This window comes from Pan paniscus, chromosome 4, assembly GCF_029289425.2.
Source record: "Pan paniscus chromosome 4, NHGRI_mPanPan1-v2.0_pri, whole genome shotgun sequence".
Lineage (NCBI taxonomy): Eukaryota > Metazoa > Chordata > Mammalia > Primates > Hominidae > Pan > Pan paniscus.
Window position 1 is genome coordinate 18,945,823 of NC_073253.2, and position 72,089 is coordinate 19,017,911.

The 72,089-nt window shown below is 39.1% G+C and overlaps 1 protein-coding gene across 1 annotated transcript; it reads left to right on the forward strand.

Moving 5' to 3' along the window:
• The first annotated feature begins 1,604 nt into the window (after positions 1–1,604).
• Positions 1,605–44,098, forward strand: PCSK1 (proprotein convertase subtilisin/kexin type 1). Its single transcript, XM_003822752.6, has 14 exons — positions 1,605–2,041; positions 5,575–5,679; positions 8,956–9,066; positions 11,436–11,582; positions 12,939–13,015; positions 18,783–18,871; positions 22,404–22,576; positions 23,908–24,120; positions 26,568–26,668; positions 34,380–34,613; positions 35,530–35,687; positions 37,101–37,234; positions 39,559–39,720; positions 41,207–44,098. The coding sequence occupies exons 1-14, from the start codon at positions 1,862–1,864 to the stop codon at positions 41,582–41,584; spliced, it is 2,262 nt and encodes a 753-aa protein (XP_003822800.2). The 5' UTR covers positions 1,605–1,861; the 3' UTR covers positions 41,585–44,098.
• Positions 44,099–72,089: the final 27,991 nt, after the last annotated feature.

A 72,089-nucleotide genomic window follows, 5' to 3' on the forward strand; every position in this document is an offset into this window, starting at 1 on the left:
CCATGTCACATGGCTTATTAACATTGGCATTTGATTTTGTAAAGATGCTTTATGTTTAAAGAAATTATGTAGTGCACATTTCTGCAAACGTGGAGGCAAATGAAAAAGTAGCACTACAGAGCCTGATCCTCCACCAAGTCTTGTCTCATTTGCTTCTTGTAAGGAATATCTCTTGCTTCCTTTCTCCACTTGTTCATATGCTTTCTTTCCAACCTTCTCCCCTTTCTTCTATTTCTACAGCATAGATCGCGCCCTCGGGCGGTTGGCTTTAAAAAAAAAAAAAAAGAAAAGAAAAGAAAAAAAACTTCCCAGGTGCAGCATACTCTCTCAATTCCACCTCCCGGCGATTTTACTTTTGGCCTGAGTCCAACACGTTCCCAAGAGCTGGACACAAGTTGTCACGATCATGAACCTAACCACACTCCCCGCTGCGGCCAATTTCCTATTTTGCTGTTCAAAAGAGGGAAGTGCACATATCAAAAGGAAAACAGCTTGGTGCTGGCCAGCTGCAGAAGGGTGGAGGTCTTTGGTGCTCAGGAGAGCAGCTCCTGCGGCAGTCCTGCATGTGTCGCTGTCCAGACCTCGGTGCTGAATACTAGGCACTGGTATCTCCCGCCAGGTTCAATCCCTCAGGGTTCGAATAGGCTCCACCATGGGAGACTGAACTCACTTCCCTAGGGTGAGGGGTGGAGAATTCATTTAGATGTTTGCTTGCTCTCCTCCCACAGGAAACCATTTTTCCACAAAGAGGCATTGTGCATTTTATGGGAAAGTAATGGCACAGCTCCAGTTCAGCACCAAAGTGAAGAGCTCTACTGAGGCACGATGGAAAGTCGAGGTAAATAAAAACTGCTCTTTCCCTCCCTGAATCAACACAACAGCTTTTGGGATCCTAGATCCCCTTGTTGACGAATTCTTAAAAATATGTTTTTTTTTAAATCACACGATTAATCATTTTACTGATAAACACCCTAAAAGGTGGTGGTGGCGCTGGCTTTGCAATATCGGAGTATAACTACTGATATTGTTTTACTGAGGTTGAGAAACAAAGGGGAGGAGGGAAGTAAACTTGTAAACTAAGGTGGCTTGAATGGTTAAAAATTCATTTTTAAAAGTATTGCTTTAACATAGACATGCTCATTTTCTCAGACAATTTAGAACAGAATTGGGGCAGTAGTAGCTTCCCTTCTTCTCCTTACTCTCCTAGCCTCTCTCTTTGAAAGACCTAAGAGCCTTGTTCTTCATAGCAGGTGCTGATACCCAAAGGGCCATTATAAGAATCCTATAGCCTCCCCCCTCCCCGCCACACACATGAGATAATAAAGTAAATACAGAGAAAATGGATGGAAGGGAGGGAAAGCACTCCCAGCCTTTGATTCTTGGTAGCTATGTTCAAGTGGGGCACTTCTCTTTGAAAAGTGAAAATGTTTCTCACGGTACAGAATTTATGGGCAGACAAGGAGCAGACTTAACTGATCCCAGCAAACAGTTCCTTCCTTTTCCTAATCCCTGGCTGCTTATTTTAGCCGCTTCTCCGCCCCGCCGGGAATACCATTCAGATCTTAGTCCAGGTAGATCTGACGTCAAGAGATGGCTTTCGTCGATTTGACGTGTAAACACTCATTTCCATTCTGGCTGGGAAGGGCTGGGGCTCCACTCAGCCTGGAGACCGAAGCGCTTCACTGAGCGCTCGCCGCCGCCCAGCCTCTCCTCGCGCGCCTCCTAGCTCTTCGCAGAGCAACCAGGAGCCAGGAGTGGTCCAGAGCCCGAGGGTGGGAAGGGGGAGTCTGTCTGGCTTTTCTCCTATCTTGCTTCTTTTTCCTCTTCCCTTCCCACTCGTGTTCAAGCGAGTGTGTGAGCCATGGAGCGAAGAGCCTGGAGTCTGCAGCGCATTGCTTTCGTCCTCTTTTGCGCTTGGTGTGCACTGAACAGTGCAAAAGCGAAAAGGCAATTTGTCAATGAATGGGCAGCGGAGATCCCCGGGGGCCCGGAAGCAGCCTCGGCCATCGCCGAGGAGCTGGGCTATGACCTTTTGGGTCAGGTAAGAGTTTCCACTTTCAAGAAACTTTCTGGGGCCCCAGGGGACTGGCGGGACTGGAGCGCGGTCTTCCAAGTGGGAGCCCCAGGTTGCACTCTCCAGAGCCCAGAGTAGCAAAGAGCAAGGAGCTGCTCCAGCCCTCGCCCCTGTCGCGCTTGGAGAGAGAGAAAGCTTGCATTATTTACTGTTTGGGCTGGGCGCAGCCAAGCAGAAGGAAGCCGCTGCAGCTGGGTAGGGCTTATGCTTACTGTTGGCCGCTCTAGAATTGAAATCCGTTCCCGCGCGGTTTGGAAGAAAAATCCCTCCACGCTTGTTCAGAGAACTTGAGATACACTCAAGCTCTTACCAACCAAGTGCCCCCGGGAGAAGCAGTGCGCTCCATCCCCCGGGACTGAGGCGGTCTGCGTCAGGAGCCGGCTGTTGCCTTCTTTTCAATATGGCAGCATCAGATCCAAGTACTGATGCAAGGGGCTAAGCAGGCTTGGGGCTGTCCGCCCTGGCAGCCTGTAAGGGCACGCCCAGGGCATTGGAAGAGTGCCAGCTGCTGGGACTCGCGACCGGGAGGTTGGGAGGCCGCGGAGTAGCCTGGGAAGCTGGGGGGAGAAATGGTGGGTGAAAGACACGGGACCATCTATCCCCGCGACTCTCTAGGGAGCTCCGGCTTTTCACTGGGAACTTATAAAGTCCAAGCTTCATAACTTTGCCCGGCCAGTCCCACTGCAGGGTCGAGATGCCGAACTGACTATGGGGAAGGGATCTATTTCTTTCTTGTTCTTCAGCCAAGTACGTAATCGTTTTCCCGGGAATTTCAGCTTATTGTTGCCTGTCCAAGTGAAGGCTTGGTCGATAGGTAGCTGGTTGGAGGTGGGTGGGCGTCAAGACATTAAGTGGGAGACTGCTTATAGCTGAGCGATTCCGAGGGGACCCTAGGGAGTGTGACTTCTAGTCTAGAGCTTTCCTTTCCTTGGCTCAGAATCAAGCCCTCGCCCCCTGCTTGGGAAGTTGGTCTGCATTGAAGCGTGGGAGGAGGCAGTTGTAAAACATTTTGGCGCGTTTTTTCTGGAGGTGGTGGTTGAGACGCCGCTGGAGTCACGGATGAGTAATCGGCGGGGGCGTTGGCGATTCTGTAGACCGAACCCTCTGGGGAATTCGCTTGCTCTTGCTAGAGGCTTCATTCCCAACTTTATAAACCAAATTGTCTTTGAAATGCCCGAAAGAAAATCAATGCAGATTGGCTTCCTGGTGTCCCAGCAGCAGATGAGTCTTTTGCTTTTGGCCAGCCCTTGCCCTCGTGCCAGGCTCCGTGTTAGGGGCTGAGGAATAAGAGGAGGGAAAGAAACGCTCTCAAGTAATCAAGAATCTAGAGGAGACTAGCTTAGAGATAAATGATTGCAACTGATTGTAATTTGTGTAATAATAGAAGTTGTACTTGAAGTCTCAATATTCATTGGTTGAAGGAATGAAAGTAGTAGGGAATTTGGGAGGGGTGAATGAAAACTGCCCAAAGGAGAAAACATTTGCTCCGGGAAGAGGAGTCAGAGGTTGCCAGGAGAACGTAATGAGATCGGAGAAGACAGTCTAGGCATAGAAAACAGCTTGTGGGAAAACAGTGAGACATAATATAGTTTAGTAGTAAGTCTGGGAATTGCACTCAATTATTAGGAATTTTTGAGACCCAAAGAGGGTATGAGTAGCAGATGAAATTGTGCTGGTGGGTACTGTGGACATCATACAAATCATGTATGACCTATGGGGGTGGACACTGGGGATTTAATTGTGTATTCCTTGAGCAGCTACTGAAAGGCTAAATAGCACTGGTAGGAGGAGACTGGGGAAGACAGCAAAAACTAAATCTCTTTTCTTTTTCCCACCTGTTAGCTCTAGGCATGCATCTAAACCTAGACCATTCAATGTGAAAACTGCTTTTCAAAATAAATAAACATAAATCTTAATAGTAAAAAACAATACATCATCATTCTTGGGAGGATCTTTGGGTAAGGGATAGCATAGTCACAAAAGCATTAACAAATAGTGGGGGAAAACCATCTATATTTATATATGATTTACAATACTATCTTTCCTCTATCCATTTTTAGTTAAAATGGCATTACTAACAAAAGTTTTAAAACAAACAACAAAATTATTTTATTAGAATAATAATTCTTTGTAGAAGGCTGATAGCACGTTCCTGGTTCTGCTTATTTCTCTTTTTGTTTAATATTACTAAAATTACACTAATTTAGCATTACTATATTGGGTACCTTATTGCCTCAGGATAAAGCTTGGATTAAGGTAGTGACAAGAAGAAAAACCAGTTGACAGCAGAGAAAACAGAGCTAAGCACTGGTGATCTTTTTCTGCGGCTGCTGATTTCTCTACCCAGTTCCATCCACAGCTTATAGGAAGATTCACTGAGATTCAGGCTTGGAGCAGGGCCTAAGCTTCTCTATTTTAAAATTCTCTGGGCGATGAGAATCACCAATTTAAAGAACACGTTTCTTCTGTAATATACTGTTGCCAATTGTTTGTTTCTTAATTTTAAAAATGCAGGGTTACCTAGAGGATTTGGTAGCCTCAAATTTAGTACTGAGTAAAGGGAGACTAGCTCAAAAGAATAATGAATATAGTCCTAAATGAACCAAAGGTGTCAATAGATACCCAGAGAAGTATACACCCTCTAAAGTGGGACAACTGCCCTAAATGTAGCATGTTCTTTTCTGAAAGCCTTGAATTAGTGGAAAATCAAACGATCACTAATAGTGGCTAATAGCAATTTATCACTATGAATTAAATGGCTACATTTTATAACAACGATAATTTATTTTAGTGGAAAGTGGCACTGACCATAGATAGTATCCCAGGTGTTTGCCTGCTTACCACAAATAATTGTTCTTTGAACAGATATATTTGATTAAATGAGCATTTTAATATGATATTGTCACACATGAAAAACATGTATTTCCTCCAATGTGTGTAAAATAGAAGCATCACTAGCCTCCTACTGTGAGCTAATGAATATACTGTGAACTAAAGCAATAATATTCTGAGGGTCATCTTAAGACCTCTATCAGTGCCTTCTTCATGAAGAATGTGGATGGAGCTGGAGGCCATTATTGTTGGCAAACTAACACAGGAACAGAAAACCAAATACTGCATGTTCTTACTCATAAGTGAGAGCTAAATGATGAGAACACGTAAATACATAGAGGGGAACAACATATACTGGGGCCTTTTGGAGGGTGGAGGGTGGGAGAAGAGAAGGGATCAGAAAAAAATAACTAATGGGTATTTGGCTTAATACCTGGGTGATGAAATAATCTGTACAAAAATACCCCGTGACACAAGTTTACCTATGTAACAAACCTGTACTTGTACTGCGGAACTTAAAAGTTTAAAAAAGAAAAAAAATATTAATTTCAGATACCAGGAATGGGCTTAATAAAAGTTGCCTATCTCTAAGTTAGCTGAGTTTTAAACTAGTCCATATATACTTGTTTGGGAACGTGGATATTTATTTTACTTCTTTCCTTTTATAGATTGGTTCACTTGAAAATCACTACTTATTCAAACATAAAAACCACCCCAGAAGGTCTCGAAGGAGTGCCTTTCATATCACTAAGAGATTATCTGATGATGATCGTGTAAGTGTTGTACATTTGTCTTCAAACCAATACTCTAACTTATCTGCTTTCTTTATGATTTCTAATAAAAACAGAAGCATTTTGCAAATGTGGTTCTTTTTTATTGTGACCAAGATTGTTTATCTGTATTATTTCTAATTTCTTTCCATAAAATTATAATGGCACATAATAATAACAAGATTGGGTTGAATTGGTTGAGCCAAAGTTAATTTTACACATATATACGCAGTTTAATTATATAATTACATATATATCTAAAGTTAATTTTATATGTACACTCACAAATTCAGTCTAAGAGCATGAAAGTGAATATTTAAAATGAGAGGGCAGCACTAATAAAAATGTTTGACAATACAGTCAATCAACAACGTTTTATCAGGTACCTATTATGTACCAAACACTTTAATACCAATGTGGGCTCAAAGAAATACATGGGCCTTACTTTCAACAACATTTCAGTATAACTGAAAAAAAAGTCTATTATTTCTATTTGGTTTTGCTGTATAAGGAGCTAGTGTTTATGAGAGAACTGTAAATCCATGTCTTCATGAGGCAAATGTTTCCATAAGTAATCTATTGTTGGATTCAAACCATCTGATCTCTTTTCATCCTAGTTTGTATCTTGGTTCAATGATTAGGTTACAGCAGAAATAAATATAGGTAAATAAGGTAGAGGCAGTTTGAATAGATAGCTAATGTACCTATTGATTTTGAAGTCTATTTTCAAGGTCAACAAACATATTAGAAAATGTTTACTATGTTGGGAGTATTGTAATTTTCATACAGTGTTGCCTTTTCTCAAAGAAATGCCATACTGGAAGAAATTTATCCTGATTCGCCTGATATCTGTGTACATAATTTTTGTTACCTAGGACACCCTGGAGAATTAGAATGAGAGATCCTCTTGGTGAGAGGATTAAAAACATCCTTTCAACTTCCCAGGGGGAAAATATATATCTATGTGACAGAAAGGTGATAGAACTGTTGAAAGTAGATGAAATTCATGAGGACTGTAAGATAATTTGCCCTTTTATTCATTCTGAAACTGATAGAATTTTTAAAAGAAGAAGAAAAAGACAAATTATGAGGGTGGGGAATGGGAATGGCCTGGGTCACCAGTGTTCGAATGTAAAAGAAACAACAACATCCTGACAATGCTGTATTAGGACCACGGACAGTGACCCTATAGCTCATCTACACCCACTGCTAGCTCTTTTTTGTCAAGTTATTGCTTGATGTGGGAGACCAAATCAGAGGCCCTGGACCTTATTACAGAAGTTTCTTGTCCACTGAGGTCTTCCCTTACTCACTTCAAGGGAGAGGGCTCATCGTGTGTGGGCTCTGAAAAGCAGAATAACTTCTAGCACTCTGGCTAGGCTTAGTCCCCGGGCTAAGCAGAAGAGAGATTTCCTTCTTTGCCTAAATGCATGCCCAAACTGCATGCCCATTAATGCACATAGAACTCAAACTGACCTGCCTTCTCATTTTCATAGGAGAAAATTGGACAGAATAGAGCATACCTAACTGTTATTCTTACTCAAAGTATCTCATGACAATGAAGATGGCCCATTCTACTCTTTATACATCCCCTTGATAGCTGATTTGGCGGGGGAGGGGTGGAATCTCAAGACATTATGAAAAAAAGCTAAGAATTCATTCTCCAGCACAGGTATAACTTTGTAAAAAATTAGCCCAAGAATAATTTTATTTTAGGAAACATTCTGGAACCATAGAAACTTGCATTGGAAGGTTGAATTAGATGATCTTCAATGCTCTTTCCAGATCAAAAGTATTATTTATAATTAAGTACATGATACCTATAATGCATAATAGAAAGACACTACCAATTTTCCTCTATACCATTCAGTCTGCTCTTCTAGAGATTAATACATGATTCTGAGTTAATGACATTAATCATAAAACTGTTTTCTACAATTGGATGTTTATCTGATCAGATGGCAGAGTGCCTCCTCTTATATCCCATTTCTAAAAAATTGCTCTTGGTTTTCATTTTATGGCTCTTTTTTGATGGAGGATAATATTCTTTCAAATCAGCCCTGTGAAATGCAGCAATAGTCTATCTTTACAAGTCTGTTAATAAAATCTCCAAGTGTAAGTGACCCTCTACCTCAAAGATTAGTACTTATTCCCTAGCAGTCAGCTTCCAGAGATCAACTCAGATGATAGGCAGCATTCCAAGCATTGAGGTATTTTAAGCCAAAACAATTAAGCTTGAAAATACAAGCACTTTAAAAATAAATCATAGTGACTAATTTCTAGCTTTCAGGTTCTTCCCATTATTTTTAATAGGTTTGCAGTATATTTTTAATTGAAAATTGAGGGCAGTCTTAGTGGATGGTTTTATCCTTCAGTTGCAAATTATTTTTCGGTTTTTATTTTTGGAGCTGATTCATGGTACTCTCACATTAACAATATTCCACCACACACTGAATTGTCATCATGCATACAGCAGAAAAGATGTGTTTGGGGTAGGAAATAGTCATGTTGCCAAGAAAAATAAGAGTATAGAATTATCTCATAATGAATATAACTACAAGGCAGCCCCTCACTCTCTCAGGGCTTCAAGTATAATAGGATTATGCTGTAAATATGGGGCAGGTAATTTTCGTATTGTCAGATCTCTTTGCATAATACATGAGACTGAATTAATGGTAAGTGTGCGTGGTCAGTAGTGCTCATTCATCACCCAGGATCTGTGTCTCATATTAAATACTTTTAAGCAGAGGTCGAAGCACAGGGGAGGGAGTTTCAAATTTGCATGGATATAGCACCATTCTTACTTTATAAAATATTTGCAATTTCTACCTGTTGTATGTAAAGACAGATAAATTAATCTATAAAAGCATTATAACAGCAGTCTCTTGGCTTGTTGACTCAATCCATAAAAGCAGACAAATTTTCAGCCATGGAGCCCTGAAACCTCGATATAAAAATGAGTATTATGGTCCATTTGCTGATGAAATCAGACTGAACTTTTGCTTCCACTGTAACCACAATGTAAATAATTTAGGGAATTATCATTTCACTGAATGCTTCTCCTCCCCCTAAAGGTGCACTTTACTGTAATAGAGGAAATATTCATCTCCCCAGTGGGCAATCCCTTCTTCTCACTGAGGTGCCAGTTTAATCTGTAGTCAAATGAAAATATTGCAGAGCTGCCTGAACTCTGATGGGAAGGGTACTGGCGATAGTTAGAGGAAGTATACAGAGGTAGATATTTGACTTTTGATTTTCTTGCTATAAAAATCCTTGTAGGTGATATGGGCTGAACAACAGTATGAAAAAGAAAGAAGTAAACGTTCAGCTCTAAGGGACTCAGCACTAAATCTCTTCAATGATCCCATGTGGAATCAGCAATGGTACTTGGTAAGTACCTACAGAAGGACTGTGTGGGTGGGACCTGGGACCTGGCTTCTTTACGTTGTTACATTTGCAACATGGATTTTTTTTTTTCATGATGGAGAATTTCATAGGGAGCTATATTGTCTGGAGATTAGGGCTGATGGGACCTTCTTGATCTGCCTCTTCTGTTTTGCTGAGTAAGGATGTTGGAAACAGATATCTTTAGCTGCTGTGAAAAAAATAGGTTGTATTTTTTGTCTTCTTAAGTTTATTTGGGATAAATGCAGAAAAATAATATCTTGCAGGTTAGGGTTTCCAAAAACAGTACTTATGGCAAAAATCTCATTTGGTTAAAGTTATTCTTTAGAACCCTTTAAAGCACTCACAGAGTATGGTGAACATAATTTGGCATATACAACCCTGAATGACAATTCTTATATGACACAGATGAGAATCTCTGAAAGAGGTTAAAAGAAGGAACACAAGAAAAGTCCATTGCAAATGTCTAGACTTGCAAACCATTCTACCTTTAAGATAGTTACCAAATCCTTGAGCGGAGAAATTGTTAAGTGTTGCTGTCTACCTGCAGGGTGTCCTCTCTTCTGTTTAATGTTACGTCTGTATGGTAGTAGTATAGGCTAATAGAAGGACTTGTTGAGAATTTTATAAAAGATTATTTCTCTTGAAAAACACAAGCTAAGACTTACATACTCTTGTTGCATAAGGGATAGAAAAGGGGATCAGTTTCTCTTGACCCTACGTTTTCTTTCTTTCTTTCTTTTCTTTCTTTCTCTTTCTTTCTTTCTTTTCTTTCTTTCTCTTTCTTTCTTTCTTTCTTTCTTTCTTTCTTTCTTTCTTTCTTTCTTTCTTTCTATCTTTCTTTTTTTTTTTGACAGAGTTTTGCTCTTGTTGCCCAGGCTGGAGTGCAATGGCATGATCTCAGCTCACTGCAACCTCTGTCTCCTGGCTTCAAGCGATTCTCCTGCCTCAGCCTCTGGAGTAGCTTGGATTACAGATGCCCGCCACCATGCCCAGCTAATTTTTGTATTTTTAATAGAGATGGGGTTTTGTCACATTGGTCAGGTTGGTCTCGAACTCCTGACCTCAGGTGATCCACCCGCCTCAACCTCCCAAAGTGCTGGGATTACAGGCATGAGCCACCGCACCTGACCTCTTGCCACTATCTTAAGTATTTGCTCATTGCAGCAGAAGAGACTTATCAGTTAACACTTGTGCATTTCCTGTGTGACAAACACTATTCTAAAATGTTTGATATGAATTAATTCATTTTGTTCTCATGATTGTCTGTGTTGTAGAAATAGTAATTATGCCCATTTAACAGATGGAAAAACAGAGATATTGGAAAGTAGAATAATTTGCCAAAATCCATGGCTGCTAGTGGTGGGACTATAATTCACGACTCCAGAGTCCATACTCTTAACAACTACAGTCTAAAATTGTTCCTGCAACTGACATAGAGGCCTTCTTCTCCGACTTTGGCCAACAATCTGTGTACAGTTCCAGCCTCCTGTGATTCAGCTTCATAGCAGCCTGGCAAATACTTGTCACCCCACCCCCCAACCTCTTTATGGGGAGGAGGGCACAAAAGCAAGAGGGCAGCTCCTTCGCTGACACTTTTGATTGTGGTTATTTATAGATTTCTTATTGACCCTTTCACCGGGTACCTGGCATTCTTTTACTGTCTCTGTCTCACATGCTTAGAAATGTGCTTATATCTGTGTTCCCTTGCTACCCTGTACTTATCTCCTGTACAGTCCCACACTCTGACTATCAGAAAATGTATTTTAAAAGGAAAACCCTGAATCTCCTCTCACAGACACTTACCCCCTAAATCACTCATACTTAAAAATAGGCAATCACATTGCAATTCCTGAGGCAATCACAGTCTCCTGAGCATTCCAGGTTCTGCTTTTTCCTTTAGAAGAAAAATTCTAAAACATTCATGAACGACTATGCACCAGGCAATATAATGAGAGCTCAATGTGGCAATGGAGAATCAGGATTTGGGGGGAGATGAAAACATCGACTATCAAATAGAGCTTCCATAGATGAAAGGGTTGAGCATGTTATTATAAATGAAAGAAATTTAGGGATAAAATTCTTCAAAGCCATGTAGTTCAAAGAGAAGGAGCACAGGTGATTCATCTTTTCAAGTGATGTCCATTTGGGACAATCGGGAGAAGAGCAGCACTCTGGGGGTTCATTTGGCCTTACTCTCGACTTTGTTTTCTCATTTCACTGAATTGGCTTCTTCTAAAGAGTAGAGTGACCCAAGGAAAAAGAAAGATGGGTCTCCAGGTTGGAACTGAAGTGCCCATTTTGTAGCAAGCAAATGATGATTTTATCAATGCTTCATTGTTTTTCTTTACCAGCAAGATACCAGGATGACGGCAGCCCTGCCCAAGCTGGACCTTCATGTGATACCTGTTTGGCAAAAAGGCATTACGGGCAAAGGAGTTGTTATCACCGTACTGGATGATGGTTTGGAGTGGAATCACACGGACATTTATGCCAACTATGTAAGTGTGTGCCTTCTCATGACTGTGACTTAGGGAGCTGTCTGTGCAGACACACAGTTAGGGCTTTCCTTCTTTTCAAGGGGATGCTGCTCTGGTGTCAGTCCCTGGGATTATGGGCCAAGGTTATGTCCCTTCTCCCACTTCCCACTAGCTTATATGAATTTATGTTGTACCAGTGGGCATTGAAATAATTCAGTGGGATCAAAAATTGTACAAAAGTATATGTGTTGGGAGAAGAAGGGGCAGTGCCTACACCAATTAAGTTACCAAAATCGGATGACTTTGAGTTGCTCAGTGTTTGGGGCATTAAAGTAATCAAATCAAGCCCCTTGCCTGAGATCATTGTCACAGTTTCTCTCCTCACCTCTTTTATGAGTCTATATCCCTGACATTGTAAAATTATATGAATGTGATTCCTTCCATGCAAATCCAAAGTGAATACCACACAATGCACCTATGCCAAGCTGAGAAAGGAAAAGTTTTCTAGAAATGGGAAAATAAATAAATAAAAACAATTTGCTTCATTGTTTATTAAGTTTATAATATAATATGAACACCATCATATATCTTAGGTCTTTAGATCAGGAGGCTGGTGTTTCATCTTTAAGATTATCCCTTGTTTTTCTCTCATCCTTTCCACCTATCAAACATTCCCCAGCTATAACACCAAGCTAAAGAGCCAAGGAAAAAAGAAGGAAAAATAGTAGCACAGAGTAGAAATTAGGAATGATTGAAATATACAGAAAGCATTGAAAAGTAACAGTAAGGGTATGCAGGAGGAGTTTAAGTGTAGCTATTGGGTTGGAAAAGGGAGTGGAACCTGGAAGCTTGTCTTGAATTTCAAGCACCCTCTCTCAAATTAAATTACATGTTTATTTAGTGTGCCTGGGAGGCTGAAGGAGAGCACCATGGACCTGAGTCCCACCCTCAGCCACTTCTTTGCACCTATATTCATAAGAGAGATGAGTGTCAAAGTGTCACTAACTAGCTTTATGGCCTTAGGGAAGTCATTTAACTTCTCTGGGCCTCAGTTTTCTCATCTGAAAACTGAGATGACTGAACTAAGTAAACTAATTCCTTCCAACTCCAATATCCCATGAGTGCCTGTGAACCATAGGCTTGGTAACATTCACTGAGAATTGAATGCTGGCTCACCTGGCTGTGTTCTGTCTGTGTTCTGTCTCTGCCTGGTTTGTGGGTAAAATAAATATTCAGTGACTCGGCCAGAAACTCTAAAATGCAGGCTTTTGAGCTATCAGCCAGGATGGGAAGGCATAGGGTAAGAGGCTTGGGAAGTGATGCTTTTTTTTTTTTTTTTAAATGCTGCCACAGTGTTATATTTTGTTGTCTCTTTAGGATCCAGAGGCTAGCTATGATTTTAATGATAATGACCATGATCCATTTCCCCGATACGATCCCACAAACGAGAATAAGTGAGTAAATATGCATTTGTGTGAAATAAAGTACTTTACAATGCTTTTATCTTGTTTGAGAAAATTATACCATACATTTCATCCACATTTCAGTGCTCAGGAAATGTTAATGCACAACATCCATACCACAATATTGTGTTGCTTTTAAAACAGAAACCAAAGTTTCTATTTTTATATTCCCTTTGGTTTATAGAACCATATTTTCATTAAACTTCTTACATTATGAAATTCTCCTCTCAAATGTTACTGAACTGTTGTAGCTTTAGAAAGAATGTTTGAGACATAAAGAGTACACACTTTGAGCCATCCCTCCCCTCAATTCCTCTATGAATCTTTTACTCTTAACAACATGCTTTATGTTAGTCATGAAAAGAAATATATGTAAAGAAATGGATATGAACAATGCCCACAACTTCCGACGGTGGCTACAGTCACCCTCACCAGTTCTCTCAGAAGAGCATGGCCAAACTCCAGACAAGAGAAATGCCTCTGAGGTCTGGCCCCTGAATCCAACACAGTCTCCAGGGCATTGAGCCAGCCGGAAGTCTCCTCCAGAGTTCCTGCTGCTATAAGGCCATAGGAAAGAGAGAGGAGACAGCACCCGACTCCCAGATTAACTCTCTGTCCCTTGAAGCCACATTATGGTGAGAGAGGCCAAGAGCCACAGAGGCCAAGAGCAAGATCTTCTAAAGTGAGAGGTGAAAGAAAGACCCAGAGGCAAGAGACTTTCAACTTCTCTCCTAGTCCCAAAGAAACTTCACCCTCTAGGCATGTGGACCCTCAAAGTGTCCATGCCCATGGGAGAGACCATCTTTGTTCATACCGATGTTCTCACAGACATCAAGGAGACATTCAAACTTTCCTCTTCATTCTCTCTACACAGAAGAGACTTGCACCAAAATGATCAAAGCCAAGGTCAAAATTAGGGCTTGTTGCTACAAGTGAGGATGGAAAAAGCCAAGCATCTAATAGCTCTTGGTATATGTCACATGAAGTGCTTCTTTATTCTCTCTGGATGGCTCTGTCTCTTGGACTGTTACCCAACTTGGGTCAGACAAGTCTGTCTCTGTCTCTCTCTCTCTCTCTCTTTCTCTCTCTCTCTCCCTCTCTTCCTTCCTCCCTCCCTCCCTCCCTTCCTTATTCTCCCTCAGAACTCCCAAGTGGCTGGTACAGTAATATTGATCTAAAGTTATTTCTTTCTTTGGATTGTCTTCCCTCCAGACAGCCAACAAACCCCAGGATGGGAGGCTGGGGTACATGGACTTGGCCTCAACTTCTGGGTGTTTATTTCTTCCTTGGGGAGAATGGGAGGCTTGTGGATAGTTCTGGGATATGACTTCTTTCAGTACCATTTATTTCTTTGAGGGTGAGTAAAGGGGTTAACCGCAAATATCCCTTAGAGGTGAAAACATTCCAGTAAAAATACAATAGGAACCACTGGCAAGGGTACCTTTGGAGCAAAGTGGGAGTGTCTCGAGAGCTTACAGCAGACCCTCAGACAAACTTTTTGCTATATGTCTGAAGCAGGATAATGCAGGACCAGTAAGGACATCTACTCTTTTGGGGCACAGCCTTGCAATGTAGTTATGGCTTTGCCAATTCCCAGAGTAGAGGGTGACCTTGGGGAAATCACTTACCTCTCTCTGCCTCTATTCCATTTTCTTCCCCTAAACTGGGTGACAACGTACCTTCTCCCTATGTTTCTTAAATGAACTTCCTGAGGAAATGGGTAATAAGGACTTGGAATAATAAGCCTTCTTAGAGTGGAGTAGAAACAACTTTCATTCCACCCCCTTGGTTAAGACTACGGGAAATCTGTTCCCAGACACTTGAGGAGACTTAGATGGAGGCACTGGCTCCTTCCTAGGCAGTATACGGTCCTTCCAGGCAGATCCTGGGTCTGGCCCCAGGATCCAGTGTGGGTGATAACTTGTACGATGGCTGCGTAGTGGGCGAATTCTTGATGAAATGACATTCTCTGGAGTTTTTCCAGTCAGGAGATGGAACACTCAGACCTTCCTCAAAACAAAGGGGATCTCACAGCACAGCATTTATAATAGTTGTTTTATATATATGAATATAATAATTAAAATAAAATATAATTTCCCTGACTCAGGGAGTTAGCTGCAAAGGCCCCAGGGAAGCAGCCCATATAATGCTATTTGTTTTGTGCCTGAAAGCCCTGAGCTTCCAGATCATAGCCTGCTGTGAATCTTCCACACAGCACTGAGAGAGCATGTCATAGCCCAACAGTTAAGAGCAGACTTGGGAGCCAAATTTAGGTCAAATTTTAGATCTGCCACTTAGTAGTTGGGTGATCTTGAGCAAATTATTTAACTTCTTTGTGTTTAAGTTTTATCATCTTTTGAAAAAGAATCTCTACTTCCTTGAGTTAGAGGTATTAAGTGAGTATATATATATATAGGGAGAGAGAGAGAGAGAGAGGGAGAGAGAGAGAGAGAGAGGTATTAAGTGAGTTTATATATATATATATTAAATAAGTATTATATAACATATATAATACTTCATTGAGTTAGGGGTTTAAGTGAGGTTATATATATATATATATATATCTCACTTAATATATATATACATATAAACTCATTTAATACCTCTAACTTAATGAGGTAGATTATTTATCTATATCTATATCTGTATATCTGGCATTTAAACAAATTGATTGTTTAAAAATTATTCCACAAGATAGTTAAATACTACCCTTATTCTGGTTAAAATATTCTTGTCACACTTGTTATTTAAGCCATATATGTATATGTGTGCATATGTATATATATATGGCTTAAATAACATGTGTGACAAGGATATTTGGCTTGGACATACACATATGTATGGCTTGGACACTGGTACACAAAAAAGTTAAGTAAGTGTTTGCTGTGGTGACGATGATGATGATAATGATCACAGCTTCTCATTTAGTAACTGAGGTAGACCTTCTTTCAGTGAGAAATCAACATGACAAGAATAATATCATCCGATGGGAGCAGCAGAGACAAGTCAATTTTCTGAGCCAATTCAGAATCTGCTATTTGGAAATGACATACTGAGCAACTCTCTCTCAGGATCCTCTTGACTATCAACCAAAAAGGTGGCATCCTTATCATTTATCAGAAGGTATAATAAAAAGTAGATTTGCCTTCTAGCATGTTGTCAGACATAAAGCCCTTAGGTTTGGAAAATGAATGGCTCCATTTTGTCTTGGCCTTTACAGCAATTGGAGAGGTATTATACCCCAATTCCAAGGTTATTATCTCTTCAAACTATCAGTATTGCTGTTGTTCTTTATTACCATGTAAATGAGATTAATAGAAGCTACATTTGAATGCTACTCTGAAAGTCAAAAGAGGAATCACTAAATAATAAAATCTTAACAGTGCAGGTAATGCTTACCATTAAGCTGGCATAAATCTGTATTCATTATTTCAACACCAATTACAGATTGTTTTTCTAGTTAAATAACAAATGTGACAAGGATATTTTAACCAGAATAAGGGTAGTATTTAAACTATCTCATGGAATAATTTTTAAACAAATCATTTTGTTTAAATGCCAGTTACTACCATTGTTCTAAGGTAATAGAAAGTTCTTTTACCGCAGCACCTCACTTAGAAAAGAAAAAGAGCTGCGGCCTATAAAGAATGACATAGGAACACTTTTCTTTCTCTCAACGTTTGGAGGTGGAACCTGAGGATAAGAGGAGGAAAACATGTCAATGCATATTCGTACCATGATCCTCCTGCAGCTCTCACTAGAGAATAGTCGTCCATATACAAGGAGAGATAAATAATAGGTGCTGTCCCACTGCATCATTTTTTAGGACAAAGGCACAAACCTGGGGATGTCTGTCAGCAGATTGATTCTGTTGGCTCAGGCTGAAGACCTGCACTGGATTCTTTTGCTGACCTGAGCCCTGTCTCCCATCCTGTATAGATGGAAATATATAAGAAGGCAGTGGTGACTTCTGGAAGTACATTTCTCAGAGATGACAACTGAATTACTCCTTCTACTAAGGCAAAGAGCGTTAATCCATCCACAAAGCATAAGTTGCCTTCTGTATGTTCAGATGTGTGCACTTTTCTCAGAGAATGGTGTGGTCAGGACAGCTTCAGTTGCAAATGAAAGAATCCTAACTCAAAGATTAAATAACAAAGGGATTTTAAAAATATTCACCCAAGTGATGTTCTAGTTTCTGATGTTTCAAGATCCAAGAGCTCAAACAATATGTTCTCAGGACACCAAGCACTCTGTTTCCATCTCTAGTGCTGCTCGCCTCTGCTTGGCTTCACTTTCAAGAGAATCCTGCCTGGCAGAGCAAGACCCATATGACTCACATGGAACTTAAAGCTCATAATTCTCAAGAAAGAGTGGAGTTTCTTCCCTATAATCTACATCAGTCCTTGAAAGTTGTCTGAGAGGAGGGGCCCCATGATTGAAAAAAATCACAAAAAGTCAGGAGGGCTGCTTCCCCAAACAGGAAAATGCTAGCATACATAAAAGAAGCAGGTGTTTGCTGCATCAGGAAAGATCTTGAATTAAAGATAATTATATTGTCCTGACTTAGAATTCCTAGCCAGGATTAACATGAAGGAGCAGGAATCTTATGTTGTGGAAGGAGACCAGGAAATCATCTTTGCTACTTTAGGAAAAGGAGAAGTCGAACAATTCTTCTTGATGGCCAGTCAATTTAGGAATTTTATATTCCATGCTATGCTGAATTAATAGATGGCCAGTATAGTAGAATTGAAATGTAACTGGCCAACATTATTGCTCCGAGCTAACCCTTCCTCTCTTTCACTCTATGTTGGTATATCTGGTAGGCTCCCCCAAGCCACCAACAGCCTTCACACTATTACAGGTTGTTTCCACAATAGAATAAAATCACGAAATAAATGAATTCACATTAATGTGCTTTTGGCTTATTGGCCCTCCTGAGTCAGGATGGTGGTGGGAAAAGACAATTATCATCCTCAGAATTTCAGAATAGATGCTTTAGTGGTGGAATTTGGTGTTTTGAAGATGCATTTTTCTTCCAAATACTCTGAAATCATAAATTACCCTCTTTGCTTGACTGCAAAACCAATCATGTTCAGGCTTCTGGCCCCAGTTGGGATTTCAGGAGCATCTTGGCTTTCCAATTAGCTGGTAATGTCTTGCAAATATCTCAAGCTCCTCTTGGTACCAGATAATCTTCAGACATTTTAGTGTGGCATATATTTAGAGGAGAGGAGGAGGGCTTAATAGGGCACTTGTTCTAGGATATCCTACTTAGGCTGATCAAGGATAATCTAATCCAGGGCAGTCACTAGGGAGAAAAGTGAGGAGCCACTTTGCTACCAAAAAGTACAAAGCAGAAGCCATTTCTCTGAAATTGTTTCTGAATGTCAGAGTTCTTATAATAGTATCAATAGTTAACACTCACTGTGTTCTTACTATCTGCCATCCACTGTTCTAAGTGTTTTACATATAATTTGTCATGTGACCAAGCCTTTGCAGACAAGTAACTTACCCAAGGTCACACCCTTAGTGAATGGCAGAAGCCAGAATTTGAAATCACATACTTTGTCTCTAATACTTGTGCCCTTCATCTGAACATAAGTTTTATGTTATACTAATTTAAAACAAACAAACAAACAAAAACAGTAACAAGGCCGACAAAAAGTTAATATACCTATGCCCCATTAATTCATTCATAGCAAAACAAATGTTTGTTCTTCTGTATGTTTTATAATTCTTATTTTTCAATCCTCAGACACGGGACCAGATGTGCAGGAGAAATTGCCATGCAAGCAAATAATCACAAATGCGGGGTTGGAGTTGCATACAATTCCAAAGTTGGAGGTAAAACAGAGGATTGTCCCTATAGCTTGGCATTTTAATGTGAAGCTTACATCACCCATTGTAAATGGGGGAGGGGAGCTTTTCTTTTTAACAACTGGAGGAACAAATTAGTTCCATGCCAAAGTTGCTACAGGACCTGAATATGATTTGCCAGCGAGTCAATAGATACGGATTCCTAGAAAATGGATAGTTGAATATAGCCTATACATCTTTGCAGGAAAAAAAAAATGTGGAAATGTTGAATAGCATTTGAACCAAATCTAATTTTCTCTATGTTCTGATTTAGAATGGTTTGGTATTGAGTGCTTGCTAAGGAAACAGAAGGAGGAGGTAAATTTAGGCAAAGACTTTTCCTGCCTCTCAATTCTGTAGAAGTTCTTCACTTTATAGAGAAGAACAGCTTCAAAATTAAAAAAAATACATACTTATTATATTAAATAGCCAAATTTTATCTTTTATAGCAAGGATATAGAATTTAATTGTTTTCATCAGTGTCCTTATGGGGAAACACATGGTAAGTTGCATTAGGGCAACTGTGGACATTTTAATAAAGAAACGATTTACAAGAATTAGAGAAAACCAACAAGGGGCTAAGAAGTGGTAGGCAGATGTTACCACCTTTAGCCTCAAGGAGGAAAGGGAAGAAGTCAGCAGAAAATAGAGAGGGAAAGCTGTGGTCACAGGAGAGAGCCACTGGATAGGCCTTGAGTACAACAACAGAGCCACTTCTAGGCAAAGGGGATTCAGGGGTATAGGCACCTCATTCTCCTCTTGATTCCCACCCTCTTGCTGGTGTCTTCAGTTGGCTAAACCCAATGGGAAGACAGAGCCCATTGATGCAGTCCATGTTCTAATGGAGAAGAGTGGAAAGTGGATCTGCAGAGGCCAAGAGAAAAGAAAAAAACTGTCTCTCCTCTTTATGCTATCCCTACCTCAGGCTTTCATGTTATGTTATAAGCTTCAAGTTTAGTTTGGTTTTCAAAAACCATAATCACAAAAAGAATCAATTGTAGAACATCTCAATTACAATAAAACCCCATTAAACTCTACATGAGTATACCTTGCATTTGGTTATATATTCCTTTTTAGAAACCAAATAAATATACATCGTGACATGTAATGCATCTTTCATGAATATAGGGCACTCTTAGAATTTTAAGTGTCATTCCCGATTCCTTTGATACTAACATCTTCAAAGTGTTCTGTAAATTTTTAAAAAAAATGAAGGGAGAAGCTCAAATTATGTAATCAGCTAGTAAAAGAATTCACTCTTTTAGTCATAATGAACGAAACAGCTATAGTTTGTGAAAGAATCATCTGATCCCTTCATTTTGTAGAGAAAGAATCAGAAGCAAGCTGCTCAAGGTAATGAAAGCAAGTTTGTGGCAGTGCAGAACTGAAACACAAGATTCCAAGCCTACTGATGTTTTCCATTACTCCATCCTTTGATGGTCTGGCCCCAAATGCATTTTTTACCAATAATCTTCATTTATTAGGCACCTATTGTATGTCAGTTAATTACTCTACAAATATAGGCAGTATATCCTGGTGGTTAACAGATTTAGGGGCTAGATTTGTAGGGTTCAAATTCTGGCTCCCCAGTTTCAAGCTATGTGGCCTTGAGCAAGTCACTATCCCTCCCTGGCCTCAATCTCTGCATTTATAAAGTGAGGAGAATTACGGCACCCACCTCAAATGGTGGTTGTAAGGTTTAGATGAGTTTATACATGTAAAGCCTGTGGATTGGTGGCTGCATATAGACTATCATGAATGTACATGAGCTGTTATTATCATCCCTATTTTACAGTTGAAGAAACTGAGGCACAGAGGGTTAACTGGCTTGCCCAAGATTCCACAGCTAGTAAGAGCAGAGCTGGGATTTTTTTTTTTTTTTTTTTTTTTTAGACAGAGTCTCACTCTGTCACCCAGGCTGGAGTGCAGTGGCGCGATCTCGGCTCACTGCAAGCTCCGCCTCCCGGGTTCACGCCATTCTCCTGCCTCAGCCTTCTGAGTAGCTAGGACTACAGGCACCCGCCACTACGCCCGGCTAATTTTTTTTTTGTTTGTTTGTTTTTGTATTTTTAGTGGAGACAGGGTTTCACCATGTTAGCCAGGATGGTCTCGATCTCTTGACCTCGTGATCCGCCCGCCTTGGCCTCCCAAAGTGCTGGGATTACAGGCGTGAGCCACCGCACCTGGCCGATTTTTTTTCTAAATGCATTTTTTTTTTTTTTAAGACAGAGTCTTGCTCTGTTGCCCAGGCTGGAGTGCAGTGGTTGCAATCTTAGCTCACTGCAACCTCTGCCTCGCGGGTTCAAGCATTTCTTGTGCCTCAGCCTCCTGAGTAGCTGGGATTATAGGTGCGTGCCAGCATGCCCGACTAATTTTTGTATTTTTAGTAAAGATGGGGTTTCTCCATGTTGGCCAGGCTGGTCTTGAACTCCTGGCCTCAAGTGATCCACCCACCTCAGCCTCCCAAAGTGTTGGTATTAAAGGCATGAGCCACTGCGCCTGGCCCTAAATGCATTTTTGAACAATTTCTTTTTTACAAATACAACTTTCACTGATCATATCAATTTCATATCATTTTACCTTTGCTCCATAATAAATAAGTGTGAAAATCTAAGGCTGTGCACTTTATTGCATTATGAGCCTGAAGCCAGAAATAACCTGGTAGCTGCCTGTAATCTGTCCAGATTGTTTTTGCCTTCCTGGCTCTTGAATTCATAAGTCTGATGATGGGTGACAGCCCATTGGAAAGCACAAAGAGCTGCCGCACCTACATTGTCCTGATGAAAAATGATTCCCCTTGGGGGTGAAATCCATGGCAATGATTTCATCCTTGAGATTATTTAGAAGAATAGGAAGCATGTTCCTTGAAAATGTTTCTTAGCAAACACATGAAAGGATGGCCTCTGGGTTATTTTTAATCAGGGCTTAGAAACAAAAGTGCTTTCCCTATTTGTTAGTTTCCTGTTGTGACTAGATCTTTTGAAGCTACATGTTTCCTGTCCAGAGTCCTTGTGTGGCGTAGACTGGGCCACAGCCATTTGTGGGACAGCCATGAGGAGGTGCATCACCAGAGGGCTGCTTGGAGGGTCTTTCTGAAAGCTGGTCTGTCATTTAGTTGGGGTGGGAGGGAGGGCAAACATTTTGTAATTGACAACAATCACGGCCACTTCCTCTCATCCAAGGATGCTGCTCCACTTCAGACTCAATGCCCAGAGCTTTTGCTGGGAAGAGAGCCTTGAGTGGGACCAAAAAAAAAAAAAAAAAAAAACATCACAGCTGCCTACACAGTGCATAGTATTATCTCTAAAGTGTGACAAAAAAGCTTATGGGGGCAGCAACATGTTCCTTCCTTCTGTGGTGTCAGTAGCTGGGTTACAGAAATTGGGGACATCTATCTAGTAGTTACCTGGTTTTTGACTCTTAAAATCCTTTAAAAATACAAATAGTAAGAGTATTGGGCTTTTGTCCATGTACATACTGACATCAACCTTTGTGTGTGTTTGTTTATTTTGTTTCTCAGGCATAAGAATGCTGGATGGCATTGTGACGGATGCTATTGAGGCCAGTTCAATTGGATTCAATCCTGGACACGTGGATATTTACAGTGCAAGCTGGGGCCCCAATGATGATGGGAAAACTGTGGAGGGGCCTGGCCGGCTAGCCCAGAAGGCTTTTGAATATGGTGTCAAACAGGTAAGATGCTTTACACAGACCCACATGAAATGAAACCTGACCATCTGGATATGAGGAGAAGGAAAGAACATTTAGGTTACATGGAATAACACTGTTGTGGATTTCTTAACAAAGTCCTTTACAATTTTAAATGCACTTAGAGGGCCAAATCATTCTTCAGAGGGATGGGAGTTAAGGCTTAAGAAAGTTTTCCCTATTTGTGGCCAGGCGCGATGGCCAAGGGAGGCAGATCAATTGAGGCCAGGAGTGGCCAATATGGAGAAACCCCACCTCTACTAAAAACACAAAAATTAGCCAGGTGTAACTAGGTTGCACTGTTCTGCAACCTAGTTTAGACAGTGAAACTGTGGTCTCAACTTAGACGCCTATAGTCCCAGCTACTTGAGAGGCTGAGGCACAAGAATTGCTTGAACCCAGAAGGCGGAGGTAGCAGTGAGCTGAGATTGCAGCATTGCTCTCCAGCCTGGGTGACAGAGTGAGACCCTGCCTCAAAACTAAACATAAATAAATAAAATGAATTTTCCCTATTTGGGTCTGAGGTTGAATGGAAATTTATTACTTTTAGCATATTTATTTTAAAAGTGCTTCTGGACATTTCTTTCTCCTTACTCATTTTCCTGCTGCTTTTGGGTTTTTACACTAGTAAAAAACTACCCAGACTTCTTCCAAGCGCGGAAATGCTTTTCAAATATAGAAACGTGTTGCCTTCTGCTCTGCACGTGCCTGTTGAATACCTGTGCCTTGGTTGGATTGCTCTGTCACTTGGGTTTACTGTATTCTTGCACAGATTCTAAAGCCTTGTGCTCCACAAGATGAAACAAAAGTAGAAACTCTGGAGAGCACAAATTGAAAAATCACAGAAAGGGCGGCTTTGACGAGTTCCATTCAATTGAAGAGTCCCTTTTAATGCAGCTGCAAGGCAGATCTGAATAATTCCTAATTTTGTCATTCTATCAGTCAGCCAGAAGATTGAAGCAGAAAGAAAGAGAGGAAGTTCAAAGATTTAAGTGCAGTGACATAAACTAAGAGAAGGGTGGAAAAATATGAGCAAGTGCAAAACGCTAGATTATGAATCTGCATAAGAAAGAAAAGCGTGTGCTCAGCCCTACCCCAGGAGGCTCCAGAGACTGGCAGGGCCAGAGTCCAGTGGCTTATAATATACAGCCTTGTGAGATTTCCAGTATCGAAGCCAAAAGATCTGGAATTGAAAATAGATCCCAAATAGCTGTCTCTGAGAATTTCACACATGTAGTCGTTGGGGATTTTATTGGGATATAACAACGACCCCAATAGACGATAACAGATAATATGCATTCTGGCTTTTCCTTTAGGGGAGACAGGGGAAGGGGTCCATCTTCGTCTGGGCTTCGGGAAACGGGGGGCGTCAGGGAGATAATTGTGACTGTGATGGCTACACAGACAGCATCTACACCATCTCCATCAGCAGTGCCTCCCAGCAAGGCCTATCCCCCTGGTACGCTGAGAAGTGCTCCTCCACACTGGCCACCTCTTACAGCAGCGGAGATTACACCGACCAGAGAATCGTATGTTGCTTTTGTCTAATTCTCTCTGCTTAGTTAGGAGAGCGTGGCATGCATGTGAAATGATTCCCCTAACTGACCTTTGGTACGACTGATTCGCTTAAGCTTGATGTCTCAGTTGGGGAAACTCACACTTACTCACTTGAAAGGCTGGCATCCATCAGAAAGTTTTCTCTCCAGGGATAATGACACTTCTGCCAAGATGATCTTCCCCTCTGTCATTTTTAAACCCAGCCTTGAGAAGCCACCAAACCTGTCATTACACACAGCGGAGACTCCAAATGTCTTTTCTGCTTGTCTGATGCCTCCCTGGAAACAGCCTTAAAGGAGATTTCAGGGTTGTAGGGGCTTTATCACCCTTGTACTTGCTGATCCTTTAACAGCAGGGATATAGTCTGCCCTGTAGCAGATGATAAAAATACAGAGTCTACACCAGCTATGTCTCCTAAGAATGGATGACCTGCAGGAAAATAGCAGTTTCAGTGTCCCCTGAGGTGAACTGCTCAGCATCTGGGTAAGCAGCTCGGGGAGGTCGTATGCTCAGAGAGCTCCTGCAGCCCACGCTTGCCTGCGCCTTTGCTTCCATGAGTCAGACGGCCAAGGGCAATTATTGGATTTCCCTTCAAGGGCATGACGATGGAGGGGCATTTAGGGGCTTTGAGAACAAAGGGAGGCACTTTTAATTTAAAAAATGTAAGGCCCCCAATTTAACTCCTGACACAGAAAGGACCAACTAGCTAAAGTATATAGATCCTATCTCAGTGAAATAGCAGGTCATGATCTAATTAGAGGGTGGGTGAACCCTATAATAATGACCTTGGAATGCGTGCAAGATTCCTATTAATGGCATCTCAACAAAATTGTCAACACGAACATCTTCGTCATACAGGATCACTTCTGCAAGCTAGTTTAGACAGTAAAGCTGTGGTCTCAACTTAGAAGTGTGGGCCTGCTTCTCACGCGCATCTCTTCAGCTACTCAAGGAATAGACAGTGGCATTCTACTGAGGGGTTTTTATGGCAGGCACATTTTATAGGGTTTGAAAGGGGCATATCAGACATCTGCCCCACTTGTCTTCAGAGCCCCTGGCTGTTGTCATTTCCCTGGGTGTCCAGAGCTGCCTTTAGAAAATGGCCTGTTGGGCATTTCAGAATCACCATTTCACAGACTGTTCCTTATCTTGGGTACCCTGCACTGAAGCAGAAGAAAGATTTTCTATCTTTATAAAACTCCCTCCTTAAGAAAGCCAGCCTTAGGAGAGACAGCTGGTGGATTCTATTTGAGACAGTCTCAGTAACATAACCTTTTTCTTACGCAAACCTTTTCCTCAGCATAGTCATCTCTGGGGGCTTGCTTGCGTCAACAGGTAAAAAGGGCAACCTTGCTTCCGCAGCCCTCTGAGGAGCAGAGCCATCATAACTTGAGAAATTCAGCAACTCCAAGCAGGAAGCCAATGGAGGTGATAATAGAACAAATTATTTTTTTACACCTCCCTCCCACACATCGAAATCTCGAGCTAGAACTTCGGTGCTGGAGCCTGGGTGGGTGTCTTGTTAGTAATCCCTTGGCCCAACCAGCAGCGCCGTGGTCCTTAAGGCAGACAGGAAGTCTTTTCAGTTTCTTCCCTTCATCTCAGCAATCTCTTCATTACCCTAAAGTTAGCCAGGGTAATTCCTTACTTGCAAGAAAATTATGTAAAACTACTTTCACAGAGAACATCTCGGGTAAGTCTCAGCATATGAGTCAGAAAATATAAATCACATTTTACAGATGGGGAGCCAAATGACTTGCCCGAGGACAAATCTATTAAGTAGCAGTTAGAGAATTTGAACCCAGAACTAAGTCCAGCACACTTTTCATTTTAAAGACCCATCGTTTTCCTCAAAGTGTAAATGTGGACACCAACTCACAGGTATCAAATCTAGTTCAACAGTGAGTGCAAACTACATACTAAGCATTTTTTGTGCAAGTAGTTCAAATGGCTAAGGCCAGGATGTCTTCATATTCTTGGGCTGAAGAGGCAGCCAAATGTCAATCTGAAGGCAAAAGGGAATTTTGTATGAGACAGAATTTCTAAATATGCCAGACCAAACACAATGGACCTGATGATTAATGGGCCAGCATGATTCATAGTGATTTTGAAACTTTGTTTTTTATAGACAGCATTTCGTTTGGGAATCTCAGAAAAGAAAATATTCATAGTGGGAGTACTTCATCCCCAGAAAAGGCATCTTGCTGCCAGAATTATAGAGAAGTTGCATATAGAGGGTGAACTAAAATATCAGCAGATGGCAAACATCCGCCTGTGGTTTAGAGGAGAAAGTAGGCAATCGAATCAGCTGAGTTTCCTGGTCATAGCAGATGCAGCCTTTGGTACAGTTAACCCCCAAGACAGGCCCACACTCCTCACATGTTCTCCCTGCCTTTCTCTCCTTCCTGACGTCATCCAGACGAGCGCTGACCTGCACAATGACTGCACGGAGACGCACACAGGCACCTCGGCCTCTGCACCTCTGGCTGCTGGCATCTTCGCTCTGGCCCTGGAAGCAAAGTAAGGCCCAGAAAGCTTCTAATCACCTTTACAAAGGCTGATTCTCCTTATTTTTAATAACACTTTTTTTTTCTGAATACATGGTTACAGAAGAAATTTTGGAATACTGCAAATAAAGATAAGCTCTTTCCTGCCACTTCGAGGTCACTAACCATAGTTAACATCACAATGTAGATTTAATACACACACATCTTACAAAATTGGGATCTTAATATAGACATTATTTTGTAATCTGTTTTTATAACCCATTCTACAATATATTAAACATACTTTCTCCTGTCTAAATCAATATGCTTTGACCTTTAAAACTCAAGCTATCCCTCAAATCTTCTTCCCACTCAGCTACAACGCCTTTTGTTTATTCTCTTCCAGCAGGATTTTGTTTAAATAGTTTCCAGTGGGCAGTATTAGGAACAAGTTTAAAAAACTCCTTTCTTTGAATATACAAGCCTAGTCCTGGAGCTGATATAACCACATCAGGGGACATGAGATTTAAAGGCAGCAGTTTTATATTTTCACAGTGTTCCATTGTATAAACACAAATTTCCTTAAAGTCATCTAATCATGCTTAAACACCATTGTCAGTAAATATTAGTTGTCATCTCTGATAATTTCCTCAGGATAAACACTCAGAATTGGAATTTCTGGGTCAAAGGGCAAGCATGTTTTAATGATTTTGATATATATTGACAAGATGCTGCCTTGAATGACTATACCATTTTATATTCCCTCCAGGAATATATGTGTGAAAGTGCCAGTTTCCAAAACCCTTGTCAAAACTACTTTTACTATCTTTTAAAATATTTGCTATGTTGATAGGTGAAAACAGTATCTCATTTTAATATGCTTGTATTTAATTACTAATGAAGCTCAATATTTCATACCCTTCAGCTCTTTGTCTTCTGGGGTTGCTTCTTTATGGCCTTAGTTTTGTTTTATGGCCTTGGTTCACAAAAGCTAGATGCTTTATAAGTTTGACATTTACCTTTTAATTTGTTTCTATGTAATTTTTAATGAAATGTAGTTAATACGTATGTAGTTATGTTTGTCAGTCTGTTTCTTTAAGGCTTCTTCCTTTGCTTTTATGCTCAGAAAAATTTTCACAACCCCAAATTAGATAAACATTTATTTATATGTCTTTTATTATGGTTTCTTTACCATATTTAAATTCTAAATCCCTCTGGAATTTATTTTAGTGTATGATGTTAAAAAAAGATTTAACTTTTTTTTTCTCATAATTACCCAATAGTCCAATACTTAACACAGAGGAAAGAAATTGAACTGTCTCACACTGCACATCACAGCTTTTTATGTGTCCTCATTCCTGCTTTCTGATGTGTGGTGACAGTGAATCTTGAAATGTCAAGTCAGGTGCTATGGTTGCATATTAGAAGAAGTGATTAAACTTGTAAATTACTATTATCCTTCCTAATAAGGAGATTATCCTAGAATAAATTACATATTCTCTAGAGAGAGAACAAAGCAGTGTCCTTATGTCATGTTCAGTAGACTCAGTTCGTAATAACAGAAAGGAAAAATATCTTGGCCTTTGCCATGACTGGAAAAGCCGTGAGGTTCCCGAGCCTTTGTCCGGGAGAGTCCGGTTTATCTCTAGGATCCCTGGGGCTTCCTATGGAGATGGGGTATATTCCTGGGTATCTCGGCTGTGAGACGGCTACAGTGGCTAAGCAAGGAAGTCTAGCAAGGCTCTTACCAAGAGTCCACCTACTTGGAGGGGCTGGCAAGATGCTTGGTAAGGGAAGAAGTAAATTCAGGTGCTCAATTAGAAATAGATATTGGGCCCTCCAGAAAAGCTATGTTCGGAATCTAAGTTCACTTATAATAGGAAGTAGACGGACAAAAGACAAAAATCTATGAACACAAGCTGAGACTGGCATCAGCAGATCCAAATTAACCGAGAAATAATTGTCCAAGCAGTGAAAATTGCAAGGAACACCTGGCTTCAAGTTCTAGCTCTACCACTAGCTATGTGGCCTTCGGCAAGTTAATTTACTTGTGGGGTTCAGTCTTTCCATCTATAAAATGAAGGGGTCAAACGAGACCTTTTTTTACAAACTTCTTCTCTTCCTAAGATTCTCAGAGTTGAGATTGAAAATGTCAGCCTGTATAGGTAATCCAACATGAATTGTTGGGGTCAGTGATGAGGGGTCTGGACCAGAAGAAAATAGGGTCCTATGGATTATAGGATCCTGTGCAACAGACTTATTATATTTAAGATTTCAAAACACAGACTACTACCCCAGGGAGCTGTTAAAAGAAAGCAATCTTAAAATTTTATGTCTAGAACCTTTCTTCTCTATCCAACACCTGTCAGATGCATGTAAATATAACTAGCCGTTCCTAGCCCATCCTTGTATAGTGATCAATATAGTAGAAATATCCATCTGCTGAACAGAAGTAATGTCAATTTTATGTAAGAGCTGAAATTGTAAAAGTGCAATCCTTGGTTTCTAAAACCTCAAGGCTTCTTTTTCTGTATAGTAGAAAATGACCCTATACAGAAAATAATCCTTTCCTTTTCTTTTTCTTTTGGAGACAGTGTCTCACTCCGTCACCCAGGAGGGAGTGCAGTGGCACGATCTCGGCTCACTGCAACCTCAACCCCTCGGGTTCAAGAAATTCTTATGCCTCAGCCTCCCGAGTAGCTGGGATTACAGGCATGTGCCACCATGCCTGGCTAATTTGATCCTTCTTTTTTCTATATAGGAGAAAATGATCTAGGAATGATCTAGCCTCATTAATCTCAGTCTCTGATGGACAGTCTCTAAAGCAGGTGTTTCATTTCTGTGAAACACTCAGATGGGTTCCAAGGGGTCCATGAATCTCTTTGCAACTAAATGCAGAATTGCTTATAAATGTATGTATGGCATATTTCTGGGGAATGGCTTATAGGTTTCAACAGATTCTCAGTGTTCGTGATTTAAGAGATATTAAGAGCCTATGATCTCCCAGGTGCATATCATAAGAATTTAATTCCCTTCATTTTGACTCAATTCATCAGTAAGATAAGCATGACTGATCTATCTTAACATTTATATCCTTACTGCCAAGGTTCATAGAAGTTATTAAGATTTCTGTTCTCAATTGAACATTTTTCTGAACTCTATTCAACTGTCTATACCAAAGCTGAATGCCAGAATTTCTAGACATGTGACCAAGCTTTATCCCAAGGCACTCAAGAATGAGAAAATCATTTAATCATGTGCCATCCCACAGGAACAACTATGGAGACTGAAGAGCCCTTGCCTAAACTTATCAAGAATAATGGCACCTAATATTGATTAGGTTCTTACTGTAGACCAGACACAGCTGGCCTCTTTATATACAATATTAATTATAACCCTTACAACATTCTTATGACATAGAAATTATTAATTTCACCTATAAATGGGAAAAAATAAGGCTTAGAGAGGTTGAGATATATAACCAAGATCCCACAAAGAAATTCAAACTCAAGTCTCTCTGACTGCAAAGGCTGTGCTATCAGCAACCACACCTTGCAGCCTCCCACAGCCCTGTGAGGGAGAGGCAATGTTGAATGGCAGCCTATCATCTCCTCAAATAAAGGAGGGTTCGGAAGATTGAGGCTGATAAATGAACATGCATTTATGAGTTTCTTATAAGTTTTCTGTCACAAGCAGACTACTCAATATGCTGTGTTAAATGTTATATAGCCAGAGTATTGGGGAATGGGAGGAGAAAAGGAAAGGAGAAGGAATGGTTTCTGGCTGAATATGCACAAAGAAATACTTTCCTTCCCCAAAGCGATGTTTCTCAAGTACCAGCATATATAGTCATCACCTGGGGAGTTTATTTAACATGCAGGTTCCCAGGTCATTTTGCCAGCAACTATTCAGACCTTGTATCTGCCTAGGAGTTTCTGGTATTCAACCTAGGAATTCCTTTCTTAACAAATCTCCCAGGCACTTTTTAATGCTAGTAATACCTTAACCGAGTTTTGAGAAACAAATGCTATAAAGAGTTACTTTTACCACTGTGTTTTCCTACAACCTCATCCACCTGTGTTTGTGTAGAAACCCATTAGGGTAGTTAGTAGGTGTATCTTGGAGATAAATATACTAAGAGAAGAAGGAATTCCTTGCGTAAATGTTTGTGGCACTATTATTATTATGTAGTGAGTATACCTAAGAAAGCTGTAGAAAATAGCCTCAGCCTTCTGAGGAGAGATCAAAAGAATCAGAATAATTTTTAATAGGTGAGGAAAATTCTGAAGTGAACCACTGAATCCCTTCACACCTTTGGAAATATTAAACAAACGGATAAGCCAAACTTCTGGTCTTATTAAAACCTGGAGAAAGAGAAATGGACTTTCAATGCTGCATGAAACCTTTGGAAAAAAATCACAACAAAAAATTCTTGACTTAGTGGGTTGTGAAATGTTAGAAAGTCCAAGTTAGAAAAATTTTAAGATCTAGGCTAATTTAGGTATGATTAGAGGCTGAACCAGATAGCTCCTAAGACTTTTCACTCTGGAATTTTGTCTCCAAATTACATTACCTACATCTCTTCTAATTAGAAGCAATGCTTAATTCGGTGTTTAATTCCATACCCTTATTTTCTGTAAACATATCTTTGATTAGCAACTCAATGCAGTGTTTCAAAATTTAATTATCGTGGATGTCATTGAGCACAAATTAACAAAGGAAGGCTGTCAGGAATGAGTTGCACTGTTGTTAGCAGCTCCTTTTCATTTATGAAATACAAGCACACGAATGAACAATAACTCTGTTAGAAAAATACACCGGGGTCTGTCATGGGGTGGGGTGAGTGGAGAGGGATAGCATTAGGAGATATACCTAACGTAAATGACGAGTTAACGGGTGCAGCACACCAACATGGCACATGTGTACATATGTAATAAAACTGCACGTTGTGCACATGTACCCTAGAACTTAAAGTATAATAATAATAAAAAAAGAAAAATAGGTTTTTCTAATTGCATGACAATGAAGCTCCTTAATATTTTGCAGAGACTAGATAAAGGAAAATTTTAAAACAAAATAACCTGCAACTACCTATAAAATAAATGCTCTACTACAGAAACATAGGACACACATGCTATATGTGATAATCATGATTATCAGCACCTTGCCTTAAGCCTCCTCAGTACGCTTCCTCCTTCCTGCCTCCACACATGCACCTGCACACACTGATGATCCAAATGGAAAACTGGTGTGTTGCCCGTTGACTGCCTTGATAAGAGGCTTTTACCTAAAACTCCTTTTAAAAGACTGGAAGGAAGCAAGCATTTCAATAAAATGTCCTATTCTATTTACAAGTGTACCAGGTGATTATGAGGCAAGCATTCTGGGACTCACTGAGGATCCCTAAACTGGTGTCCTTCCAAGGCCTCTGTCAGTCACTCTCCAGGGTAAAGTGGTATGTTTGTCGGGAGCTCAGCTCAGGTGAGCTGAGCTGTCAGGTGTGGAGTAGCCTATTAATTCAACAAGCCAAAAATGAAAGCATTGAGCCTTTAGTCACTTACTGCTATGACATAAGCAAGAGTCTGAAACCGGAGAAAACACTTACTCGCCCTGTTCCTGGCATACTGGTTGAGTGGCTCAGCACAGACTTAAGGGTCATCTCACTGCTGAGGGAGCCCCGAACAAAAGGCTCTGGCAATTTTATGGACTCTGAGGTGTGAGGCGGGGAGGGACCAAGAGAGCCCGGGAGTGGAGAAGCACCAGGCACTGAGTCTGAGTGAGGAAAGTGTCTAGATGTTTCCCCTCCTCTCTCCACGAGGAGGCCTGACCAAGGGACCTAGGAAGGAAAGCTCTCACCAGCTAGGAATGTCAATATGGAAAGAACATGAGGGGCCAGGGGGCCTGCGGCCTTCATGGAAACTCCTCTCAGAGGCTGCGAGCCACAAACTGCGCACTGTGTCTGCATGGGGAGGGCAGCTTCCTCGTGTGTCGTGCCAGGTAAGACCTTTGAAATCGCCTATGGTCAGGCCTGAAAAATCACACACAGTTTTTAACTAGGAGCCGGACTCTTCAGTGTTTAGGAATGTCCACTGCCTCTTTCTTGTCACAGGGGATTACTGAGCCAGTACATGATGGGCTCTGGGGAGAAGGCAGCAAAGTGAGCCAGACTCCCCTGATGATTGTTCTCCAACCGAGTGCTGAGACAGGAACCTTGAGGACTAAAAACTGGGGCATCTACTTATTACATAATGCTTGATTGGCTTCAGGGAACAATACAGGTCTCAAAGTCAAGGAAAAGTTTGAGAATCTGACTGATGACTAGGAGCAATATGTTTTAAAATTATATTTGGGGCTAGTTAGCACTTAGGCATGTTCAGTCTCTGAACCAACCATATCTGCTGAGCATATACCCTGTGCCCAGCATTCTTCTGGGTGCTACACATCAGAGAGCAAGATAGATAAAGATCTCACCACTTATCATGGTTAAATTAGAACCAGGGAGAGAGACATTAACAAAACACAATACAAATGAGTTTCCCGCATGTTAGAAGCCTATAAGTGCAATGGAAGGAGAACATGCACATATAGCAGAATAAGAGAGCTCGGGACCATGTGGGAGAGTGGAAATTTTAAATAGGTTGATCAAGGAAGGCCTCATCATAGTATAATAGATCCAACAATCCCTTATACCTCTGATTTATCTTTATAGTGTTGCTAAATTAATCTTACTAAGACTTATGATTTTACTATTTCCTTACTCAAAAATTCTCACTGATTCCCACTGCCCAAAAGATAAAGTATAAGCTCCCTTTCTGGCATGCCAGGTTCTCATCGCTCTGGCCCAGTACTCCTCACTGCCTCTCCCCTGCCCCAGCAAACCAGGCTGTCATCTGGCCACACCTGTACTGTCCCACTTTGGTGCTTTTGCTCCAGTGGCCTTCTTCTCTATCTTCACTTCTTAACACTCTACCCCCTGTCAAAGTCCAGCTCAAATATTTCTCCCCCACAAAGTTTTCGTAGATCTTTCTATTCCATGGAAATTCTTTCTACTCTAAACTCCCACAATGCGTTAAGCTATGAATATAGCACTCACCAGATAGAATTATAAAAAGCCTTAATTCTTTTTACTGGATTGTAAACTTCTAAAAGACAAGAACCACATCCTTGAATATCCCCACAGTATTAGCATAGTGCCTTGCAAGAGTGAGCTCAAATAGCTAAGAGTTTCTTGACGCTTTTGATAGATAAAGAAAAAGGCAATACATGTTTACAGCAGGTAGCCAGTCTGTCTTTAACATCTCACTCTTCCTAAGAAGGAAGTCAAGGCCTCGTCTGTGGGTTCATAATGCTGAAAGTGCTAAGGCTTTTAATGGACAGCATGAGACTGGAGGGCATAAAGAAAGTGTTACCATTTAAAATGTTTGCTTAGTTAAATGGAAGTAATTAGAAATTAAGGACAAAGTTTTATACTTCTATATTGCTGAGGACTGAATTTTACTCATAGTAAAAGCTTATATGCTCTGGAGAGAAGTCATAACTTATATGTTACAGGGAGAAGTTTTCAGCTCTGTATTCTGAATTCTGAATGAAAAGATATATGAACAGTAATATACACTAGAATAATATAACTACAATAGCAAAAGGCACTTCATAATCCCTGAATGGAGGTGCTTATTGTTAGCACTTGCTTTTGCAAGGAAACTTCATTTTTCTCTGAAAGACACTTTGGGTCACTTCCCCTCCAGCCCAAATCTCACCTGGCGAGATATGCAGCACCTGGTTGTCTGGACCTCTGAGTATGACCCGCTGGCCAATAACCCTGGATGGAAAAAGAATGGAGCAGGCTTGATGGTGAATAGTCGATTTGGATTTGGCTTACTAAATGCCAAAGCTCTGGTGGATTTAGCTGACCCCAGGACCTGGAGGAGTGTGCCTGAGAAGAAAGAGTGTGTTGTAAAGGACAATGACTTTGAGCCCAGGTAAGTATCTCCTGGAATTTTAAACACATGTGTGCCCATGGCATAATTTCATTACTATGTTGGCCATTCTGCCTGATTTTTTTGTATCTACCCTTCTGAAGTAGATGGAGGTGGAATTTTCTAGTGTTCTCTGTGGGTGTCCATGGGGACTAACTGAGAGACCAAAGCTCTAGAAACCATGTTAACCATTTGCATGTTCCTCTTGTAGTCCACCTACAACATAGCACCCAGTCTAAGATGCAGCATTGTTTTATTGTCAATTAAACTGTGATCAACCACCCATCAGTTTCAAGATTCATTCTAAATTCAATGTTTAACTATTTCTTTAAAATGCATCTTAGGGTTGATGAAATGCAGTACTTGCCAACCAGTTTTACCCAAAATCTGCTTGCAGAATAGCCTTGCTTCATGCCACAGTGCTGTGTGATTCATGGCTTTTCTTCCATGAGGGATTCTTTATCATACACTTACATAGACTCCCTCTAGCACACCACATCTTGTCACAGAAGAAATTTCTACTAGGAGTGTTTTGTAATTTCTATCAAAGCAATCAAAATAATACTGAAGACCTGCTCACACAAAATATCCAAGGATGGGAGGCTTGGGGCATGCCTTCAGAAGGCCTTCTAGATAAAATCATTTTTTTCTTAAGAGGGGCTTTTTGATGGGTCTACAATAAATCTGCCTGAATTTGACTCCACAGCAAATAGCATTGTATTTAAGTATTAGTGCCCCTTACCATTTTCTTATGCATTAAAATTCATGTATACATAATTCTGAATTAGGTTCTACACATCACAGGGAGTGACAAAAAGCTTAGTTGAGTATCTAGTCAAGATTGATGCGTGCAGATATGCATAAAATGCAAGGAAGTTTGGATATACTTTATTCAATGCTGATTCTTTAATGTATTTAGAGCCCTGAAAGCTAATGGAGAAGTTATCATTGAAATTCCAACAAGAGCTTGTGAAGGACAAGAAAATGCTATCAAGTCCCTGGAGCATGTACAATTTGAAGCAACAATTGAATATTCCCGAAGAGGAGACCTTCATGTCACACTTACTTCTGCTGCTGGTAAATTAAAAGAAAAAAGTTCTAAGCCATTTATATTTTTAAGTGTAAGTTGAATGATTCAAATAACTGATTGCTTTTGTTTATTCATAGAACAAAGTCTCCTAATAGATATTTTCAGGTCTTAAAAAACATGCTTATTTTTTCCTTTTTCTTGGGTTAGATCTCCCTCTGCCCTGCCCATTTCCACTGATCCTTTGATAAGCAGAGAATGAGGCCCATTCAAATAATGCTAATTAATACACTTTTCTGAAGTCATGCATTTTCAAACTGTTTACTTTTCCATTTTACTGACCTATCACTTTTCTCTTAGACAACAAATTAGTGAAAGTTACTCTGATAATTAACCAAACTCACAGATATATCCGAAACATACAAGGAGTCCATTGAAAACTGGGAATTCAGATCGATTAGAGGAGATTGAGAAGATTAACAAATTTATCATAGTAACATGAATAAGGCCATTTTATATGATGTATGAACATTTGCTTTTTCCTGCGAGGGCACTAATTCAGATAAGATAGTGGATAGGAAAGAGCTCGTGAACCATAAGCCATAATCTAACCAGGAGGAGCAGTCCCAATACTCCTTTATGTTTTAGCAGGACTCAACTGACGAAATTTGGTTTCTGTGGGTGATATGTGAGGAAAGATGAGCTATCTCTATGATCTTCCTCCTGAATATTAATTCTTAGAGGTTTGGAATAGGCTCTGTTAATTTTGAAGTTATGCTTTCTAGATGTATTGGAATTAACCTGAAATATTGGTGGAATGCTTTTTTAATTGATAGACCTGCAGTTATTTAACCCTTCCACATAGAACTATTATCAATTGATCTAGAAAGGGCTGGGACTTAAAAATTTACAGGTAACCTGTCTTTTAATATAAGAGATTGTTAAATTAATATATCTTTAAGAAATTAATACATTAATTAAATAATTATGATTATTAATGATTGCATAATAAATTAAATAATAATTTTTATGTCTAAATCATTATGGAGTCAGGCACCTACTAAATTTTCAAGATTTCCTCTCACACTTTAGAAATGATAGTTTCATTAAAATATTTTTAGATTTTTGACTCTCTAATTCAATTTGTAAATGTAGTTCACCGAGTTTTCCTTATTTAAATAAACCTTAGTCAACATTTTCATTCATTCATTCATTATTTTTTCCACAATATTTATTGAGGCAAATAATATTATTCATTATTATATATGCCAGGCAATGTGCTAAGCACTATAGATAAAAACATCATATTTTTTCCTTGTGAATGTCTCTATCCTGGTCTTACACTAAAAGAGAAAATTAGGGGAACTCATCTTTTTCAGCTTTTATTTTCAGTTATCAGATGCTAGAGTGTATCCTACTATCAGAGCTATTAGGACATTCATTAACTTGCATTTTTTTCATAGGAACTAGCACTGTGCTCTTGGCTGAAAGAGAACGGGATACATCTCCTAATGGCTTTAAGAATTGGGACTTCATGTCTGTTCACACATGGGGAGAGAACCCTATAGGTACTTGGACTTTGAGAATTACAGACATGGTAAGTGTGAATGAGAGGATGAAAAAACACAAGCTTACTTTTAAACATTTTGAAGCACTTTTAAGGTTGATTTCATCATTAATTAGGGCCCTAAAGAATTGTACCCCTTCTTAGTAGAAGTAAGGGAAAAGTAGAGTGTTTCAAGCCCTGACCACTTGGTTACGTAGATAATATTCAAAAAGAAAGATTAGGCTTCAGCCATACTATAAGAGGGGAAAAAACACTTATATAAACAATGTGACAGACTGTGGGACAAATCCAGGTGTTCCCATGTCTGCATGCAGCCAGCCATCTGACCTATTCAGCCAACAAAATCAATCATATTCACAAAGATACTTAAACGCTCAGACCAACTTTGGTGTGACATTCTGCCAGAGTCACATCTTAAAGGCATGCTTACGATTATTCTGCAGTAGCTATTTCGATGTAGCTTAATGTTTGGAGATACCTTATTTAATATGACTTTTTTAAACAGTTTTAGTCATGAAACAAACCGAAAGCATTTCTTATTTCTTTTTCATTCTGTTTACTAACATTCTTTGACATCCTTCTGTAATTTTAACACACAGTCACAAAAATGAAAGGACAGAGCAAAAGTTAGAAAAAAGCCAAATATAGCTTAATTATTTATTTTTGCATCATTTCTCCAACATTCTCTGTAGGTGAGAATATAAATGAATAATGTTTTGGCTCTGAGTTCTTCTGAGACAAAAGTGTAATAAATATCAGCAGTGTAGAATTATATGCCTAAATAACTTTTTTTTTTTTTTTTTTTTTTTTGAGACGGAGTCTTGCTCTGTCACCCAGGCTGGAGTTGCAATGGTACAGTCTCGGCTCACTGCAACCTCTGCCTCCTGGGTTCAAGCGATTCTCCTGCCTCAGCCTCCCGACTAGCTGGAATTACAGGTACCCACCACCAAGCCTGGCTAATTTTTGTATTTTTAGTAGAAACAGGGTTTCACCATGTTGGTCAGGCTGGTCTCGAGCTCCTTACCTCAGGTGATTTACCCATCTCGGCCTCCCAAAGTGGTGGGATTACAGGTGTAAGCCACCACACCCGGCCTAGATAACTTTTTGAAAATAAATCATTTAAAGTTCTTGGAGATGTCAATTAAATTAATACAAATTCTATAGTCGTTTGTTACATTTTTTTCTCTGAGGATAGCTTTCTCCTAAAGACTGCTAAAATTGTGATTTAGAAATGGAAGTTGTAAAATGTCCTGCTCTCATAGAGCACAAAAAAATGTTCTTAGCATATGGGCCTGTTCTTTAACTTGGCCTCTATTCTTCAACTCAATTTCACCATCAGGAAACTAAGAAAATCTATTTACCAAGGTGGGATTTATTTCATGTCAAGTCTGCAAAATCTGACCTTACACTTCTAAATTTTTAAAGATATTTTAGATTTTAACACATTATTTATAATTGTTGAGCCTTGAAAATTATGACTATTCCCCCAAATATGCAACTTTTTGTAACTGAATTTATAGACCTCTTTTATTTATTTAATTTATTTTTTGTCATTGAAATTTATAGACCTCTTTTATTTAGTTTTTTATTATACTTTAAGTTCTGGAGTACATGTACAGAATGTGCAGGTTTGTTACATAGGTATACACATGCCATGGTGGTTTGCTGCACCCATCCACCCATCGTCTACATTAGATATTTCTCCTAATGCTATCCCTCCCCTTGCCCCCTACTCCCTGACAGGCCCCGGTGTGTGATGTTCCCCTCCCTGTGCCCATATGTTCCCACTGTTCAACTCCCACTTATGAGTGAGAACATGCAGTGTTTGGTTTTCTGTTCCTGTGTTGGTTTGCTGAGAATGATGGTTTCCAGCTTTATCCATGTCCCTGCAGAGGACATGAACTCACTCTTTTTTATGGCTGCATAGTATTCCACACTGCATATGTGCCACACAATTTTTAAGGGCTTATTAATGCTAGAGGTTGTTTATAATACTCCATAGAGGCTGACTTTTTTTCCCAGTGGAATGTTTCTATAAGTTGATAATTGGGAAATATATTTATAGAAGGTACAGTCAGCTTTTCAAGAACACATCCAATATGGAAAAGAAGACTTACATAGAGATTTCTGATTTTTAAATTAAATGTTTGATTATGAAGCAATCAGTTTCTAAACTGTTGAACCTACAAATTGTCAATTTTTATAGCAAGAGTGGATCCAATGGTTTCTTTCACATGAAATGCACAGAATCTTAAAATGAGATTGTAACAATGAAATCCTTTTTAGCTATTTTGAATGAGTTTGTTTTATATTATCTAAAACACATACTAAATATAGGTATGCTTATTTGTTAGTCTGGAAGAATTCAAAATGAAGGAAGAATTGTGAACTGGAAGCTGATTTTGCACGGGACCTCTTCTCAGCCAGAGCATATGAAGCAGCCTCGTGTGTACACGTCCTACAACACTGTTCAGAATGACAGAAGAGGGGTGGAGAAGATGGTGGATCCAGGGGAGGTCTGTGTGGCTCTGTTCTTGGCATGCTCTCTTTTGAACTGGGGTAGACAATGTTGTCAGTGAAGCTGTACCCAACTTCCAAGCAGGAAATAAGTCAAACATGGATGGGGAGGATAAGAAGTGATAGTGGTAAACTATTTTTTTCCATAGGATAAAACTGTATTTTTTTCATTCAATATTTTATCCAGAACTTAGAAATCACAATTAATGAATTCAAAAGTATTAAATTTCCTAACATGAATTTTCTCCACTTATGACAGATAACAAATGGAAAAAAAAAGTTGTCTTTATGCCCAATCACATATATCTAACATTTGTACTGTACTTTGTTTTTAAGCATTTTCCACATTGTCTCATTAACATATAATCCCTATAACCTAGGAAGGATAGACATTCGTGTATCCATTTTGCAGAAAGAAAAACAAGGCTCAAATGGCCAAATCATGTAGGCTTCTTTTTATTAATTCATTAACTGACACTTCTTGGCAACACCAAGGTGAGCGATAGATCACACTTTTTCTCAAAAAATTTCAGAGGATAGCTAAAATAAGTCGTTCACATTCCTGGGTTTCAGCCTGCTATGGCTCCTGGCTTCCTTCTGTCAGATGGTGAGAAAAGCCCACATTTTCTTTATCTCTGTATCCCAGCATCTAGCACAGTGCCTCAGGTGTAATAGGTAGGTTTTCAGAATTTTCAGAACGCCCTGCTCTGAATAGGTCCAGCTCTGAGCTGGGTGTTTTGGAAGATACAGAGGCAAAGTACATATTCAAGAAATTTATACATGAACTGTGAAGGCCTCAGCTTGAATTCTAGTTCCATTTATATTCTTCAAAGCAGCTTCCCTCCAGGACCTGAGTCCTGAGTACTTTTCTTCACAGTCTGGGAAGCAGGTTAACCTTGTGAGTGTTGGAATATTGAAACACTTCCACAGCAGTTGGCCAAGGGTGGCTTCTCTGAGCTCTCCAGCTCCCTCCTCCCCAGCCTAGCACCTCAGTCTCTCCCCTGACCACTTCTTACAACTCAGTGGCTAAAAGGGTAGTTCTGAAAGCCAGTGCCTCCAGGAAGGCACCCCCATGCTACCGCAACCAGTGGGTGCCTTCTATATGACTTGTTAGATATTTTGATATCCTCTGCTTCCCAAAATGGATTCCATGACAGCAGGCTGACAAGTAAAGAAAACCACCATGTACTGAGTACTTACCTATACAGTCTCATCTAGTCTTCAAAACCACCACAAATGGAGGTACTCTTATTCCACCTGACAGGTGAAGTTGAGGGAGATTAAAAAGGTTGCTAAAGGTACCCCAGAGGGTAGGCAAATGAGGGTTGAAGCCCAAGTCCATGTGGCTCCCAGTCTTGAACTCTCTCCCCTCCCCTCATTGCCTCTCAAGCGGCAGGCAGCGTTCCTGTGGTAGGGTTGCACCTAGCTTGCCTGGCCATAAATAATGAACCTTCTTCCCTTTGTGGATGGCATTCTATGTTTTAGGAGCAGCCCACACAAGAGAACCCTAAGGAGAACACTCTGGTGTCCAAAAGCCCCAGCAGCAGCAGCGTAGGGGGCCGGAGGGATGAGTTGGAGGATGGAGCCCCTTCCGAGGCCATGCTGCGACTCCTGCAAAGTGCTTTCAGTAAAAACTCACCGCCAAAGCAATCACCAAAGAAGTCCCCAAGTGCAAAGCTCAACATCCCTTATGAAAACTTCTATGAAGCCCTGGAAAAGCTGAACAAACCTTCCCAGCTTAAAGACTCTGAAGACAGTCTGTATAATGACTATGTTGATGTTTTTTATAACACTAAACCTTACAAGCACAGAGACGACCGGCTGCTTCAAGCTCTGGTGGACATTCTGAATGAGGAAAATTAAAATAAGTGTGTGGTCCCAAGTTGGAAATATTCATGCTTCTTCCTTACCCTGCGATTTTGCCTGTGTCTGAAGTGGTTGTTTTGTCATGAATTCTTATGCTTATAATATCCTTTGTGGTACCTTTTGTTTTTCTCCCTAAACTGTACATGTGAAGGGGATGAGCTCAAGCAGGAAGTTCAACTTCCAGAATTGATCATAGGTATTTCAAAACACATCTTTCCTGTCTGCACAAGTGAAGTGTTTTGTTCTTTCTGGAGTCACAGTTGACAAAAAGCTCTTACACTACATTAGAACACTGCATTAGAGCCCATTTCAATTCTCAAAAGAAAAGGCAAAACCTGGGATATCAATTAATTTGAAAACATAATCTGCAAAGAATGAGAAGGAGTCAGAAACTGTTTCTGTAGCTTGTTCCCTGTCTTGTCCATGTGGTTCTTCAAATTTTGATGCCAAGAAAGTATTTAGTAGGCCTAATGAAGGAGTTCACTGTAAGACTCATTCCCTAGATCTTTCTATTCCAAAGTGCCACTCATTCCTGTAGTCAAAATCTGGTCATGTTGGTCAAAAGCTGGATTATTTAGATTCAGAAACAGATCTTGAAATCTGAATGCTCTGGTTTGAGCAATTTTCGAACATTCTTTGCCTGGCGCACGGTGTCTGTGGTGCCAGAGGCGTCCGTGGATCCAGAGGTGGTTATGACTCGTGCTGCATGCCTGGTCTTTCCTCTGTTTCTCCTTCTTCTGAAAGTTTTCTATACCTGTCTCCTTTCTCAGCCACAAAATAAATGTTGGGAGAAATGATATATACCACTTTCCCAGAAAAAAAAAAACTTACACTTGGGACTTGGCAAATTCCTAGTCACAATTTTTTTCAGCAGTAACAGGAAACCACTCATCACATGGAGACCTAATGTAATAATAGAAAAATACTCATAATAGGGAGAAACCATGAGAAGTTTTGTTTTTGTTTTTTTCCAACTGTGTTCATTAGAACAGGGTGTTCTAGGTCTTTGAAACTGAATGTTTATTCCTTGATACTTAAAGATCTTCTCCAATCCTATCACTGATAGTGTCCAAATTCTCACCAAATTGCTCCTAAGCTTCAAATCAGAAGCAGAAACTGGCAGACCATGGACCTTAATTGTCCCTCAGGTAGATTTTGTTTGGTATGCAGAATGTTTTTAAAATATGAGTGGTTATTGAAAATATGATGTTTCACATAAAACCTCATTCTCGGACCCATCTTTGCTCATGGCAACAGTTAGCTGGAGCTGAGTAGCAGCTGCCTGATTAGATGAGCTCTCAGTCCCCATGGCACCCTGCTCCATGTTACCTAGAGCAGGCACTTGATTCCTTGCTGGGCAGTATCCAATAGGCATTTGATTTTGCCCACTCCTACACTAAGTGAATGTGTACAAAGTGTAAATGCATTAGGAAAAAACAAACTACCCGCATCTTCTGTTAGGCAGGATCTGTACAATAATAATTATGAGTTTGCTTATGTAATCTCGCCTCACCTGGATGCTCGCTAATACTAATTCATTTATTACTAACCTTCTGGCTTCCTTCTCTCAATATGCTTACAAAGTCTCCAGTCACCTACATTGCTGGCTTTCTCCCACTGAGTTTGCTGCTTGCAATTCTTCCATGAAGTTTGAACTTCATAAGGCAATTCATGGCATTGAACTGGTTCATGAAAAGAACACTAGAGTCTGTCATTTGCTTTGGCTTGAAGTATGGTTGGTAACACAAATTTTCACCTGCTCTTCTACCATTTGAATTTGTGTAGAACGAGGGTGTTTGCAGAGCAATGCCCATAATGCTTAGAGAATGTTCTCCTAAAAGACTTGCAGAATCACTCTGTCCTTGGAAGTTTCATATGTTGTTTGATATAAAGTGTTAGATAGAATTTCCAATATTGGAGCATATCAAAAAGTATTAAAACTAAAAAGGACCAGAGAATTCTTAGATTGGCCCAGAAAGGCCAATAAAGAATTAGAATGAAAACTCATCACTTTTCCATTCCCAAGCTAGTGCTAGATGTATAAATCTTTCTTTTGATTCTTCCCAACAAAATATTTTCTGGGTTAAAACCCCAGCCAACTCATTGGGTTGTAGCCAAAGGTTCACTCTCAAGAAGCTTTAATATTTAAATAAAATCATATTGAATGTTTCCAACCTGGAGTATAATATTCAGATATAAAATAGTTTTGTCAGTCTTTCTTAGTGCCTGTGTGGATTTTTGTGAAAATGTCAAAGAGGAAACTTATATACTATTTCCCTTGAAATTTTAAACTATATTTTCTTTACAGGTATTTATAATATACCAATGCTTTTATCAAACAGAATTTTAAAGAGCATAATAAATTATATTAAAGAACCAAAAGTTTTCCTGAGAATAAGAAAGTTTCACCCAATAAAATATTTTTGAAAGGCATGTTCCTCTGTCAATGAAAAAAAGTACATGTATGTGTTGTGATATTAAAAGTGACATTTGTCTAATAGCCTAATACAACGTGTAGCTGAGTTTAACATGTGTGGTCTTGGTATTCTTAAGGGAACTTCCACATTATACATTTGATGTATTGACCAGAATATGTAAAATATGCTTATAAATCAGAAAAATAAATTGTTTCTCACTAAGTCAAAAGAAAAAGAGCTCACGTTTCCACCACAAACAAGATCTCCCTCTTTTATTGCGTTTCCCAAATGGACTATACAAAAGAAAAGCCGACAGTTTACATTAAGGAGTTAATTCCTTTTTAGGAAATTGGGCTTTCTTGGAGTCAATTTAAGAATCTACCTGAACAAGGTATGTTTTATTTTCCTCTCTAGCCCATCCTTCACTTTCTTGACAACATGCAAAGCTGTATGACTGAGCCTTAACTGAAATGTTGAGAAATGAACAAACTATCTAAACTAAACTAAACAGACTTACTACATGTAAGAGAAATGATTCCCAATATTTCACCAAATAGGACTTAGTTTACAGGCTAGAGTAAAGCAGCTAAGTGTGAAATCCTTCCCAGAGGTTCTCTCATTAGAACCCTCAAAGTTCCAACTTTTTTTTTTTTTTTTTTTTGCTAGAGTCTCACTCTTTTGCCCAGACTACAGTGCAATGGCATGATCATGGCTCACTGCAGCCTCCACATCCCAGGCTCAAATGATCTTCCCACCTCAGCCTCCCTCACAGCTGGGACTACAGGTGTGCACCGCCATACCCAGCTAATTTTTGTGTTTTTTGTAGGGACAGGTTTCGTCATGTTGCCCAGGCTGGTCTCAAACTTTTGGGCTCAGGTGATCCACCTGCCTCAGCCTCCCAAAGTGCTAGGATTACAGGCATCAGCTACTGTGCCAGGCCCCAATTCCCAACTTTGATTTCTGAACTTCAGGCCCACTTCTCTCTCTTGCTTCAAACTTCCATTCCTGGAATTTCGACCCACCATCTCAGAATCTGACCTTTTTTCCCTTGGGAACTGGTTTTTCCCCAGAATCCATTCATTTCTCCTAAGTCATAATCATTCAGTAAAACTGGAATGATCTTTCAGAAATTCCAGAAGGACTTCTTTCCATCAGGATTAGTTGAAGATATATCTCTATTTTCATTTCATTGATTAATCGATTAACTGATTGATTGTACATATTTAAGGTGTACAATGTGATATTGGGATATATAAATACATAGTGAAAGGATGATTACAGTCAAGCAAATTAACATATCCATTCTCTCAGTTACCTTTTTTTTTTTGTGGTAAAAGCACCTAAATGCTAAGAAAACTCTTCAAGCAAATTTCCAGTAGGTAATACATTTTTATTAACTATAGTCCTCATGCTGTACATCACATCTCTAGACTTTTATCCTACATAACTACATTATACTATTTGACCTATATCTCCCCATTTCCCCCCACCTCTCCCACCCCACTGCAACCACCATTCTACTCTATGTTTCTATCTATTTGACTTTTTTAAAATTCCACATATAAGTGACATTATGCAGCATTTTTCTTTCTGTGTCTGGCTTATTTCTCTTAGCATAATATACTCTAGGTTCATTCATTTATTGCGAGTGGCAAGAGCTCCTTTTAAAGGCTGAATTTCATGTGTGTGTGTATATATATGTATATATATATACAGAAATAGTTTGTGTGTGTGTTTGTGTTGTATATAAAACAATTTCCATAGATGGTCTCTACTTTCTTTTGAATGTCCATCTGGTAACTATTGGATTAACCATGTACATGCTGTGAGTACAAACACAAATACATGCACATGTACAAAGGATACAGATTAATTCTTAAATACAAGTTTAAACTCATGAGGAGGAAGAGAAATGCCTTCCAACTGTCTTGTAATTTGCAAAGCTATAGCATTCATATAAATGATTGTTTGAATTATCCACTCTGTTCCCTCTGCCCCTGTGGACAGAGTATACTTTCTTGGACCACTGATGTTGACCACGCAATCTACTTTGGCCAATGGAATATTAATGAATGTGATGCAAGCAGAGGCCTCAAATGTGCTTGCACAGTTTGGCTTGGCCCTTGCTTTTCAGTGACCCAGCGCTGTGAGGAGAGTGTGCCCCAGGAGCTACTGCCCCTTAAGCCTGGTTTCCAGAACAGATGTATATGAACCAGTTGTAAATCAAAACCACATTCTGGAACCAAGCCCAGCCAACTCATAGCAAGAAGCAGAGCCATCCTGAGAGAGAACAGTCTAACTAAGCCTGTATGTTGTTGCTATATGTACATATTTTATAAGCATTACTCTATCATTAATGTACCAGTAAAAGGAGGTGACTGCAGTCATTATATGCCCATCATTCTCATGGCATGTGCCAGGGAGGCAGAGACCACTTTCCTGGTTTCTATACTGGTTCTCTCTACCATGTGTGCCACTTTCAGTCAATTTGGCTGGAATGCCATAAAGCACTTTCTCTCTCCTCCACATCCATATGCACCCCATCTCTATACACCCCCATATTGAGAGTATCTTCATTAAATAAGTATCTGAACAGGGACCCCCAATCTTGAAAGGAATTCTTGCTCTTAGAAGAGGACAGAGGAAAACATCCTCGAATTTCTTCCTGCAGGGTTGTCATGATTGATCCCTTCATTTCCCGTATCCCTGTCCCTAGTGGCCCCAGTGACAGGTGATTTATAAACCTCGATGATGTCTCAGTGAGAGGAGAGTAGCCTTTGGCCTTAGTTCTGTCTTACATATTTTACAACACTTCTTGCATCATCACTTCTCCTATTCCAGGCACCACCAGGGCTCAGCTCAAAACTCATTCTTGGGGAGGGTCCAGTGCTCCCCACATATCATGCATAATTTTCAGTTCATAGTCACATTCATAGAAAAGAGTATCATTTGAGCGTTCCATGGTAGGGTGCCTAATGCCAGTCTGTTTTGGATAAGAAAATGCTTACTGAATAGTATAAATTTTGAGCCCAAAATGTTAAGATAAGAGAGATTTGTAATAATAAAGAAATTTATGGGCTGTTTCAAATTCTCTTGCCAGAGAGAATTAGAAGGAAGAAAGCCCACCTATGAGGTCCTATCCATCCCATCAGGTTTCTCAGAGGTGGATCAAACCCATCTTGTTTATCTGAGCATCTAGGCCCTTGGCTCTGGTCATTCTTTACTAGCACTTAATAAGCTTTTGGGACATGAATGAATGGCCGTGAACCTGCTGTTGTTATTTTTACTTACAGAAACCAAAAAGCCACAAGCCTTAGCTTTTCTCAATCAGTTGCTGTAAATGATACTATTCTAATCATTAAAGGGCCAAAAATGTCTGAAAATATATTAACAACTTAAAGGCTAGAGGTGTGGACTCCTGAGTCAGCCACAAATGAATCTGAATCCAGGCTCTACCACCTTCTAACTATGTGCCATTGAGCGGGCCTCACCTTTCTGGGCCTTATTTACTCATATACAACAATGAAGTCTACCTCTTATGCATTTGCTGTTAGGATTAAATAAGATAATGCAGAGAAGTAATTTCGTTGTTTTTGTTTTGTTTTGTTTTTGTTTTTGTTTTTGAGATGGAGTTTTGCTCTGTTGCCCAGGCTGGAGTGCAGTGGTATGATCTCGGCTCACTGCAACCTCTGTTTCCTGGGTTCAACTGATTCTCCTGTCTCAGTCTCCTGAGTAGCTGGGATTACAGGTGCCCACCTCCATGCCCAGCTAATTTTTGTATTTTCAGTTGAGACAGGGTTTTGCCATGTTGGCCAGGCTGGTCTCAAACTCCTGGCCTCAAGTGATCTGCTCGCCTCGGCCTCACAAAGTGCTGGAATTATAGGCGTGAGCCACCGTGCCTGGCAAAGTATGGTTTCTGTAGAAAGTAAATATTCAGTAAATGTTAGTTTTCATTATTTGTGAGATTGTTGTTTTTATTGTGGTGTCATGAAAACAAAACGGACTTTAGAACCAAACAGATTTGAATTTGTAGCTCTTATCTGCAAATCCAATAAAGGAGAAAATGTAAGAATCGATGAAGAAGATGAAAATACTGTTAAATATCTCTGGCTAAGATTATGTGGCCTCGTGAATTGTCATTCCAATGTGAACCTTCCTTTCCTAATGCCACATTGGAAATGGGTTAATCATCACCAGTGTAGACTGAACTGCAACGAGGAATCCTTGAAGTGACAGTTGAGGTTCAAAAGGCAGTTCCCCAGGACTAAGGAAAGCCAGAGGCAACAAGTGAGGGAAAAGAAGATATTGAATAAAGAAAATCATTGTTTAATTTTGTCTCACATCCAATTGGTAAGGATTTCTCCTAGCATCCAGAAAGAAATTGGAGTAACAATTTTCAAACAAAAAAAAAATTTCTAAAGCATTGAGATGCCAATAATAACAATACAAAACAGATTCTTTCTTAACTATATTCACAACACAGTGCATTGTTTAATTAAATTCTCACAAGAATCGTAAAAACGAATCTGAGATAAATAATATTATTGTCCTTATTTTGAGGATGGGAAAGTGAGACACTGAGGGGTAACGTGTTTTGTTTACTTGCTTAAGGTCATGCAGATATCAAGGAGTAGAGCTGAGATTTTAACCTGGCAGTAATTCCAGCATCCAAGCTATGCCTTATATTAGCAAGACAAAAAAGGTGACATGACACTTTAGAAGATATTTATAGCACGGAATAAATATTTATTCTTAAAAACAATTCTAAACTCATGAGAAGGAAGATAAATGTTTTCCTAACTGCCTTGTAATTTGCAAGGCAATATCATTAATATACATGACAGTTTGAATCATCCACTCTGCTCCTTCTGCTCCATGAACAGAGTATGCCTTCCTGAACCATAGGAATCTACTGCAGATTCTTTTCTGTTATTTGAAATAATAGGAAAGCTTTTGTTAACTGAACATTTTCTTTGCATTAAGCACACACTTTCTATATTTTCACAATGATAATTCATGAATAAGACATGTTATTTCTAATGCTTGCATTATCCTACAAGTGAAGTATTTTTACATACATGGAAACTGAGATTCACAAAGGTTAAATCATTTGCCAAAGGTTGTACAGTTAAGCCGCGATTTTAAAACTGGTTTATCCAACCCTATCTTTTTGCTCCTTCACTCTGTTTCGCTTTTTAGCTTTACTTCCAAATTTTGCAAACTGATGCCTTAATAAGCAGTCTCATGCTTCCAGGAACACCTAGAGAGTTTATACCGCTTCTTCAAATTTTGGAAACCCCAACAAATTTAAGGGTGAGAGAAGTTGTCCTTGTCAATCATCACTCCTTGACCTATTTTGAAAGGAACCAAAGTTCTTAGGAGGCAACAGACCAATCCAATAACTCAAGCAACATTTGGATGAAGAATCAATCCCATGAACTCATGTGTGGCTCATCCCCAGGGATGCTAAGATATGTTAATAACCAGCACATTGACTCTAGGAGTATTCTAGTATGTTGGGCCATTCTATTTGTCTCCCCATTTCTTGGCCTTCCTGGCTTGATGTTAATGTGTCTTCTTTTTAAAAAGCTTCTCCAAGTCTATTCTTTGGGATATTTATCAGTGGTGTGGGGTGTGTATGTTTAAAAACTCTGATGCCCAAGTCTTGCATAGTTGTGGACAAAACCTGAGTTTTTTGCATTTTTTCACTGTAGGACTTCTCAATAGCCTTTTATATATACTAGTGTGTACTAAGACTCTTTAGGGGTGCATTTTTCAGCATTTGTCCAGACAGAATCCCTTTCTCCTGGAGCATATTCAGGGACCAGTGTTCTCTCGGCTCACTTGGAAAGACACTATCTCCTAGCCAACTACATCCTGTCAATAATTTCCCAGCCTGAGTCTGGGTTCCATCAGAAGCAAGGCTAATAATCCCCATGCTCCTGATTATTTCTGAGAGCTTACAGCTCATGCCTTCTCCTTGCCCCAGTGGAAAATGCTGCAGTGCCAGTCAGCTGACGGAAAAGAGGTGCCAACTGTGGTCAGTGAGGAAGATGAGTCATAGCCCAGCAGCAGGGATACAAGGGCAGGGAAGACAGCTCAGAGGTGGGAAGAAGAGAGGGAACTCACCCAGTCACGTATGTCCATAAGAGATAGAGTGGTCATTGTTCCAATTTATCAAGGACAGCTTTCGTTTATCCCTGTTGTCCCAGCATAATTATATCAAAAGTATCTTATTGAACAATAATTATATCTTGTCACTAGAGTACAGATGTGGATTGTCTTCTCAGCTTGCTGATGAGAATTGTGCTTCCTAAAATGTTTTGTTCCCACCACAATCACTGAGTCTCAGAACTGGAAGGAATTATCTAATTTTCTACCCAATTTCCTACGCATGAAAGGAATGCTGGGGAGGATTCTGAGAAAAGTGTGGCTTCTTAATAAAAAGAGGTGCAGAGAAGAGATACCTCCTCTTCTTTGTACATACCTCACTGTGCCTGTATAAAATGCCTAGGACCTGGACAGTCATCCTGGGACCTTCCCATATCCAGTATCCATTTCTGAAAGAGCTCTCCAGTTCCATGAGCTTCAGACCCCTTAAAACTCAGGTCTGCCTCCTGCTCATCTCCCTGATCTAAGTCACAAGTCTATGAACTCAACGTCTTGAGTATCTCTCAAGCCTGCCCACTTACTCTTCTCCAGTGCTACCATCCTGGTCCACACTGCCATCTTCTTTCACATTGCTATTGCAACAGAGTGCCCCTGGTCTCCATTCATACTGTGATGTTTCTAAATTGCGTATCTTATCACATCACTCTCTTCTTGAAAACTCACTGAAGGATAAATTAGGATAAAACCAAAATGCACACCTGTAATCCCAGCACTTTGGGAGGCCAAGGCAGGCAGATCACGAGGTCAGGAGATCAAGACCATCCTGGCCAACATGGTGAAACCTCATCTCTACTCAAAATACAAAAAAATTAGCTGGGCGTGGTGGCCTGCGCCTGTAGTCCCAGCTACTCGGGAGGCTGAGGCAGAGAACTGCTTGAACCTGGGAGGTGAAGGTTGCAGGTAGCCGAGATTGTGCCACTGCACTCCAGCCTGGCGACAGAGCGGGACTCCACCTCAAAAACAAAACAAAACAAAATCAAAATGCATAGCATGGGTCTGAAGCCCTGGGCAATTTGTCCCTAACCTGTTTCCATAGCTCCATGTCATCTCCCTGCCCCACTCAGTCTCAGGGTATAGCATATTAGCACACTAGCACACTAGCCTTCCTCCGGTATGCTAATGTTCCAAGTTCTTGAACATGGTATTCTGCTAGAAATGCTTTTCCTCCATTTCTGTTCTAGTTACTTCTTTCCTATTCACCCTGCAGAGCTTAGTTTACAAATTCTTTCCTCAGGGAAGCCTTTCTGACCATCATACCAGCCTAAGTCAGAACCTCTGGTATATGTGTCTACATAGTGTTTATCACAAGGCAACCACACACATAACCAGTTGTTTATAGCTGTCTCCCCGAATGGAATGTAAGCTCCTCTAATGTCTCTCAGGTTAACTGCAGTATCCCAAAGATTAGCACCGTGTCTTGTACGCAAGGTGAACATCAATGAGTACTTATGGACAGTGTTGTTGAGCATTTAGCTTATCTGCAGGTCCATGATGTGCTTTGGAAATTAGAAATTGGGAAGCCAGATTAACCCTTCTCAAGCAGCATGAATTGGCAGTGTTAGCATTTTCTTCCTCGATCCCTAGGGAGGGATTTTGTGACTAGCTACCTGGGTGCCACTGGATGGATTACTCTTCCTTTCTAAGTCTCAGTTTCTTCATCTGTAAAATGGGAATAATAATTTCACTTACCTCATAAGGTTGATTATTTGCTTATTTGGATGAAACACCTACTCTCTGTCAGACACTGTGATAGAGGCCAGAAATAGCATAATGTATTAAATACTATGTGGACATGCCCTCTGCTCTCGTGGGCACTGTTTTTATTCATCATTGTATCCCTCATCCTAGCACAATGCCTGGTATGCAATAGCCATTAAATATGTATTTGTTTAATTAATTAATATAGTTCTTTGTGCAAATGAGATGAAAGTGCCAATGAATAAAAGTAGAGAAGAATAATAGCTGATACCCAGGGAGGATCCACTGGGGGTGGTAGTCAGGATGCTGAGCCCAGTACATGGATGGTTTCACTTATTCTTCATTCAGTGTTGTAGAATAATAACACTTATTAATATCCCCCACTTTACAGAGAGGGAAATACAGTAGTAGCACAAACAGCAGAATTCACCTGATCAAGGTCGCATAGCTAATAAGTGGTGAAGATGCATGATAAACTGTGTGAGCACTAAACTGACAGAACCCTTAGGTGGTATCAAACACTAGCTGAGAACAGAATCCTATGGAAAGAGGAAATGAGGAGAGAAATCCAAAGCTTAGAAAAAGTGAAGTAGCGACATTAGAATAGCAGCAGTGAAATATCTTTCTGTATTTTCATTCGGCTGCTTAGTTATCTAAGAAGACCTCATACACCTTTTTCACTCTTCTGTTTTTATGTTCAATGTCAGCTAATAGTACACTTAACTATGTCAGGCTGTATAGATTTATTTAACGCCACATTATATTCCATCAGTTGAAGCACTGGATCATAAGAATGCCATATAACTCTATGTATCTTGATAAGAAAATGCACTTAAAACCGAATTGTAGTCTGCCGGTTATTGCTTATACTGATTTCAAAGTAGCCTGATGAAATAACACAATAAAGGGTAGACAAAGAAACAAGCCATATGTCAGATGTATTAACCACAAGGAAGCCAGACAGAGACTAGTATCTGAGATCAAAAGAGCATGTGTGTGACAAGGCAAAGCAAACAGCTCCCCTAGGAGACCGAGAGCTGCACTCACCAGCACACCTCAGTAACCATGTCCAACAGTCGGGCACACATGAGCGAAATACTCAAGAGGCTTTTGAAAGCTGTGTTTTTCTTTTTGACATCTCTTAATTAATTATTTGTGTGACTGTTATTGACCATAATACCCAATTTTACATTCAAATCAGGAGGTCATCCTAATCTATTGCTGAATACATTACCTTGCTTGGGAGAGCCTAATGATATTCAAATGCAAAATTATCCAAGAATAATTTATTAGGATAACAGTTCTTAAAGTTTTTGGAATCATACACCACTCACACTCAACATTATTGAGGACCCCAAAGGGTTTTTGTTTGTGGATTATATCTATTGAAACTTTCTGTATTTAAAAATGGAAAAAATTAAATATCTACTTATTAATTAATTCTAAAATTACAGTAATAAACCCACTGTATATTAACATAATTAACATATTTTTATGAAAAATAATTATATTTCCAAAACATAATGTTAATGAGAAGAATTGCATTGTTTTATATTTTTGCAAATCTCTTCAGTGTCTGGCTTAATAGAAGAATGCTGGATTCTGATATGTACTTCAGCATTCAACCTGCTGAAATATGAAATTTTGGTTGAAGTATATGAAGAAAAAGCAGCTTCATAAAGATATGGCTGAAAAAGGAAGGAACATAGTTGTGGATATTCTCCTGTGATACTACACCAAGATTCAACAAGTTGTTTTTTAAAAGATACAATGTAGACTCTGAAACTATACCAATAAACTTTTTGGGCTCTCCTAAATTAAAATCCGTTGGTCTATCTTGAACTTTGAATAGAGTTTTTACCCATGCATAATTTTGTAACCCCCAAGCATTGCTATTTGGACAACATTGATTCACTGAGTTATGCAAATGTTCCAAATATTGACACATTTCATCATACAATAATTTTTTAAATGCATTAGTTAATATTCCTAATTTCATAATAAAACCTCTAAATATTAAGAAACCATCAACCTCATGGTAGTAGATACAAGTTTTCTGAAACTTTAATTTCACTTGAAAGCTCAAACTTCATCACTGGCAACAAAGACTATCAGTTGTTTTCCTTGAAGTGACAGGCTCATTTTATTCATTTTCAAGAAAATTTCTGCCAAATACTCAGGTCAGAATAACCACAGTTTTTCCATAAGTCTTTTTCTTTTTCAAGTAAAAATGATGTTCGATGAAAAAGCAACCAGTTCAGTTTGCGACTCAAACAATTACACACATGTTTTTCTTCAAGAAAAGCCTGATAATTTGGCATGCAGTAAAGTGCTTTACATAAACTTCACATTTCATCACCCAACTTAAAAGGCATATAATCAAGGGTCTATATTTAATTTTTACTGCTTCACCAAGAGTATTTTTAATTGCATCTGGAATTTTTTTTAAAATTATGAGTATGTAAGGGTGAAGCATAAAATGACTTCTAGAACAGTTTGGTGTAACTAAGGCACCACCAATAGCTTTTGTACCATCAATCTAAATATCAACAAAGTGAAAAAGCCAAATCACATGAGGATTATTACGAAAATCATGCCGGCTTTGCAGACACCCTGAAAAGATATCAGGACTTCCAGGGTTGTGTGGATGACAATTTAAGAATTGCCGTGTTAGCGAATTTTCAATATTAAGGGATATTGTTCCTTTTAGGCAAGCCCATGTGATACAGGTTAAAACCAAGGAAGGCTACATTGAACCAGAAATGGTCCTGTTCAGACACCATTCGGGACAGGCTGCTGTATACCCCCTCTATCCAATCCTGGCGCTGGCACTTAGGTAATAACTGCCACCATGGATAGGGCTAACCCAGATTCGAATGCTTTTCCTTAATGTGGCTACACCTCTGATCTTTAACAAAATGGCCAAAAGGGCTGATTGAGGAGAAATGAACTTATGCTATAGAATCAAACATATAGATTCTATGTATGCTATAGAATCAAAAATATTGTGTGCAGGAGAGAGAAAATAATATTTTAAAATAACTTCGACGCAAATATAAACACAGCACTCACTGCGGCTCTTCTGTTAACTCCCAGTCCTTTCACACTAGGAACTCACATCTAGAATGGTTCTGTGGTAGTAGATCCTCTGGCCCTAAAAGACAGGTAATTGTAAAAGGTTTTTATGTTCATATCTGTAATTTATCAGAATTTATATTTATAATTTATATACTTCATAAACTCCATTTTTGTTGCCCTAGCTGTTTCTCCTATACTACAGTGTAGTTAATACAAATGTAGAAACCTGGGAAACGTTTTCCCAATGTGAATGGATTCACTAAATACTTGTTTCAAGTCCCTCATTCTCATTTATAAAACAAGAAATAGAAATAGCAAATGAATCTAGATGAGGGCCAAAATTAACCCTCATTAGTATTTTTAATGCAATACCTGTTTTGCTCTTACATACATACATATATTTGTAACATTTTTCTCACTTTTTAAGCCAATATTCAAAATCGATGAACATGGTGAAACAGACTTATTCTACTAATGAGAACATTCACTGGTATCAAAAGCTCATAAAGATTCCTAACTTTTGATCCTATAATCCCATTCTGAGAAAATATCCTAAGGAAATAGAAATTTTGGCAAAAATGAGAAAGTATAACTAATTGCAGAATGCATGAATCAATTATGGCACATCTGTGAAGTGGAATGTTATTAGGTCACTAAAAATGAATTCGAAAGTTTTATAATATAAGAAATTATTTGTAATAACTATTTTTAAAAGTAGAATATATATTTACTTACATATATACATACACTGTAATCTCAATTAGGTAAAAATACATATACACCAACATAAAATTTTTAAATAATACATGTTTTTTAAAATTCTAAACTAGAAAATAATTTGAATGGTAATAAAATGAATTGGTTAAAGCGTGGGGAAAGGACACTCATAAATAAGAGTATAAGTTGGTATTCTTTTTCTTTACGGCAACTTGCAGTATGTACCAAAAGTTTTAAATATATGAATTTTATTCATCCAGAAGTTCTAATTCTAGGACTTTTAAAGGATATCTTTAGAGCTATTTTCAGAAATTGTACTATTCACACAATGGGATAATAAACTGGCACTAAAAAATGATGGGGTTTATTTCTTGAGTTTGTTTCTTTAGTTTTTTGCTTATAAAACTGGCACACATTTTTCAGGTTTATCAACATATAATTGACAAATCAAAACTATATATTTAAGTGTACAACTTGATGTTTTGATATACATATACACTGTAAAATAATCATCCCAATCAAGCCAATTAACATATCTATCACCCCACATAGTTACCATTCTTATTTTCTTTTTTCTCTTTTTTGGTGCGGTGAGAACATTTAAGACCTATCTGCTTAAAAAATGTAAAGTATACAATACGGTATTTGTTAACTGTAGTCACCACACTGTACCTTAGATCTCCAGAATTTATTCATTTTGTATAACTGAAACTTTATATCTTTTGACTGACATCTCCCAATTTCTCCTTCCCACTTTCCCCCTTCCTATTCCCTGGCAAACACCATTCCACTATCTGCTTCTATAAGTCTGACTATCTTAGATTCTACATATAAATGAAGTCATGCAGTATTTGTGTTTGTGTGTCTAGTTTATTTCATACAGTATAATGTCCCCCAGGTTCATCCATATGGTCACAGATGGCAGAATAGCCTTCTTGTAAGGCTAAAGAACATTCCATTGTATATATACATACCACATTTTTTCTTTATTCATTCATTGGTTGATGAATATTTAGGTTGTTTACATATCTTGATTATTATCAATAATGCAGTAATAAATTAAAAATGATGTTTTTAAAAGTATATTCATTGATTTGGAAATGTATTCAAGGTAAACTGTTGAGTGGGGGAAAAAAGCATCCTAACATACAGTGTGAATAGTATTATCCTATTTTGTAAATAAATGGGTAAATAGTTGCACATATATACAGTCATGTATCACTTAACAATGGGAATACAGTCTAAGAAATATGTCATTAGGCAATTTCATCATTGTGTGAACATTATGAAGTATATTGACATAAGCCTGGAAGGTATAGCCTATTACACATCTAGGCTACCCGGTATAGCCTGTTGCTCCTAGGCTACAAAGTTGTAGAATATGTTACTATACTGAACACTGTAGGGAATTGTAACACAATGGTAAATATTTGTATATCTAGACATATCTAAATATAGAAAAGGCATGGTTAAAATGCAGTATAAAAGAGAAAAAAATGATTCACCTGTATATCTAACCATGAAAAGAGCTTTCAGGACTGTAAGTTGCTGTGGGTGAATCAGCAAGTGGTGATTGAATGTGAGGGCCTAAGACACTACTGTACACTACTGTAGACTTTATAAACACTGTATACTTAGCCTACACTAAATTCATAAATAGATATTTTTATTTGTTCTATAATAAATTAAACTTAGCTTCTTGTAGATTTTTACTTTATAAATTTAATTTTTTAAAAAATTAAAAATTAAAATTTTAATTAAAAAAATGAAAGTTTGACTTTTTTATTTGGCTCTTTTGTAATAAGTTGGCTTAAAACATACATTGTACAGCTGTACAAAAATATATTCTTCCTTTATGTCCTTATTCTATAAGATTTTTATCTATTTTATTTATTTTGTTTTACTTTTTAATTTTCTTCTTAAAAAATAGTACACAAACACACACAGCCTAGGCCTACACAGAATCAGGATTATCAATATCACTGTCTTCCACCTCCACATCTTATCCCACTGGAAGGGCTTTATGGGGAATGACACTCATGGAACTGTCATCTCCTATGATAACAATGCCTTCTTCTGGAATACCTCCTGAAGGACCTACCTGAGGCTGTTTTACAGTTAACTCTTTTTATATATATGTAGAAGTACACTCTAAAATAATGATTAAAAATATAGTATGGGGCTGGGTATGGTGGCAAACTTCTGCAATCCCAGGCAGGCAGATCACTTGAGGTCAAGAGTTCAAGACCGGCCTGGCCCACATGGTGAAACTCTGTCTCTAGTAAACATACAAAAATTAACCAGGCATAGTGGTGCATGCCTGTAATCTCAGCTATTCAGGAGGCTGAGGCTGGAGAATCACTTGAACCCAAGAGGCAGAGGTTGTAGTAAGCTGAGATTGCACCACTGCACTCCAGCCTGGGTGACAGAGCGAGACTCTGTCTCAAAAAAAAAAAAAAAAAAAAAGAAATAATTTTTTTAAAGTACAGTATGGTAAACATATAAACTAGTAACATAGTTGTTTATTATCATTAGCTAACATTCTGTACTGTACATAATTATATGTGCTATACTTTTATACCACTGGAAGCACAGTAGTTTTCTTTACATTAGCATCACCACAAACACATGAGCAATGCATTGTGCTATATTAGGATGGCTACAACACTGTTGTACAATAGGAATTTTTCCACTCCATTTTAATTTTATGGGACCACTATTGTATATGTGGTCCATTACTGGCTGAAATGTTGTTATGCATTATATGACTGTATAAATGTATATAGAAAAAATATGAATTCACCCTGAGAGGTCTGAGAAAAGAAAAGAAAAACAAATGAGTAAAGATACCATGATATTAGCATGTGATATTAGAGGGTGATGGTCTTGTGGGTGAATGTATCAGTCAGGGTTCTCCAGGAAACAGAATTAATAGGAGATATATATATATATTATATATATATTTATATATTTATATTTATTTATATTTATATATATTTATATATTTATATATATTTATATTTATACATATTTATATATTTATATTTATATATATTTATGTATTTATATATTTATATTTATATATATTTTTATATATTTATATTTATATATTTATATATTTATATTTTTATATATTTATATATATTTATATATACTTATATATTTTTATATATTTATATATTTTTTATATATTTATTTATATATATAGAGAGAGAGACAGATTTATTTTAAGCAATTAGTTTATAGGATTGTGGGGGCTGGCAAGTTTAAAACTCAAAGGATAGGCCAGTAGGCTAGAAACATAGGCAGCATTTCTATAAGACTGTCTTGAGGCAGAATTTCTTATTCGGTGGGAACCTTCAGTTTTTGCTTATAAGGCCTTCAACTGCTCGGGTAAGGCCAACCCACATTATACAGGGTAATCTCCTTTACTTAAAGTCAGCTGATTGTAGATGTTAACCACATTGCTAAAATATCTTCACAGTAACACCTAAGTTAGGTTTTATTAAATCACTTTAGGAACTATATAGCCTGGCCAGTTGACACATAAATTAATCATCACAGGAGAATTTTCCTTTGGTTTTGTGTTTTTTATATTTCTAATTTTTCTTTAATGAAGCTACATTGTGTAGTAAACTCATAAGAGTAAACTCATGTGCATAGTAAAAAAAAAAAAAAATCAAAAAGCAAATAATAAATTATCCCAGATGATGATTCAGGACTTATTTTCTTTATGCTATTTAACAATCTCTTGTAAATGCTCAAGATTTTTTCCCTTAATGCTATTTCTTGTACAGCTATAGGGGAAGTTGAGAAAACATTCCTTTATTTAAGCAAGAAAACAACTTCCATATTTGAAGACACCTGAAAATCTCTATCAGATTCTTTTATTCTATGGTCACATCCAATATTCCATTTCCAACGCCCTTTCTAGCTATCATAACTGAGGTTAAACTGCCCCTCTGTTACTATTTCTTATCTCCATCATTCAGGTCAAGACTCTTAGTTGAAAATCACAGGATGATTTCTAACTAATTTGAGCAAAATGAGACATTGAATGTATGAGAAAGTGTCAGAATCTCAAAGAGTCAGAGAATTGGACTTAAAATGCTAAACAGCTAGAAATACAGGAACAATGCCCATCTTCTACCTGTGGGGAAATGTATTAGTGAAAACAGCCCTGCTACCACCACCCACTGCTCAGCCCTGATCATACCCGAGATTGAGAGCCGGAAACTCCAGCGCCACAACCCCAGAAGAACCGGAACCTTTCTTCCACCACAACTACCAGAAAATCTATCTCTCTGTGGCCACATCCTAACACGGGTCTCTTTCTCATCGGTCTTTGGTAGGGGTGCATCTGAATGAGGAAACCTAGGTCACGTGCTTGTACCTTAAGTAGCAAAAGATTCTGATGCAGTTTTTGCAGCATGCTTTGATGAGACAGGACTCAAAAGATGGAAAACCACAAGACATAAGAGAGCATTTTCAAAAGATGTTGAGCAGACACAAATAATTACTGTACCCATCGACTCATGAATACGCAGATTGATGCAGAGAGTCTAGTGCATAGTACAGTATTCTCCTTATTTATCACCCTTACCTTTCACACCTTGAGCTTGAAGAGTGGAAATCAGAAATTATTTCAGTCCAGGATGCTTTCCATTACACCTCCTCTATGTCAAAAGTTCCAGAATAGAGCAAATATTCATGGGCATATCAAGGTTTTCTTTCTGGAATGTCCCAATGAACTTGTTTGTTTTCTGGAAATGGCCCTCTACTATGTGGTCCTAAATGTTTCCTGCTGTTTTTCTACTTGTCATATTACCAATAATAAAATAAAGAAAGAGGGAGGACGTTTTGAATCCAAAAACCTGTTTTTTGAATTGGAAAACATACGGTTCAGGCAGACATTGCTTTGGTGTTATGGAAACTCATCTTTTCCCCACCAAGTTTATCTGAGTAGCTGGCAATTATTCTACTTTGAAGTGTAGCAGGTTTTCTACATAAGGTGCCAAATCTTAATGTTTTTACACGTTTTATACCAACTCCACATGCTAAACTGAACAGCAAATACTGCTGCCCGCAATCAGAACAGGCAAAACATCACGTCTTTCAGCAAAAACAATGAATTCAAGTAGATAAGTGAGATCCTGTCTCTACAAAAAATACCAAAAATTAGCCAGGCATGGTGGTGTGGACCTGTGGTCCCAGCTACTTTGGAGGCTGAGCTGGGAGGATTGCTTGAGCCCCAGGAGCTCGAGGCTGCAGTGAGCTGTGATTGTGCCACTGTAGTCCAGCCTGGGCAACACATTGAGACCCTGTCTTAAAAACAAAAAAAAAAAAAAGAGAAGAAAAGAAAAAAAGAAATGAAATGCTCCATGTCCAGCACAACCAGCCTCATAGATGATAAAACTGCTTAGGTAGTGCTCTTAAGCATTACGATTCTATTGTTAGATGTTAAGTTATTCACAAGTCCGTCTTTGAAGGGATAGCTGTTTTTATTCCCTATGGAAATGTCCACAGGGCTGCAATGCATCCAGGATATGAAGCAATTTTCTGAAAGTCCTACACCTCAGTAACAGAGGAAAACTGGCTGTTCCTGAAAAAGACAAATGGACACATCCTCTGTGAAATATTGTTGGCAAAAGCAGAAAAGATTAAGTTGATCTACCAGCACTAAAGAGTTCTATTGGGTTTGTCTACGTATTTTGGGACAGAAAAATAACACATTGCTACAGAATCTAAGACATTTCATGTCCTACCCTGCACCTTACACAAAGAACCTATTATCCATTATAAACAATCCCTTGGTGCCCTCTGTCATCTAATCTCCAGCCCACAAGTAGAAATGATCCTGAGGCCTTAATTGCTTTTCATAGGTCATCATCACTGTCATCCAGTTCTCTTTGTGGAGCAGAATAAAAAAGGCATGTAACGTAATCAGCTGTCAGAGTGTTCAGCTTTTCCTTGTAAGACAATCCTGCCTGTCAAATGAAAAGAAAGTATTATAGCAGAAAAATATGCATGCTTGAATTCAAGTAGATGCTAAGGATTCTTTCATTAGAAAGAAAGCAAAAAAAATTGGAGAATCAGTTCAAGAGAGGATATTAATATATCCTAATTAGCAATGTCCTTTCCTAGATGTGCCTGGACATTGTGCTATCATCTGTGAAGCTCTTTTTCATTGGGTTAAGTATAAATTGATGAAAGAGACACCCCAGAGCCAATCTTCCTAGATGATGATGCAAAAGATGTCCTTTTCAGTCAGCATTGATGGTGGCTCCTGCTGAAAATATCCATAAAGCCAGGAAAGAGGGTCACAGAAGATGAAGGAAATAAGAGAGTGGTTCCCAAGGTGCAGCCTTAGGAAAGGCAGAAATCTGGCAGGATTCTCAGGAAGGTGTGTGGGGCCCCCCAGAAAGATGTATTGCTTTTGTAGAGACAGGGACAGTATTTGAATCTGGAAAGAGCCATAACCCCCTGGCTATTCCTCAACTCTGGGATCAGGCTTGCTTGTTCTCTGCCTAAGTCCCATGGTATTACATTTATGACCAATGCAGCAGTCCCTGGTGGGTCTGGCCTCCCTAGAAATATTCAGCTCTTTCCCTGGGCCAATGGGTTCCAAATTTCCAAAGTCCTCCTCCTGCAGGTTCTCATGCCTTCTGAGGGCAGCCACCATGATGATATCCATTGGCTAGAAGAGCCACCCCTGGCCAAGGTCTGGCAAAATACTGAAGGTCATGGGTATAACTTATATGTAATCAGATTCATGGGCAAAAGAAAAACAAATAAAGGACTGAAGAACAGAGTTCTCAGGAATTTTTTTCCAAAATGGAATTTAAAAGGGTGAGGTATATAGCAAGGAACACTGAAGGAGCCACCTGATATTTAACAAACTGTGTTGTAGCAGCCCATAAACCTGGGTTCCAATCCTAGCCATTCTATTTACTACCTGTGAGAACTTACTTAAACTCTGAGAGCTTCAATTTTTCCCATTTCCAAAATTGGGGTGAACGTTGCTTCATGTAACTTACAGGAGAAAACAAATGCACAGCATTTCTGCACAATATTGGTACTTAATAAATTTTAGTTTTAAAAAAGAAAGTTAATCAAGGGCAAATTATTGGAAGGAAAAATCAGAAAGTGAGCTAGAGGAGTTTATATGAATGATAACAAAGGCAGCCTGGTATACTGCCTTAGTATTAGAATATAATGTACTTTTAGCTCTGTAATGGTCATAAATCCTGCTGTGTTTAAGGTGTTTTTCTTCTGTTTGTCTTTGGATTTTTAATCCCATTTTCAGCCTATAAATCTGGAGTGCTTTCAAAGACCAGTATAGACTGGTTGTCTAGGCTCATGATCAAAATTCCTTTTTCATACTTTCAACCAATGAGTATTTATTGAACACCTACTATGTGTCAGATGGTATGATAGGTAACAAGAACCCAACACCCAGAATGGTTCCTTCTTTCCTGTGATTTATAGTCCAGTGAGTGAAAGAGACACAGAGCCTCCTAATAGAAGATAATGAAAGGAAAGTATAATTTTGCACCTTGAGCGTTCAAAATACTTCATCTCCATGTCAGTGACAATAAATGTTTCTGGAAGAAGAAAGGAAGAAAGGTAGAGAGGGCAGGAAGTGTGCTATCGGAAAATAAATGTGAATATGCTAAGCCTCTGCCCCATTCCTCATCAACAGTTGACAGCGATTCAAGTAGAGGTCTCCTCCCGCATGGGCTATCACAGGATTAGTACAGCATCTACATGAGGTGGGGAGCTTATTGACTAGCCCTGTTAATGATGACCTTTCTGGAAACTTTTCTAGAACCTGAGTTTTTTAATGCTTTGGCACAATAATGCTTTATCAGCCTTCCTACATAATGAGCTATGGAAATGAGCCAACCATAGAAAAGTGACTCCATTTACTTAGTTCTATGCTACAGATGGCCTAGTGAACACTATGAGCTAATGGAAAACTAACAAATGCTGGTCCAGGTCAACAGCTGTTTCCTTTGTAACTGGGGTCTGCAAGACACAGGTGTATTTCATGGGCCCTTATGTAGACTACCATCTGCTAACGGATGTTCTTCATTTCCTTTAAATATAAAGATAGGTACCCAGAATTGGAAGTGTGAGTGAGTGTATTGTGGACATTAACTTGGCTTCGTTTAGGTCTACACAGTTGGGGAGCTCTCCAATTTGAGTTATATCATAAACAGGTGAATCCCTAAGACTGCACCTCAAGTTTACTCACAGTTTCTCTACGGGGAAAATAGGAATTAGATGTGCTTTCTTCTATTGTTTTGCTTGTGGATTTGCTTTACATGTTTTCTCATAATTCCACCACATCAGGTCTCTCTGAAGCAACAGTTGCACAATGTAGTCCAAGCAGGCAGGCTAGGCACTTACAATCCAAACTCTTCTTATCCCTACCGTGAATATGAAGAGAGCTGGAATAAAGCAACAGTACTGTTGACTTCCAGGCCTACCCCTTACTGTGAATCAGTGCCGCTATGCCTGTGAATTTCAGTTTTCTGTGTATACAGGTTGGATGCAGTTGTGGGGGGTGAAAATTAAAGAAGCAGTCTGGCCCTGAAGGGGTGTTTGGCAGCTCCATGTTGCTCTTTAGTTTATGAGGTTCCATATTGCATATTGTCCTCAGTTTGGGACCCTTAAAGTTTCAAGAAAGTAAGAACAATTTCATTCACTACCCTGTTACAGCTGCTTGCTTCTTTTTTGTCTCTCTTACTCCTAGAAATACCCAGAAGTCTATTATAGTTGCTGTTTCATCCCCAGAATCTCTAACAGTGCCTGGTACATACAAAATTCTGGTCCTGGTTCTACTACAGTACTGCCTAATATTGTGTAATCTTAGGCAAGTCAGCAAGACATTTAACTTCTCTGAGTTTGTATTTCTCCACTTACTATTTTTTAAATTAATTATATATAATAAACTATAAAATATATTAATACCTCCTATAATGAGTTTCATATCACAAGGAAAATGGTGATAATCCTTAGCCATTCAGATCCTCTTTTATTTAGTTTGAAATGTAAGAGATATCCATTTTGAAGTTCAAAACCAGATGAATAGCAGAAATTTCATATTATTTAACCTAAGTCATGACATACATTTTTATTGAGCAGCTACTATGTGCAAAGCATAGCTGTCAGACATTGGGGATACAACAGTGAAGAAAAATAAAACTTGTTATTATTGACTTTACATTCTAATTGAAGACAAAAATAAACAGACTAAGAGATGAAAATATAGTGGGTCATGCAGTGAAGAGAGCTTAGAAGGAAAATAAAACAGAATAAAGAGACAAAGAGTCACTTGAGGGGAGGAGTGGCATACTAAAACAAGGAGAATTGAGTAAAATGTACCTACTGAATGTTGAGACTCTCAGCCACATTTCCTTACTTGGATTTCAGATTTTTGGCAGCTGTGTAATTAAATATCAGAAAGGAGATTAAAAGGTCTTCTCATATTCTTCTACGATCATCTTCCCAAGAGAAAATATCTAAAGGAATTACCTTTGGCTTTCATTTAACAAAACAACCAGCCAGATCACGTCAGAGTGAATTTTTGCCACACCGCTTCTGAGAAAGCTTTTTGGTCCTCCATAGTTAAATACCAAGAGGCAGCTAAGGGCTGCCAGACCTTCTTCTAAACTTCAGCCACGAATCTGAAGGTTAGAAGACAAAACCAACAAGCAAAAACAGTAACTTAGAAGAAACAAAGATTTCACAAGGAGAAGAAAACTTCAAAAATGTTTGATATTTTCAGAGAGAGAAGAGAAGAAATACTTATAGATATTAAAAAGCTAATTTGGAGAATAAAAAATGAAAAACTCATAAAGAGATTTATGTAATAATCCATCAAGAACTAAGTAAAATTTATTTAAAAGAAAATTAAATAAATACACGAGAAATCAGAAATAGAAAAAATATATAAAATATATAGATAAAAACACAATATAAGGTCAACATCCAAATAGTAAAAGTCTAAAAAAGAGATATAGAATATTGAGGGTGCATGGATGAAATAATCATTAAATAATTGAAGCGATTATTGAGAAATCATTGTAAAGTTTCAGAATTCTAACCACAAAGAAAGGATCACTTTCAAATGGGTGAGAAAACAGGTTTCATGCAACAGCAATACCAAGCTTTAGGAACAAAATGGAGTAACACTTTCTAAATACTAAGAGAAATTCTTTCCAGGTTTAAATTTCTTACCTAGCCAATTAAGGGTGTGGGTAAAAGGAAATTATTTTTAGACAAGCAAGGTTTCAAAAACATTACGTTGCAAAACTTTTCAGAAAAGTAATAGAATAGATATTCTCTCAATATGAAGGAGCAATTCAAGAAAACATAGGATCCAAGGAACAGGAGCTTGTTAAGAGAGAAAACAAGAATCCCAGAGAGATAGTGGACAGAAATACCAAGCTCACAGCTCTGCAGCAGGCTGAGAGATCAGCCACTTCCTACTGGAGCGAATCTGAAGGCTCCAAGAGGAAGAACTGAATGTGTCTGAGATTTACACATGTGGAGTTTGAGAATAATTCTATAGGTTTTTTCTTTCTTTCTTTCTTTCTTTTTAGATGGAGTTTCACTCTTGTTGCCCCAGGCTAGAGTGCAATGGTGCAATTTTGGCTCACTGCAACCTCCAACTCCTGGGTTCAAAGGATTCTCCTGCCTCAGCCTCCTGAGTAGTTGGGATTACAGGCATGTGCCACCATGCCCGGCTAATTTTTGTATTTTTAGTAGAGACAGGGTTTCACCATGTTGGCCAGGCTGGTCTCGAACTCCTGACCTAAGGTGATCCACCTGCATTGGCCACCCAAAGTGCTGGTATTACAGGAGTGAGCTATCATGCCCAGCCAATTCTATAGAAATTTAAACAATTTTTAAAAATTGGTAATTAGTAACTCCAAGGAAAAGCAGAAAGGAAAGAGAAGGGAAGGAAAGGAAAGGGGAAAAAAAAGAAAAGTAATTAAAGGATACTATAAGGTTCAGTTATGAACACATTTGCATAATTAGACTATGAAAATATTGGATACTTATATAATCAAATTATGTAAGTGGATGAGAAGGACAATGAGGAACATGTTATAAAAGCATACTAGAGGGGGCGATTCCAAGATGGCCGAATAGGAAGAGCTCCAGTCTACAGCTCTCAGCATGAGCGATGCAGAAGACGGGTGATTTCTGCATTTCTAACTGAGGTACTGGGTTCATCTCACTGGGGCTTTTCCGACAGTGGGTGCAGGACAGAGGGTGCAGCCCACCGAGCATGAGCCAAAGCAGGGCGAGGCATCACCTCACCTGGGAAGCACAAGGGGTGAGGGAATTCCCTTTCCTAGCCAAGGGAAGCTGTGACAGATGGCACCTGGAAAATTGGATCACTCCCACCCTAATACTGTGCTTTTCCAATGGTCTTAGCAAACGGCACATCAGGAGATTATATCCCACGCCTGGCATGGAGGGTCCCACACCCACAGAGCCTAGCTCATTGCCAGCACAGCAGTCTGAGATCGAACTGCAAGGTGGCAGCAAGTCTGGGGGAGGGGTGCCTACCATTGCTGAGGCTTGAGTAGGTAAACAAAGCAGCCCAGAAGCTCGAACTGGGTGGAACCCACTGCAGCTCAAGGAGGACTCCCTGCCTCTGTAGACTCCACCTCTGGGGGCAGGGCATAGCCAAAGAAAAGGCGGCAGAAACCTCTGCAGACTTAAATGTCCCTGTCTGACAGCTTTGAAGAGAGTAGTGGTTCTCCCAGCACAGAGTTTGAGATCTGAGAATGGACAGACTGCCCCCTCAAGTGGGTCCCTGACCCCTGAGTAGGCTAACTGGGAGGCATCCCCCAGTAGGGGCAGACTGACACCTCACATGGCCGGGTAGCCCTCTGAGATGAAGCTTCCAGAGGAACGATCAGGCAGCAGCGTTTGCTGTTAAATATTCACTGTTCTGCAGTCTCTGCTGCTGATACCCAGGCAAACAGGTCTGGAGCGGACCTCAGGCAAACTCCAACAGACCTGCAGCTAAGGGTCCTGACTGTTAGAAGGAAAACTAACAAACAGAAAGGACATCCACACCAAAAACCCATCTGTACATCACCATCATCAAAGACCAAAGGTAGATAAAACCAAAAAGATGGGGAAAAAACGGAGCAGAAAAACTGAAAATTCTAAAAATCAGAGCGCCTCTCCCCCTCCAAAGGAATGCAGCTCCTCACCAGCAACAGAACAAAGCTGGACAGAGAATGACTTTGACATGTTGAGAGAAGAAGGCTTCAGACGATAAAACTTCTCTGAGCTAAAGAAGGAAGTTCGAACCCATCGTAAAGAAGCTAAAAACCTTGAAAAAAGATTAGATGAGTGGCTAACTAGAATAACCAGTGTAGAGAAGTACTTAAATGACCTGATGGAGCTGAAAACCATGGCACAAGAACTACATGACAAATGCACAATCTTCAGTAGCTGATTCGATCAACTGGAAGAAAGGGTATCAGTGATTGAAGATCAAATTAATGAAATGAAGTGAGAAGAGAAGTTTAGAGAAAAAGGAGTAAAAAGAAAGGAACAAAGCCTCCAAGAAATATGGGACTATGTGAAAAGACCAAATCTACGTCTGATTGGTGTACCTGAAAGTGACGGGGAGAATGGAACCAAATTGGAAAACACTCTGCAGGATATTATCCAGGAGAACTTCCCCAACCTAGCAAGGCAGGCCAACATTCAAATTCAGGAAATACAGAGAATGCCACAAAGATACTCCTTGAGAAGAGCAACCCCAAGACATATAATTGTCAGATTCGCCAAAGTTGAAATGAAGGAAAAAATGTTAAGGGCAGCCAGAGAGAAACGTCGGATTACCCACAAAGGGAAGCCCATCAGACTAACAGTGGATCTCTCTGCAGAAACTCTACAAGCCAGAAGAGGGTGGGGGCCAATATTCAACATTCTTAAAGAAAAGAATTTTCAACCCAGAATTTCATATCCAGACAAACTAAGCTTCATAAGCAAAGGAGAAACAAAATACTTTACAGACAAGCAAATGCCGAGAGATTTTGTCACCAACAGGCCTGCCCTAAAAGAGCTCCTGAAGGAAGCACTAAACATGGAAAGGAACAACTGGTACCAGCCACTGCAAAAACATGCCAAATTGTAAAGACCATCGATGGTAGGAAGAAACTGCATCAACTAATGAGCAAAATAACCAGGTAACAACATCATAATGACAGGATCAAATTCACATATAACAATATTAACCTCAAATGTAAATGGGCTAAATACTCCAATTAAAAGACACAGACTGGCAAATTGGATAAAGAGTCAAGACCCATCAATGTGCTGTATTCAGGATACCCATCTCATGTGCAGAGACACACATAGGCTCAAAATAAAGGGATGGAGGAAGATCTTCCAAGCAAATAGAAAACAAAAAAAGGCAGGGGTTGCAACCCTAGTTTCTGATAAAACAGACTTTAAACCAACAAAGATCAAAAGAGACAAAGAAGGCCATTACATAATGGTAAAGGGATCAATTCAACAAGAAGAGCTAACTATCCTAAATATATATGCACCCAATACAAGAGCACCCAGATTCATAAAGTAAGTCCTTAGAGACCTACAAAGAGACTTAGACTACCACACAATAATAATGGGAGACTTTAACACGCCACTGTCAACATTAGACAGATCAATGAGACAGAACGTTAACAAGGATATCTGGGAATTGAACTCAGCTCTGCACCAAGCGGACCTAATAGACATCTACAGAACTCTTCACCCCAAATCAACAGAATATACATTCTTCTCAGCACCACATCACACTTATTCCAAAATTGACCACATAGTTGGAAGTAAAGCACTCCTCAGCAAATGTAAAAGAACAGAAATTATAACAAACTGTCTCTCAGACCACAGTGCAATCAAACTAGAACTCAGGATTAAGAAACTCACTCAAAACCACTCAACTACATGGAAACTGAACAACCTGCTACTGAATGACTACTAAGTACTTAACGAAATGAAGGCAGAAATAAAGATGTTCTTTGAAACCAATGAGAACAAAGACACAACATAGCAGAATCTCTGGGACACACTTAAAGCAGTGTGTAGAGGGAAATTTATAGCATTAAATGCCCACAAGAGAAAACAGGAAAGATCTAAAATTGACACCCTAACATCACAATTAAAAGAACTAGAGAAGCAAGAGCAAACACATTCAAAAGCTAGCAGAAGGCAAGAAATAACTAAGATCAGAGCAGAACTGATGGAGACAGAGACACAAAAAACCCTTCCAAAAATCAATGAATCCAGGAACTGGTTTTTTGAAAAGATCAACAAAATTAATAGACCTGCAGCAAGACTAATAAAGAAGAAAAGAGAGAAGAATCAAATAGACGCAATAAAAAATGATAAAGAGGATATCACCACCAATCCCACAGAAATACAAACTACCATCAGAGAATACTATAAACAGCTCTACGCAAACAAACTAGAAAATCTAGAAGAAATGGATAAATTCCTGAACACATACGTCCTCCCAAGACTAAACCAGGAAGAAGTTGAATCCCTGAATAGGCCAATAACAGGCTCTGAAGTTGAGGCAATAATTAATAGCCTACCAACCAAAAATAGTTCAGGACCAGACGGATTCACAGCCAAATACTACAAGAAGGAGCTGGTACCATTCCTTCTGAAACTATTCCAATCAATAGAAAAAGAGAGAATCCTCCCTAACTTATTTTATGAGGCCAGCATCATCCTGATACCAAAGCCTGGCAGAGACACAACAATAAAAGAGATTTTAGACCAATATCCCTGATGAACATCGATGCAAAAATCCTCAATAAAATACTGCCAAACCAAATCCAGCAGCACAACAAAAGGCTTATTCACCATGATCAAGTCGTCTTCATCCCTGGGATGCAAGGCTGGTTCAACATACGAAAATCAATAAATGTAATCCAGCATATAAACAGAACCAAAGACAAAAACCAGATGATTATCTCAATAGATACAGAAAAGGCCTTCAACAAAATTCAACAGCCCTTCATGCTAAAAACTCTCAATAAATTAGGTATTGATGGGATGTATCTCAAAATAATAAGAGCTATTTATGACAAACCCATAGCCAATATCATACTGAATGGGCAAAAACTGGAAGCATTCGCTTTGAAAACTGGCAAAAGACAGGGATGCCCTCTCTCAACACTCCTATTCAACATAATGTTGGAAGTTCTGGCCAGGGCAATCAGGCCTAATTGAATAAAGGGTATTCAATTAGGAAAAGAGGTAGTCAAATTGTCCCTGTTTGCAAATGACATGATTGTATATTTAGAAAACCCCATCGTCTTAGCCCAAAACCTCCTTAAGCTGATAAGCAACTTCAGCAAAGTCTCAGGATACAAAATCAATGTACAAAAATCACAAGCATTCCTATACACCAATAACAGACAAACAGAGAGCCAAATCATGAGTGAACTCCCATTCACAATTGCTTCAAAGAGAATAAAATACCTAGGAATCCAACTTACAAGGGATGTGAAGGACCTCTTCAAGGAGAACTACAAACCACTGCTCAACGACATAAAAGAGGACACAAACAAATGGAAGAACACTCCATGCTCATGGGTAGGAAGAATCAATATCGTGAAAATGGCCATACTGCCCAAGGTAATTTATAGATTCAATGCCATCCCCATCAAGCTACCAATGACTTTCTTCACAGAATTGGAAAAAACTACTTTAAAGTTCATATGGAACCAAAAAAGAGCCCACATTGCCAAGACAATCCTAAGCCAAAAGAACAAAGCTGGAGGCATCATACTACCTGACTTCAAACTATACTACAATGCTACAGTAACCAAAACAGCATGGTACTGGTACCAAAACAGAGATATAGACCAATGGAACAGAACAGAGCCCTCAGAAATAATACCACACATCTACAACCATCTGATCTTTGACAAACCTGACAAAAACAAGAAATAGGGAAAGGATCCCCTATTTAATAAATGGTGCTGGGAAAACTGGTTAGCCATATGTAGAAAGCTGAAACTGGATCCCTTCCTTACACCTTATACAAAAATTAATTCAAGATGGATTAAAGACTTAAATGTTAGACCTGAAATCATAAAAACCCTAGAAGAAAACCTTAGCAATACCATTCAGGACATAGGCATGGGCAAGGACTTCATGACTAAAACACCAAAAGCAATGGCAACAAAAGCCAAAATTGACAAATGGGATCTAATTCAACTAAAGAGCTTCTGCACAGCAAAAGATACTACCATCAGAGTGAACAGGCAACCTACAGAATGGGAGAAAATTTTTGCAATCTACTCATCTGACAAAGGGCTAATATCCAGAATCCACAAAGAACTCAAGATAATTTACAAGAGAAA

Bases quoted from the DNA above. Each gene is read 5' to 3' on its own strand.
- PCSK1 (XM_003822752.6), top strand. From the start codon at position 1,862: ATGGAGCGAAGAGCCTGGAGTCTGCAGCGCATTGCTTTCGTCCTCTTT. The intron at 2,042-5,574 runs GTAAGAGTTTCC...TTCCTTTTATAG, and splicing joins GCTATGACCTTTTGGGTCAG to ATTGGTTCACTTGAAAATCA. The intron at 24,121-26,567 runs GTATGTTGCTTT...GACGTCATCCAG, and splicing joins ATTACACCGACCAGAGAATC to ACGAGCGCTGACCTGCACAA.